The sequence below is a fragment of the Silene latifolia genome, unplaced genomic scaffold (genome assembly GCF_048544455.1).
Source record: "Silene latifolia isolate original U9 population unplaced genomic scaffold, ASM4854445v1 scaffold_306, whole genome shotgun sequence".
Lineage (NCBI taxonomy): Eukaryota > Viridiplantae > Streptophyta > Magnoliopsida > Caryophyllales > Caryophyllaceae > Silene > Silene latifolia.
Window position 1 is genome coordinate 95,789 of NW_027413242.1, and position 67,485 is coordinate 163,273.

General features: G+C 36.9%; 1 protein-coding gene across 3 annotated transcripts; it reads left to right on the forward strand.

Annotated features, from left to right (window-relative positions):
• The first annotated feature begins 33,549 nt into the window (after positions 1-33,549).
• On the forward strand, positions 33,550-60,736 carry LOC141639219 (uncharacterized). 3 transcript variants are annotated; one of them, XM_074448390.1, is made up of 13 exons: positions 33,550-33,933; positions 34,008-34,103; positions 34,192-34,275; positions 34,757-34,831; positions 36,567-36,647; positions 36,718-36,857; positions 36,985-37,254; positions 37,704-37,878; positions 39,716-39,799; positions 52,321-52,438; positions 58,096-58,295; positions 60,022-60,208; positions 60,300-60,736. In XM_074448390.1, exons 1-12 carry the CDS (start codon positions 33,796-33,798, stop codon positions 60,199-60,201), a joined length of 1,641 nt encoding a protein of 546 aa, XP_074304491.1. In that variant the 5' UTR covers positions 33,550-33,795; the 3' UTR covers positions 60,202-60,208; positions 60,300-60,736. The 3 variants fall into 3 exon arrangements, with proteins under 3 accessions (XP_074304491.1, XP_074304492.1, XP_074304493.1); XM_074448391.1 differs by having other exon boundaries at positions 60,305-60,736; XM_074448392.1 differs by lacking the exons at positions 52,321-52,438; positions 58,096-58,295; positions 60,022-60,208; positions 60,300-60,736 and adding an exon at positions 40,575-40,668.
• The last annotated feature ends 6,749 nt before the right edge of the window (positions 60,737-67,485 follow it).

A 67,485-nucleotide genomic window follows, 5' to 3' on the forward strand; every position in this document is an offset into this window, starting at 1 on the left:
CGTTCTTCGTTGTAGTTAGATTCATCTATAGTTGAGACATCATCTTCCACTATGAAATCACAAGTCTTAACAGTTTCGACATTCTTTTGTTTATCCAAAGCAAGTTTGACACAATTGACTTGAATATATCCAGTAGAGCCATAGTAATTGCAAATCAAGTATTCTGGAAGATTAACATATTTTCTTTTTCTGAAATCGTGATCAGAAGGATTAGATTTGCATTTATCATGGTCTCTACGGCTATAGCATTCATGACCAAGTCCCATCTTCATGTTATTATCAGATTGTTCAGTAAAGAAGTTTAAAACTTTTGTGCTTCCTTCCCATTTATCATGAACTTTTCGTGCAAGTAAGAGTAATTCTTTCAAGGACTCAATTTCTTTTTCACATTTCGAATGATCTACACTTGAATCCTTGGAAGAGTTACTTTTCTCAAAATCTTCACAAAATTTATCAAAACGTTCATTCAAGTCACGTTTCTCATTTTCATGTTGTTCCTTAACTTTAGACACACTATCACTAGCTTCTTTCAATTGCTTAGAGAGAAATATAATTTCTCTCTTGTGTTCATAAACCACACTATCTTTGCCATTAAGTTCATCTTTTAAAATCTCATTGACTTTCTTCAACTCAGAAGTTATAGCATCACTAGCTGTAACTTTAGCTTGAAGATGCTTAATGTTGAGTTTGAGCTCTGAAGTTATGGCATCACTAGCTTTAACTTTTGATTCAAGAGCATTTTTCTCAAAGATTTGTCATGTCCGAAGTTATAGCTGGGGTAGCCATAACTTTAGATTTGAGCTTTTTGGCTTTGGCTTTTAAAAGTTGGTTTTCCTCAGCAATGTCTAGAACTTGTTCCTTAAGGTCTTTTAACTCTAGACTTTGTTCATGACAATGATCAAGGGATTGTTCAAAATACTTCATTAAATTATTCTTAGAAAGTTTCTTAACTTGCTTTTTAAGTTCAAGAAAACTTACCTCTTCATCCTCTGAATCTGAATTTCCAACAAGACACGTCTCAGCATTTGAAGCATTACTTTCATTGTCGCTGTCAGAGAATAGGTCAAGACTGACGCTGCTTAGGCAAAGATTGGCAGTTTCTTCTTCATCTTCGGATTCGCCATCTTTAGAGTCCAAGTCTCCCCAACAATATGCCATCATAACTTGCTTGAATTCCCTCTTTGTTTTGTCACGTTGATTTTTGTCTTTAATTTTCTTCCATGTAGGGCAATCTTTGATCATGTGATTATTATCACCACACTTGAAGCATCCACGTTTAGAGAAAGACCATTTTGACTCAGAAGTTTTCTTGGGAGTTTGCTTTGATTTGTTATATTTTGATTTTGATTGAAGGCCTTTTTCTTAAAACGTTTAACAAACAATACGGTTTCATCTTCAATATCTGAAGCACTACTACAAATACAGGCTATAACAACGGTCAAAAACCGTTGTTATATAAAAAAGCGGACGTTGTTAAAGCGTCCGTTGTAAAAGGTTTTAACAACGGTTGGTTTTCTTAAGGAAACCGTTGTTAAAAATATTAACAACGGTTTTAAGTATAAAAACCCGTTGTGGAAAGTGTGACTCAATTTTGGGGGGAAAGTTATAACAACGGGTTTTAATATACAAAACCGTTGTTATAACTAAAGACAACGGGTTGTTTGTAAATAACCGTTGTTGTTTGTTCTTAAAAAATAAAAAAAAAATTAAATTAAATATTACTAGATGCATGCATAATTACGGCCCGTTATAATTCCAATGCATGCATTATTACTGACATCACTGTGCATATGAACGGACAATATGGAATGAGAAGGGTTAGTAATAAGATTTGAAGCAGCATTGAGAGATATGATGATGATTATGCATGGCACAACTTCCTAACATATATATTAATTAAAAAACAACTCAACCCACACATTGCTTAGTATAAATACATTGCATTATCTCAACTAACATTTCCATTATCTCAATATATACATCTCCAAACCCTAACTGCTAAAACAAACTCCAAATAAATAACCCTACTTAATCTTTCAAAACAAACTCCAAACTCCAACAAAATGAATGATTTCATCCTTAAGACTCTTACTATGATCGAGAACAACAACAGTTTCATCCGCCGGTTGCTCCATATTGAGGAAAGTTTCAAGAGCTACCTTGCGGATGCTCGATCCTATCAAGGACGCCAAAGAAGATGGCTTGACGGAGCAGCAGCAGTTGCAGCTATATGACGATATATCAACTGCTGAACGGAACCTCCAAATAGCCAAGGAGGAGAGGACGGATATGATAGAGGAGAATAAGATCCTCTATGAAAATATAAGAATTGCATTTTCATTAATGTAATTTTTTTTTTTAATTTATGTATTTATAAATATATATATATATATATATATATATATATATATATATATATATATATATATATATTTGTGGACAGCGGGCCGCCCACGGGGGCGCTTGGTGAGGGGGGCTCGAAAAACAAGCGTTTGCATTTTGTATGGAGTCGCCACCAATTTTTATGGGAAATTGGAACCGTTCGAATACCTCGTGTCATGTCAAGACACAAAGTAGTGACATGAACACTAAGCAATCATTACCCTTAGCATTCTATGTCTAGAATGACTCTCGTGGATGCCAATGAACACGGGTGCTCACGGAGATCTGGAGTAAGGGGTGAGGGTACGTATTAGGAAGCTCTTTTGATCGAACACCTAATCCCGCCCGCCTCGATAGCGGCCTCTACTAATGATTAGGGAAGTTGTCTATACTCGATATATCGTCGGCTATATGCATGCAATGCAACATTCATAGATTAATCCTAGCATGTGAGAATTAGGCTAAGTCGGTGAACAATTAATTAGGCATGCAATTGGGTCGAAGTTGGAATTTAAGTCAATTTACATGTGAAAACATACAAGAAATAGGATAAATATAATAAAAGAAAATTACAATAATGAAAATTACATTAATTACATTGGAATAGGCGATTTATGTCGAAAATACCTTTAAAACGGATGATTTAAGAAAAAGGAACGAAAGAATAAAAGAAATAAATAACGAACAGAAATTAGCGATATTACGAATATTAGTTGATTAATACGTAAACTAATTAAACTACGTCAAGCGCGTAAAAGGAGTTCGAGGATTTAACTCATCCGAACAGCGCGCAGCAACGCTGCGCCCTTTGGAAGAGGCGCAGCAGTTGCCGCGTCTGTTCCAAGGGTGAGTTCTGGCTGTGAAGCCGGAACTGCAAACCGTTAATGTTAATTGGTTAATTTAAGGATCGATTAAATTATCTACTCGGATGAAAGTAATTAATGGATTATTTACATGCTATTAGGGTCATAAAAACAGTAAAACATGAATGAGACGGAAATAAACGGACTAATTATGTGAAGGGTCGATGTTAATGAATAAATCCTCTATAAACAAACTAAACGAATTAATTCAAACATGATGAATGTGACGAATTAATGACGAAACAGATGAAAATATATCAATGACGAATCTCAGAAACCCAATATGAACAGATTGAACTTCTAAAATCCGGGTTTGAATATTAATGACGAAAACCCGTAAATATTGATTATTTAGGATTTAAGTCGGAACAATGATGAATTAAACATGTTAATGATGATAAATTATAATACATATGAATTATTAAACTATCATGATGAACGAATTAACAGCGTAACAAAACAAAAGAAATATTTTTGATACGAATTACGAGAGGACGGAGGAAGAAGAAAAGAAGGTGAGGCTCTGGCGGCCTCACGAAGAGGCGCAGCAGTGCTGCGCTCCTTTGAAGAGGCGCAGCGATTCTTTGCGTCTTTTCTCGACGTCATCTCACCGGAAACCCGCAAAAAGGTTTTAAAGACGGTTTTAGAAATCGGTTTTAATGAGGTACTTTCGACGTGAATCTTACAATGATGATACGATAAAATAAATAACAATAAATAAAGAGAATTATACACCCTCAGACTTACATGTTGACGAAACGAGATGAACTAAGAAGATCGATTAGTGAATGCTCGACGCGAATGCAAGAAAAGAATGCCCTCGTAAGAGGAAAACGATTTAACAAGTTGATTAATTAGATTGATTGAGTGTAGTGGTCAAATTGGTCGGTCATGCAACGGAGAGGCTGGTACCCGGAAGGATCCGAGCTTACGTGGTCGAAGGTTCAAGCACGTAGGCGCCAATTAGTAAGAACAAAGTCTAGAATGCAAAGGGAGAAGAGAAGGGCGGACACTCGCGTGAGAAATATGAGGAACGAAAGCTCCTATTTATACTAATCACGCGGAGGTTTAGGGTTTCGGAGACTCTTTGGAAGTGAATCTCGGAAAGATATAAAAAAGATACGTAAATCATGCAAAGAAGGGCCTGGGAAGAGGCGCAGCAGTCACTGCGTCTCTTGGAAGAGGCGCAGCACCTGCTGCGTCTATTCCCAGGAGGTTTCCTCCTGTTTAAGAAAGATTTCCGTGTTTAAGTTATGGTAGGACGGAATTGATTCGATTATCTTTAATATCTTACGTAAATATTACGGGATATTATTTGCCAAAAGATAAAAATTGAGAAATATGGAATAGAATTATCCAGGAACATTCCGAACATTCGACTCGGGATTTAACACTATCGAAAATGGAGACGGTTTTTGACCCGGACCGAATGCACTCTAATCATCAAAACGACCGATCAGACGCAGATGACAACTAAGAGGTTGACATTAATATTTGAGCAATCACTTGACGATAATCTTACGAATTGTCACAAATCGTTCCGCGGATCAAACATGCGGCCCAATCATCACCGGGTGGTTTGCGAGAGGTGCAGAAACGAGGTGTCTACAGAGCCCCCACTTTGACTGAGGCTTGGACAAGGCGAAAGTCAAAGTATAGCCATCAGGTCAATCGAAGATTACAACCTGACGACTATGGCGACGCGAGGCGACTCAAGGGGTCTGAGCCAAGGACCTGTCGTCGGGAACATTTTAGAGTCTGTCGACTATCGGGGAGGGTCGTTTAAAGTCCATTAGACTACGTAAGGGAGCTCGCCAGCCATAAGAGGAGATCATACCTGAGACTTAACTGAACTTTGCGGGGAAACAAGAAATATTGAAAGCAGCAGGACGTCGGTAGAAACTGCTGGGGAATCTGCTTGCGTTGGTCTCAAGCGAACTCTGGCGAAATTTGGAGGCTGAATCCGTTTGCGTTGGTCTCAAGCGAACTCTTACTGGGGTGATGAAATGACTTCGGGGGAATCTGCTTGTCTCTGTCCTCAAGCAAACTCTCGTTGGAGTGATTATATTGACGACTAGGAACATCTTGATCGTCATGGGAGAAACTTCGAGTGAGCAAGATCGCAAAATACTACTGCTATTTGGATAAAATAAATTGAGCGATCATGCAAAAATCTTGCTGCGCGGGATAAAATGGGTTTAGACAATACTGCAAAATATTGTCGCGCTGGGTAAAACGCGGGCCGAGACGAAAGAAAATCGTCGAAACGGACCAAAATGGTAAAAAAAACTTAGAAGAGGCGCACCAAAGATGGGCCCGCAAATAACGAACTCATAACGAACTTTTGAAAATTCGTATAGAGGGAACAAAAGGAAGAGGCGCAGCAAGAGCTGCGTCTCTTGGAAGAGGCGCAGCGCCTGCTGCGTCTTTTCCCCAATTTGGCAATTCTTGCGTAAAAACGCGAAATCAGAAAGGTTTATGTTTCATTATTCGAAACTCATTTTCTTCAATTTCTCTCTCAAATCTTCACCATTTCCGTCTAGGTTGGATTCAAAAGCTTGCTTTAAATATGACTAATCGAGGTATGTGTCTTAATCTTGCATTAATCATCCATATTTGTCGAATTTCTAGTCGCAATAATTAGGGTTTTCGACCCATTTGATCGAAAATTTGGGGCTTTTCCCCCAAATGGATTTGTCTTGCCAAATTGATGCTAGGAATGGATAATAGGTAATGTTAGGAACATAACCATGTATTTGCTTTGAATTTTCATCGAGTTTTGAGCCCTTGAGCGAATTTTGAGACGGTTTCACAGCTAGACCGCTAATGGCTTCGAGAAATGGCCTTAGGATTGCCCATTTGTGATGAAAATTGATATTTGGGACCCTTGGATGATGGGTAAACTTTCTGTCATCTTGGAATTTTGGTTTGTGACAACTTTTTCAGGACACTCTTCTAGGGCATAACCGCCATTGTAGCGAAATGCTGCCGAATTTTCGACTTGAACCCGGAACCAGGCTTTGACTCGGACTTGACTTGACCCCATTTGTCACATGAGTGATTGGGTTGGCGAGAATATGGCCAAGGATGGCCAGAAATGGGGAGTTCCCGGGCCTTGGAGGCTCGAAAATTTCTTAACAAAGGCTTGTCGTCACGTGACGCGGCCTGAATTCACTTTAATGCTGCAGGCGATGATGCTTCTACTTCTGGGAGGACTCCCATGGATATAGACGCTGCTACTATCGAGGAGGCTTTGGAGCAGGCCTTCACCGCTGCGGTGATGGCTGCTGCAGACGAGGTTCCCGAGGGGGAGGCCGCTGATGAGGAGGAGATTCCGAGACGGGCCCACCTCGGACGAGGGGGTCGTCACCGAGGGAGCTCCGCGTGGCCGAGACCGGGAGAGTAGGCACCTTGTGTGGGCTGCAGAGGGTCATTTGTCCTACAGGACAGTGAAGAGCTTGGTAAATAGGAATTCCCTAACTCATTACCTACCCCTTTCTATTTTTGTTTAGTTTACTTTCCAATTTACTCAAAACTAAAGATAGCTTTATTTCGAATCATAACAGGAGGCTGGGAACATCCGGTCGTTCTCGGGGTATACGACGGCGATGGAGCACTACGAGCTGTCGCTTCGGCGGAGGAGAGAGCCATGATCGAGCGTGGAGCGTTCGGTCCTCTGGTTCAGGTCTGGAGGGATATCGTGAAGAGGAAGTTGCGGGCCAACCTTAGCCTGGTTCGCGCTTTCTTGGATCGATTTTGGGATACGACTTCCACGTTTCACTTGCCTTTTGGTGAGGTGGGAGTCACCTTGGAGGACTACGGCATGATTTTCGTGTCAGGTGCGGGGATCGAGGAGATGGTGTGGCCGGAGACCGGCATGAGGGCGGATTCGGCCGAGGCGAGGGAGGTTGATCGGTGGAACCTCGTCGCCGAAGGCTGTTGCAGGTGCCGGGTTTGGTACCCAGTACCTATGTTCGAGATTACTTTGCGGGGAAGACCCCAACATCGGTGGTGATCGATGGGAGGGAGATGCTCCTCCTCCTTGTACAGCTGAGCAGAGGGCTCGTCTTTGGCTTTGGTGGTTCTTGTCTTCGATTTACCTCGGAGACAAGGGTGAGAGGCTGTCGACGAAGCTTCTCCCCTTTCTTTCTGACTTGAGTTCCCTAGGGCGTTGGGACGGGTCATGCTGGTTTTGCGGTCCTCATCCGCTTTATGAGGGCCATGGTTCGTCCGGAGTTGATGGAGAAGGGGACTTCTCCCGGCGCCCGTCGGACAGGCTCGTTGGAGGTATGAACCTTCCTTTAGATCAAAGTAAATTCTTTTCTTCGTTGAATCACGAAAGATCGTCATTGATTATTATGCTTTGCAGGCGTGGGTGTACTCTTACTTTCCGGGCCTTGCGCCCAAGAGGACGGAGCCACTGGAGAGGGCCTACCCTGTGGTGAGGGACTGGGTCATGTGCCGGACGAAGAGCAAGCGCTCTTCTCACAACGTCTACCGGCGAGATGTGAACGCTCTTCAGCCGAGCAGCGTGAGTATCCTATTTGTATGCGCTTATTCTTCTCATGACCTTTTGCCTTCATATCATCGCAGTGGGTGCCCAGACCTTGGGCGGAGTATGCCAGAGCGCCTCCTTTTGTCGCTGAGGTCCTTCGACCTAGGAGCTCGAGCCGGCTGCTGTTGTGGACGTCGATGGGTCCTGTGTGGTATCTGGGCGAGCGGTTAGCTCGTCAGTGCTTTCGGGGCGCGTTGACGGTTCCCGTCGATCCTCCTAGACGATGTTTAGGGAGCCTTCGAGGCTGAGAGGGAGGCGGACTTGGCTGGTGCCAGTGGCGACGACCTTCTTCTCCCTGACGAGGATTACTCGGCGTTCCTTTACGGGAGGTTGGCGTATTGGCCGGTAGTGGTGAGTATCTTTTGCTTCTTGTTGGATTTTGATTTTCGAGAATCGCGACGAAAGATCATCGATTAACGAGATCCATTTGTCTTCGTAGAAGGTTGAGGCGGCGGGCATCGAGCCCCCAGAGTACCCCGAGACCCTCGAGTACACTGATGCTACTGGGAGGACGACGATCTCCGAGCTGCGTGACTTTGACGTGGCTGTGACGGATGCTGGCCTAGATGACTGGCATCATCTGATTCGGAGGGTGAGTTCTTATCTTATGCAGTTTTCGTGTAAGAACACATTTGATTGAACTTGTTCAGTTTACTGAAAATTCTTTTGAAATGCAGGTCGCGCCATCTCGGTTTGTGGCACTATGGAGGGTGGCCAATCGGCTACGAGCTATGGCCATCGAGGCACTCGTCGGCGGTCGAGGTCGTCAGGTATGAACCTCATTTGTTTTTCCTTGATTTTTGGTTATTCAGTTTTGTTTGAATTGATTGACATGAGCCAATTTCTTGTTGTCCACAGGCCGATCGTGAGCTGGAGCGAGAGTTGACCCAGTCTCGGGAGGAGACGGCTCGTTTGTCGAGGGAGCTCGAGTTTCGGGATGCCGAGATCGCCGCTCTTATGGCGAGGGTTGCTGAGTTGGAGGGTGCCCAGCAGTAGTCTGCTTGGTTTTGATTTTGAACCCTTTTTTTTTTTTTTTTTTTGGATTTGTTTGGGGCGAAGCCCCCAGTTGCACATTTGAACTTGTTTGGGGCGAAGCCCCCAGTTGCACATTTGAACTTGTTTGGGGCGAAGCCCCCAGTTTGCTTGTATATTTGCTTTTTGTTGTATATACGACGGCCTGAGTGCCTTTTTATTGCTGGGTTGCGTTATTTGTACCTGCAGGTTAGCTTTTGGACAGGTTTGGTAGACAACGGTTTACACCGTCATGCTGCCGAAATTTACATAGACAAATCACGTAAAACATATTTTTATATACACATAAGGCCTTTAATTAGTGCAAAATGAGACTCGAAAGGATGTGAAAATGCAAAAAATTTTGTCGGAAATGACCGGACGGTAGGGAGGGTTACCCCCGAAAAAAAAGAAAAAGAGAAATCTATAAGTTAGAAAATAGAAATTAAGAAAATGAAACGACTAGGTAAATGTTGAAATAAAAAAGAATTAAAATGAAAAGTAAATATAAAAGTGTGAGAAAAAATGGCGGAAAATGTCGATGTCGCCTCGAAATGCGCGCTTGTGGATTAAGGAAAACCTGAAGCATGGTAAATTTCTCGGATTTACCAAAATAAAATCCCGTAGGAATAGGAAATTATTCGCTTATAGAATTAGGAAAGATCCAAACGCGGAAATCACAGAAATAAGGCTGGGGAAGAGGCGCAGCATGAGCTGCGTCCCTTTGAAGAGGCGCAGCAAGTGCCGCGCCTGTTCCCCAGTGTCTGGTTCGACGGATTTTTGGAAACAAAGCGATTAGTATAAATAGAAGCGTCGACGAAGCTTTAAATCATATAATTCTTCCGTCTCTTCTTCGTCGATTCACACATAAAAACTCCTAAAAAATTTTCAAGAGAAAATTATCATCATGAATACCCTAGAGATTCGCTTGAAGGAATGGACTAATGAGTTTTCGAACATTGAGAAACATGACATGGGTGCTTATAACCTTGGATCTTTGTTGAGTTTGAAACTCATTAAGGTTGTAAAACCGTTCTTGGACGCTTGCCTTGATTATTGGGACCCAAATTACCATGTTTTTGCGTTCCCGGGAGGTGATATTTGTCCTTTTAGGAGGAAATTTCGCTATTGGGGGTGGGACCCCGAACATTTACCTGCCATCCCTTCTACTGCTCAGGGGTATAAGAGCAAGTTTAGAGATTTGCTTGGACTTACTAGACTTGAGGTAGATCGCCTTGTTACTCCGAAGGGCGTGAGGATGCTAGATTTTATAGACCGATTCATCAACAGGGCCGACCCTACTGTCTCTTATGTTGCTAGGAGGAGAGCATTTGGCTTCTGTTTGCTTCATGTTTATGTCTTTCAGGGACATGTTGATGAAGATTTGAGAGGTGATCCTCGTCTATTGGGTCTTATTGAGCAAATGGAGCTGCGCAGGAGCCCAGCTTGTCTATGTTTGGGGGAGATCATCTTGGGCTTGGACAATAGGAAATCCAACCGCGATCTTCCATTTTTGGGGAGTCCCGTTATCCTACAGGTAAAAGACACCTTTCTTTCTTTCTCTCTTTTTTTTTTCGTTTTTTCGTTTTTTTTTTTTTTTTTTTTTTTTTTTTTTTTTTTTTTTTTTTTTTGTTCGTTTCGTTTTTTGTTTTTTTTTTGTTTGGGTGTCTAATACCTGTTTTTGGTAGGTTTGGCTTATGGAACGGCTCCGATTGCTCGAGCCCCCAGTTCATGCACTTTCCTATCATGCCCGTATGATTTCGATGAGGACACTGTCAGACATGGTGGACTTCACCCGGTCTCGCGATTATTGGAAGAACAAGTCAAGAATGATGATGGCCCGCCGATCGGATGGGTCGTTCGTGGTGGCACCTCAAGTCCATCCTTTGGAGTGTCTTCTTTGGATTCTACTAGGTCCGCGCGCATTCCTGGTTTGGAGTTTATGGTGTGCATCTTTCCTGAGAGATTGATGAGGCAAGTCGGGTTGAAGCAGGTGATCCCTAGGCTTGACACCGTTCCGCAGACTGCTATGGCGCTTACTACAGAGAGTAGAAGAGAGTGGGCTATGAAGTGGGCCCAAAGAAACATGTGGTTCTTGAACTTCTCCTCCAATGCCTTGTGGGTGTCAGACTCTTATCTGATGTGAAGGAAGGCTTCAACTTCGGAAGAGCGAAAAGATCGAGGAAGCGCGAGCCGTTGACTACAAGGTGCGCGAGGGAGAGAAAGAGAAGGAGAAGCATCTGACTGAAGGAGAAGAAGAAGCCGGGTTTCAAGTCATTCATCCTTCGAAGAAATCGAAGACTACTCCTGTCGCAGAGATGGTGGTTGGCAAGAATGGAAAAGTCAGGCCTCGAGAAAGACCGTTGGTGATTAGGTCTGAAGTGGTGCAAGAGCGCCCGGCTCGAGGTCGTGACAAGAAATATGACAAGAACGACAAGGGCAAAGGCAAGATGGAGGAATAGCCCAAGTCTTATTTATTATTTGATTATTATTATTATTGCTGTAATAAGAAGGAGGGATTTTTAGAATCCTAGCCTAGTCTATCTTTATTATTTGTCGTATTATTATTATCAGAAATTGAATGAAATAAAAAAGGGTTAAGTGGTTATGAAACCGTTGTGATTTTCTTTAATTATTCTTGTCGAATTTCAAATGCAATGCAAATGTCCTTCTATTTACATTTTAAATATAATGGTGGGTTGAATCCCGTGAAGGATTGCCTACGTATTCACTTTTAAGAAAGCGAAATCAAACCCTTGCGCGTAGTTCGAGTAAATGTAAAAGAATAATTGTTCGAAGCAAGAGCTTGTTAATGAACATAGAAAATAAGCATGAGCCTTTGCTTACTCGGGAGGTGCGAATTTAGTTTGTTTGATGATATGAGGATGACAAGTTTGCCAAGATGCACGAGCATAGTGACATTCAAATGGGCCAGGGGCCGTTTATTTAGTGCCACAAGAGCGACACGTAGGTTTACGCGAGGCGCGTTTTTGTCCCTATTCTAGGCATAGTATCGTTTCAGTTGGTCGAGATTTGTGGGGTTTGAGAACTCGTTCCCATCTAGGTCTGTTATTCTAACCGCACCCCCTGGGAGTATTGATTTGACTAGATATGGTCCGGCCCAGTTAGGTTTGAACTTTCCCCTTGGGTCGACAGGTAAAAGAGCTCTGACCGATTTGAGAACTAAATCTCCTTCTTTGATGTTTCGTGGCCTAACCCTTTTGTTGAAAGCTCGTTTGATACGTGCTTGATATGTTTGGACATTATGTAAGGCACGAAGCCTACGTTCATCCAGGAGGATGAGTTCTTCGTATCTATCCCTCTTCCAATCGGCCTCTGGGATTTGACTCTCTAGTAGGATGCGCAGGGATGGTATTTCTAGCTCGACTGGTTGTACGGCTTCCATGCCGTAAGTCAAATAGAAAGGAGTAGCCCCAGTGGGCGCCCCCGACGGATGTTCGATACCCCACAAAGCGAAGGGTATTTTGCTTGGCCAATCTCTATAATTGTCAGTCATTTTCTTGAGGATTGTGACGACATTCTTGTTAGCCGCTTCTACCGCGCCGTTAGTCTGTGGTCTATAGGGCGAAGAGTGGTGATGCTTGATCTTGTATTTGGCTAGCAATTGTTCGGTTTCGGCTTGGAAGTGGGACCCATTATCACTGATGATCTCATGTGGGCAACCATATCGACAGATGATGTTATTTTGGATGAATTTGGCTACATTTTTGGCCGTAAGAGCGGTGTAGGAAGCCGTTTCTACCCATTTGGTGAAGTAGTCAATTGCTACTAGAATGAAACAGTGACCTCCTGTTCCGGATGGGGTTATTTTCCCAATTATGTCAATTCCCCATGCGGAGAATGGCCAAGGAGATGTCATCGTATAGATCAACGAAGGAGGGACATGTTGTACATTCCCGAAGATTTGGCAATTGTGGCAATGTCTCACATATTTGATGCAATCGGATTCCGTTGTGGTCCAATAGTACCCTAGACGTGTGATTTTCTTTGCCATCATAGGTCCACTCATGTGAGGACCGCATTCTCCGTCGTGGACTTCTTCCATCACCTTTCGTGCCTGTGAATGATCAAGGCAACGTAGGATTACACCAAGAGGTGTCCTTTTGTATAATTCTCCTTGCATGAGAACGTATTGTGAAGACAATAGGCGTATAGCTCGTTGTCCCCTCTTGTCCATATCTGGTGGATAGGTACCATTAAGCTTGAAGTTCAGGATTGCTTGGAACCGGGGTTCTGTGCGATTTCTTCTTCATCGGTAATTTGATGGACATAAGCGAAGCGGCCCGACCGTCGTTCGATACACAAAGGCATTTCTACCATGTAATCTGGCATGTTTATCAAAGATGCAAGTTTCGCAAGAGCGTCTGCAAATTGATTTTCTTCTCGAGGTAGGTGTAAGTAGGTTACGTGATCAAAGAATTGAGCGACTTGGTCTATCCTAGCCTGATAGGGTGCTAGGCTTTCACTTCGGATTTTCCAGGATCCCGTAACCTGGTTGATGATTAGTGACGAATCTCCATGCACTCGGAGGTTTTTGATGCCTAAGCTTACTGCCGCTTGTAGTCCAATTAGACAAGCCTCATACTCAGCGGCGTTGTTTGTCACCTCGAAGTCGAGTTTGACAAAGAATCGGTGTATGCTCACCTTCGGAGAAATGAGCAACACTCCTATTCCAAATCCTCTTAGGTTTGATGCTCCATCAAAGTATAGGTCCCAGGAGTCTACATCTGTTTGAAGTATATCCTCGTCGGGAAATGACCAAGTATCTATGGTTTGTGCGTCGTCGATGGGATTTTCTGCGAAGAATTCGGCGACGGCGCGACCCTTTATTACTTTCAGTGGTACATATTTGAGGTCAAATTCCGAGAGCATCATGGTCCATCTTGCCAGGCGTCCGTTGAGGACGGGTTTCTCAAGAGGTATTTGATGGATCCATTTTGGAGAATATCTTGACGGAGTAGCTAAGCATGTAGTGACGTAGCTTCTTTGTTGCCCACACAAGAGCGAGGCATGTCTTTTCGAGTTGTGAGTATTTGCACTCGTATTCCAAGAACTTCTTACTTAGATAGTAAATAGCTCTTTCTTCACTTCCTACGGTTTGAGCTAGCATTGCGCCCATGGCGGTTTTCGGTTGCCATCGTGAGATACAAACCAAGAGGTTGATCTTGTTGTGGTGGCATGAGCACTGGTGGTTTAGCCAATATCTCCTTGATTCGGTCGAATGCCTTTTGACAATCATCATCCCACATGGTGTGGTCTGTTTTCTTGAGTTTCTTGAAGATAGGCTCGCAAATCATCGTAAGTTTCGATATGAATCGACTTATGTATTGAACTTTTCCCAGGAATCCTCTAACTTCTTTTTCTGTTTGGGGTTGTGGCATTTCGATCAGAGCTTTGATTTTGGAAGGATCTATTTCTATACCTCGTTGGCTAACGACGTATCCTAGGAGTTTACCAGACGTCACCCCAAATGTGCATTTCTGAGGATTGAGTCTCATGTTGTACTTCCGTAGCCTTGCGAAGAACTTGCGAAGGTTCGCAATATGTCCCTCTCTCTCCTTGGACTTGACGATCATATCATCTACATGTACCTCAACTTCTTTGTGCATCATGTCGTGTAAGAGTGTAGTTGCGGTGCGTTGGTATGTAGCTCCGGCGTTGATCAATCCGAACGGCATTACTGTATAGCAATAGGTTCCCCATTGGGTGACGAACGCGGTCTTATGCATATCTTCCATGGCCATCTTGATTTGGTTATAACCCGCATACCCATCCATGAAGGATAGTAATGCGTGGTCTGCAGTATTATCCACCAATATGTCAATGTGAGGCAGAGGGAAGTCATCTTTTGGACTCGCTTTGTTCAAATCCCTAAAGTCAACACAAACTCGGATTCTCCCATCCTTTTTGGGTACGGGTACTATGTTAGCTACCCAAATGAATACTCGGAAACTTTGATGAACCCGGCTTTGAATTGCTTATCCACTTCTTCTTTAATCTTTAGAGCCCACTGCTCTCATTCGTCTGAGCTTTCATTTCACGGTGCTTCAAAACCTGGCTTAATCGGAATTCTATGTTCGGCAATATCCCTATCGATCCCTGGCATGTCTTTGTAGGACCAAGCGAAGACGTCTTTGAATTCATTTAGGAGGTCTATGAGGTCGGCCCGTTCGGTAGAGCTCAAGGTAGTCCCTATCCTAAGTTCTTTGGGTTCTAGTTCGGTTCCTACATTGATAGGTTCGGTGTCGATCGACATCGGTCCCCCTTCCCTTTCCCCGTAATATTTCTTTGGCTACGTAGGGAGGTATTTCGGTCAAGTCCGGGTCTTGGTCATCCTCAGTATCATCATAAACAGAATTGCACTCAAGATAACGCAAAGAGTAAGCGTAACTCGATTTATTCATATTAAAATTTGAGTAAAGTTGAAACAAAGAAGCCAACTGATCCATGGTCGGTGGTGTAAAGGAACATGAATTGGGGCATTTCCCGAACTACGTGACTACTCGATGCTAGGCTAGGAGAAACGAAGGGAGTGGGGATGACCACAGGAGTAGACTCTCTAATGACTTCTCTAGACTCCGACTCTGACTCCGACTCCGACTCGAACTCGTCGTCCCTCCGGTTCTCCTTTGAACATCTCTCCTTCTCCAAAGAGTGAGCTTGAAGAGTCTTCCTTGATTGTTGGTCCATTTGATTGATTTTCTCCATCCTTTCGTTTGTTTTGTGTCGATTTCGTGATCAACGCGGTGGGGTTGAAGCGATCGTCTGAAGTATCATAGTAATGATCTCATCTGCGCGCCCTAATGAATCGGTCCTCTCCAAATAATAGGCTAACGGCTTGTTCGTCAAAGCAAGGTGCTTGACGGGTTTTGACGGTAGGAACCGTTTCTGGAGGAATGAAATAGCAATCGTGAAAGATCTCGATTCCGGCTAACTTCCTCTCAAGGTAATGCCAAGGTTCGGGAAACCCGTGAAAGAGTTCTGAACTTCCTTCTTGAACGAAGTATCCATTTAAGGTGGGGAGATATGGCCTCATTTGGACTCCTACATACTTGCGATTTTGGACTTGGGCGAGCATTTCGAGAACTTCTTCAGCCGTGGGTTTGTACCCTAGTCCAAGTGGTATTCTCGATGAGTTGCCTTTCTTGTATGGCGTGAAGGTGTTCTTCCGAATCGGGTTCAAAGGCATTCCAGGGAAGTATCCCTGATTTTTGAGTATGTGGTTGACCACCAAGTTAGAGTAGGGATTATAGTATAAGGGTGCCAACTCACTTTCTATGACATTTACACTTTGGAAGCCCCCAAGTTCGTATATGGGATCCGTAGGGACTTGATTGCTTGATTGTTTCTCAATTATTGCTTTGATAGGCGACGAAGTGATCGTCACAACTTTGTCATTGAGTGGGATCTTGATCTTTTGGTGAAGGGTGGATGTTACTGCTTTGGAAGCATGAATCCAAGGCCTTCCCAGAAGTATGTTGAATGAAGCTTCGATGTCCACTATTTGGAAGTTGACCTTTCGCTCGATTGGTCTCGTGGCTATGGTTAGGCTAGCGAGTCCAACCACCTTTCGTCGTGTACCGTCGTATGCACGTACACCTTGATTGGTGGGAGTCCAATCCGACTCTTTCATGCCTAGTTTGTATGCCGTTTTGAGGGGTATGACGTTGATCATGAGCCATCATCTACCAAAGTCATTGGCACATTCTTCTTTAGACAAATGACGGTGATGTATAGAGCGAGGTTGTGACTAGCGCCAAAAGGTGGCAAGTCTTCATCTGAGAAGGTAATAGGATTACTTAACCTCGGTGATTCTTGGAAGACCAAGTTGACTACATCTTCGGGAGTAGAGTTATGCGCTACACTCAGTTTGGCCAAAGCTTGCAGTAAAGCTTGGCGATGCGGGAATGAGCTTGCCACTAGTTGCCAGACTGAAAGATCAGCCTTGGTTTTCTGTAATTGCTTGAGCAAATGATCGGTGGGGTCGTCTTCGTTGTCATTTGGTGTGATGACATTGGTTGGACCGTTTTGAGTAGTGCTTTGGTACGGACGACCCGAGCGAGTTAGGTGATCCACATCTTGGTCTTCGCCATTTTGGACTATTTCTTTGACTAAGGAGTTTTCGATGAGATACTCATCCTCGTCGTCATCGGCCCAAACCCCATTGATTGCAGCTAGTTCCTTCATCCTCATGATGTCACTTTCTAGTTGTATGATTTGATTGACTAGCTTGTCGACCACGGCGACTACTTCTTGCATGGTGGCGTTTTGAGAGAAGGTCAATGGTACGCGCTCTTTAGGCGTTGCCTTAGGATCACGTAAGTTTGTTACCATATTTTCTAGTTCCCACACTTGTCTATCTACACTCCTTGCCCATGCGATGAAGTCGGAAATGGTAGGGGAGATGGTAGAGTAGAGTCTTTCTTTCTCAATTGCATGAATTTCATTTTCGGTGGGAGAAATGAGATGTGAGCAATCTAAGGTAGATTCGTCACTTGTAATCACTAGAACTCCAAGAGGATTCTGAGTGTTGTTAGGTTTACCTCCTGGTGGAATTGGAAGTCGACCGTCTTCAATCATATCCTGAAGCACGTGTTTCAACTTGTAGCATTTTTCTGTGTCATGCCCCTTGCCCCTATGGTATTCACAGTAGGAACTTTCATCCCAGAATTTGGACTTCCTTTCAGGTTCGGGAGTAGGCCCAATGGGTTGGAGTTTACCTTGCTTCATTAGTCTTTTTAGAGCGTTGGAGTATGTATCCCCAAGGTTTGTGAACTTCCTTGGTGGGCTAGTTTTCTTGGATGGCTCGAGAAGGTTAACTTCGTCGGTCTTGCTAGTAGAGCCGTATGAACGACTTGTGGACCCTTGGTACCCTCGACCTACCGTTTTGGACAAGAGTCCTTTACGGATGTCGTCTTCAATTCGTGTCCCTAGTACAGTTAAGTCTTTGAAGGTTTTGATGTTTTGATATCTCAAGTGGTTGGCATATATGGGCTTGAGATTATCCACGAACTTCTCCACAAGAGTGGCCTCATCCGGGCGTTCAACTAGTTGGGTACTAGTCTTCCTCCACCTACTTAGGAAGTCGGTGAATCCTTCTTTGTCATTTTGGGTAAGAACCTCTAGAGTGCGCATGTTGACTTGGATCTCGGCATTATCCGCGTATTGTTTCGAGAACTCGATGGCGGCGTCCTCCCAAGTAGCGACCTTTTTGTGATCTAAAGTGTAGAACCATTGCTTTGGGATGGTGTCGAGAGATGAAGGAAAGATCCTTAAGAACATCTCGGGTTTGATGCCTTTGATAGACATGTAGTCCTTGAAGGCGCGGATGTGGTTCAAAGGATTCTCTTGTCCTTTAAACTTAGGGATATCCGTCATGCTAAAGTTAGTGGGCAATTTGGAATTGACGGCTTCATACTTACGATTGTTCTCCCTGTAAATGTCATTCCCCTTAAGGTACATCAATTGCTCCTCTAGGTATTGGAGTCTTTTCTCGGCTGTAGTTGTCCCTTGGAGAGGACTCTCATCTTTAGACTCGTCATCAGAAAATTGTAGTACTTCTTTTTCAGGAGGAGGTAACTTTCCCTCTACATCAAAGATGCGGCCTTCGATAAGTTCGAGGCGGTCATAGGTTTGTTATTGAGTGATTTGCATTTGGGCTATCGCGGCTAGGATTCGATCACTATTTTCTTGAATTTGCTGGAGGTTTGTTTCATCACTTGACCCAGGCATCTTTGGAAACTGGATAAGAGATCGACGACGAATCAAAACACGATCGACCATTCTATCACACTTGCTAAAAGAGGAAAAGTTTTGACTCGTGAAGTGGGTGTGTGCCACTTGTGTTGAGTGAGTTTTGAAAAAAGACAAGGTCTTTGAAAATGTGTGTCCTAGCCAACTGTAGTGTAGTTGTAGGAGTGGACTCGAGGTGAGGTTTGAAATGGGCTTGTGGCCCGAATTTTGACACGACAAACGGACAGAGTTTTGACCGGATTTTGCGCTAATTAAAGGTCCCTTTTTCGAAATTCTTGATTGAAATTGGGTTTTGATTTTTTTGAAAATTTGTCATGATTTGTTTTGAAATGGTGATCACGTAAGGTTTACATATTTATACAAGCATTATAACGGGATGCTGAGTGCATTTAGAAGGGTTTTGGTTTAAAGGGTGGGTTGCCATACCGAACCATCAAACCCGAAGTCTGTGGAGAGGCTCGTGCCAAACAAGAGTAAGGCCGATTCCTAGTCCATTTCCTCAAGTAGTGAAGGCCCTTGATACAAACAAGAGTAAGCATCATGGTATGGATGACGTCAATCGCTATCCATCCTTAGGCCCAAATAAGAATTAGGACCGTTTAGACGGGACAATTGGTCGAATGGGTTGGGTTGGGCCTAGGAAGGCCGAATTAAACGGTCTAGGAAGACCGAGTTATGAAAAAACCGACAATTGTCTTGTACAAACTTATTCCCTAACCTTGTTCAAGTTTCACCCTTGCTACACGTAAGTGTATTTCCCAATGAGTCGCCAAACCGTGGATGAGCGGGCCGCCACGGGGCGCTTGGTGAGGGGGCTCGAAAAACAAGCGTTTGCATTTTGTATGGAGTCGCCACCAATTTTTATGGGAAATTGGAACCGTTCGAATACCTCGTGTCATGTCAAGACACAAAGTAGTGACATGAACACTAAGCAATCGTTACCCTTAGCATTCTATGTCTAGAATGACTCTCGTGGATGCCAATGAACACGGGTGCTCACGGAGATCCGGGAGTAAGGGTGAGGGTACGTATTAGGAAGCTCTTTTGATCGAACACCTAATCCCGCCCGCCTCGATAGCGGCCTCTACTAATGATTAGGGAAGTTGTCTATACTCGATATATCGTCGGCTATATGCATGCAATGCAACATTCATAGATTAATCCTAGCATGTGAGAATTAGGCTAAGTCGGTGAACAATTAATTAGGCATGCAATTGGGTCGAAGTTGGAATTTAAGTCAATTTACATGTGAAAACATACAAGAAATAGGATAAATATAATAAAAGAAAATTACAATAATGAAAATTACATTAATTACATTGGAATAGGCGATTTATGTCGAAAATACCTTTAAAACGGATGATTTAAGAAAAAGGAACGAAAGAATAAAAGAAATAAATAACGAACAGAAATTAGCGATATTACGAATATTAGTTGATTAATACGTAAACTAATTAAACTACGTCAAGGCAGAAAAGGAGTTCAGGGACGTAACTCATCTCGAACAGCGCAAAGTAATCGCGCCCTTTGGAAGAGGCGCAAATTTGCGCGTCTGTTCAAGGGTGAGTTCGGGCTGTGAAGCCGAATCGCAAACCGTTAATGTTAATTGGTTAATTTAAGGATCGATTAAATTATCTACTCGGATGAAAGTAATTAATGGATTATTTACATGCTATTAGGGTCATAAAAACAGTAAAACATGAATGAGACGGAAATAAACGGACTAATTATGTGAAGGGTCGATGTTAATGAATAAATCCTCTATAAACAAACTAAACGAATTAATTCAAACATGATGAATGTGACGAATTAATGACGAAACAGATGAAAATATATCAATGACGAATCTCAGAAACCCAATATGAACAGATTGAACTTCTAAAATCCGGGTTTGAATATTAATGACGAAAACCCGTAAATATTGATTATTTAGGATTTAAGTCGGAACAATGATGAATTAAACATGTTAATGATGATAAATTATAATACATATGAATTATTAAACTATCATGATGAACGAATTAACAGGCGAACAAAACAAAAGAAATATTTTTGATACGAATTACAGAGGACGGAGGAAGAAGAAAAGAAGCAGGAACTGCGGCAGCCTCACGAAGAGGCGCAGCAGGTGCTGCGCTCCTTTTGAAGAGGCGCAGCAGTTGCTGCGTCTTTTCTCGACGTCTGTCTACTGGAAACCCGCAAAAAGGTTTTAAAGACGGTTTTAGAAATCGGTTTTAATGAGGTACTTTCGACGTGAATCTTACAATGATGATACGATAAAATAAATAACAATAAATAAAGAGAATTATACACCCTCAGACTTACATGTTGACGAAACGAGATGAACTAAGAAGATCGATTAGTGAATGCTCGACGCGAATGCAAGAAAAGAATGCCCTCGTAAGAGGAAAACGATTTAACAAGTTGATTAATTAGATTGATTGAGTGTAGTGGTCAAATTGGTCGGTCATGCAACGGAGAGGTTTGGTACCGGAAGGATCCGAGCTTACGTGGTCGAAGGTTCAAGCACGTAGGCGCCAATTAGTAAGAACAAAGTCTAGAATGCAAAGGGAGAAGAGAAGGGCGGACACTCGCGTGAGAAATATGAGGAACGAAAGCTCCTATTTATACTAATCACGCGGAGGTTTAGGGTTTCGGAGACTCTTTGGAAGTGAATCTCGGAAAGATATAAAAAAGATACGTAAATCATGCAAAGAAGGGCCTGGGAAGAGGCGCAGCAGTCACTGCGTCTCTTGGAAGAGGCGCAAAGACTGCGTCTATTCCCGTGGAGGTTTCCTCCTGTTTAAGAAAGATTCCGTGTTTAAGTTATGGTAGGACGGAATTGATTCGATTATCTTTAATATCTTACGTAAATATTACGGGATATTATTTGCCAAAAGATAAAAATTGAGAAATATGGAATAGAATTATCCGGAACATTCCAGAACATTCGACTCGGGATTTAACAACTATCGAAAATGGAGACGGTTTTTGACCCGGACCGAATGCACTCTAATTCTTGTCAAACGACCGTATCAGGACGCAGATGACAACTAAGAGGTTGACATTAATATTTGAGCAATCACTTGACGATAATCTTACGAATTGTCACAAATCGTTCCGCGGATCAAACATGCGGCCCAATCATCACCGGGTGGTTTGCGAGAGGTGCAGAAACGAGGTGTATACAATATTAATTATGTTTATCTTGCTTCTTCATCTTGCTTCTTCATTGTTTTACTAACTAATTATGCGAATAATACTTAAACAAATAACATAATGGTCGATAAAAACACATACATGCAAAAGAAATAATTAGAAAAAGAAAATAATGACGATGAAACTACTAAAGGACGGCGAGATTTACCCGATAAATACGTAACGTAAGAGACGATGAAATCAACAAAGGATGACGGCGAGAAGATAAAGCGACGATGAGAAAGAGAGAAAGAGACGATGAGAAAGTGTGTGTTTTGTGTTTGTGTTTGTCTGCTGTGTTTGTGTTTGTGTATTAAGAGTTGTGTTTTGTGGCTGCAGCAGACTTGTGTTTGTGTGGTTTATAGTATGGAAGGTATTGACAATGGTTATTAAACAACAACCGTTGTCAAATATGTTTTAACAACGGTTGTAAAAAATACCCGTTGTCAAATATGTTTAAACAGCGGGTTACAAAAGTAACCGTTGTGATTACTTTTCACTAAATTTGCGCCAATTTTGCGCCAAATTATTAACAACGGTTGTGCATGTGTGACCCGTTGTTAAAACTAATAACAACGGTTTTTATAACCATACCCGTTGTAATTAAGTTTAGTAAAATTCGCGACATACATTCTACAACGTCTATTGTGATTTTCGTGAATAATCGTTGTTAAAAGGGCGTTGTAGTTGCCTGGATTTGTAGTAGTGAAGAATCATTAATCTTGCTAGACTCAGCTTGTAAGGCCATCTTTTTGCTTGTGCCAGCTTCCTCCTCATCCTGATTCAGAGTAATCTCGTGAGCCATTAAGGTTCCAAGTAGCTCCTGATAGGATAACGAAGTTAGGTCCTTACATTCCTCTATGACAAACACTTTATGTCTCTATCTGCGAGACATACTTCTAAGAATTTTTCTAGCAATTTCCTCTAAGTCAAATGTTCTTCCTAAATTCTTTAGCTCATTGATGATACTAGAAAAGCGAGAGGACATGCTGTCAACTGACTCGTTTTGCTCCATGGCAAACAGCTCGTATTTTCGCATTAGTAATGCAATACGTTGCTTTTTGACAACAGTGGTTCCCTCATAGGCTAATTCTAGACCATCCCATATTTCTTTGGCAGATGAGCTGGTTGAGAAACGATCGAATTCAGTTGCAATCATACCGTTTTGCAATAAGCTTATTGCTTTTGAATTCTTCTCAGCCTTTTTATAATCCGCCTCAATATAATCCTCTTCTTTCTTTTCGACGGTAGTGCCATTATTGGTTACAAGTAAGATCTTATTCGGACCATTCTTGATAATCAATCAGCACTCCCAATCGTTACCTTTAATGAAATGGGTCATCATATTTTTCCATAAACCATAGTTCTTCCCATTGAATATAGGACACTTAAGGTGTTTGGAATCAATTTGATAAAAAATAAATGCAGCGGAAAAACGATAAATAAACTCAAAAAAAGATCAGACTCTAGCTGCTAGGCTATCAAGAGCACGAGGCTCTGATACCAATTGAGGAGTCTATTGATCGAATACGAAAGAGGGGGGTGAATTGAGTATTAAAAACGATGCCCACTTTTTCGAAATATATGATTTAAAATTAATTATTTGATTTTATTGATTAAAATCAACTAATTAATTCACTAATAAGCGCAAAAACGAAATAACGAAAATAAAGAAAGAGAGACACACATGATTTTTGAAGTGATTCAGTTTCACAAGTCGAAACCTACGTCCACTATTCTCGATTAATAATTTTTAGTATCTTTCTACGGATTACAAAAATTATCAATCCACTCGTATAATCAACTATATGATATAACTCGGATTGAGTATCGCTAAATACTCTAGATTGCTCTTACGTTAATAAGAAAAGTACAACGATAAATACTAATCTCACGCTATGCGAGTGAGTATAATATCTTTGTGTACTTAGTATCCTATAACGATTTCTCTTTGAGTGATTGACAAATATGATGCGCACTTTTGTATAAGCAATTTGTAAAAAATAAGAATTAAAGCTCAAATAATTTTTGCTTAAATATTTTTCTCTTGAAAGTGTAGATGTGTGTCACCAATAAATGTTGAATGAAGAGGGGTATTTATAGTTGTAGACAATTAGGGTTTAGGAATATTCTGGAAGGTGCAAAACCCTAAATGACTTGACGAACAAGTAGGAGGCTAGGGTTTAGGAGTGGAGAATTCGGCCTCTAGGGTTTCGGCCCTTAGGGTTTCCATTCGGTCCATTCGGCCTCCATAGCCCACAACAAATCGAGATAGAATTTAGTTGAAACCCTAGGTTGCATGACGACATAAATATCGTGTTACAAACCAATAGTTTATTCAACTTAAATTCTCATTAAATAATTCCAATTATATAAATACTCTCTTATTTTTATAAAACATTAAAAATATATTTTCCAAAAATTAACGCATTTTTGTCTAGCAATGAAGTTATGACTAAGAGGTCATAACTTCACTAACCTTTAAATCAAACAAAGTAAAACCATTACCGGATGACGACCTATACTATCTAATCTTCAGTAGATCTTCAGTAAACGAATCGTCTCTTCACAAGTCTCTCATCTTGAGTCTCGTGGTTGATTTCTGATCTTGATCTTGCTTGAATACAACGATCAAGTGTATTTGAAGTTGTACCTCCTTGGTCCAAACTTCAAGCTTGCGTCATTGTAATTGTTCCTTTCTATATTAAGACTTAAGCACACAATTACACGCATATGTTTATAATATTAAGTCCACATACAAATCATTACTGAAATTATCAAAACAACTAATTAGGACTAAAGGTCCAACACTCATGAGAAAGTAAAATCAACAAACATCAAAATAATACTCCCTCCAATTTCATTTATTGTTCCCCTTTCCCTTTCCATCCATTTTTCTTATTGCTCCCTCTTTCCCTTTTTAGACAACTTTGTATGGTCCAAAATCAATTTGATGTGGGGTCATGTGTATTGTGTGGTCCAAATTGATTCCCTTATTTCTTATGCCAAAAAGAAAGGGGAACAATAAATGAAATTGGAGGGAGTATAATACGGAGTATGCAAATTAATATGGGAAGAAGATTTGGAACAACGAAAGAAGCAATACGACTTTTGTTGCAATACCATTATGGCTTTATATAATTAACCAACTAGTTTTATTGCCCGTGCATTGCACGGATATTAAAATAATATGTGATAAATTTCACAATAAAATGGAATATAGACATGCAGTACATCGTTCATGTCCAAGATTTTATGTATGTCGCATGACCAACATATAATTACCGTTAACATAATATTGACATAAGAATAAAAGAGTATTTTTTTTTTGGAAAATAAAACCAATATGAAGTTTATATATATATATATGATACTTAGACCGATAGTTTTTAGAATTTGTTCATTAATACCTGTTTGTTTTTCAACTGGTCAAGGAAAACAATAATATTTACTCTACGTAATCAACTCAATGATGCAACAAATCTCATTCTTTTGAATAACAACCATAATTTAATCATTGTTCGATCAAATTGTAATTATGTAAAAACATTTAGAGGTAGTTAGAATGTTATATCTCCCGGTCAAACTATAGAAGTACGTTTGAATGTGAATAAAATTCCGACACAATATTACATGGCTAGAGCTGCTTATGACCCATCTCTCTCTCTCTCTCTCTCTCTCTCTCTATATATATATATATATATATATATATATATATATATATATATATAGAGAGAGAGAGAGAGAGAGAAGAGATCAACTAAGGTCCATTATATATTTGAGTCCATAAGGTCTTTTGTGAGCCATTGGATGGAGGGAGATGGAGGGATGAGATGAACCCACCAAAAGTCATTATACAAGCAAATTAACACACTTTACTAATCCACCCTAATTAACCACTAATTTACTATATATTTGTTTTCTACCCACCTATTTCTCTCTCATCTCACACATTTCACTCTTCTCTTCTCTCAAAAAAAAACCCAAAAAATCCAAATAAATAAAAAACCCAAAAAATCCAAATAAATAAAAAAAAACCCAAAAAATCCAAATAAATAAAAAAACCCAAAAAAATCCAAAGAAATCAAAAAATCCAAATAAACCAAATAAATCATTCATTTCTCTCTTCCTCATTCACCACTACCCACCACTATCCCAACCGAAACCACCCACCGCCCACATCCACCGCCACCTCCACCACCGCCGTAATTATATAAACTCGTTTTTTTTTTTTTTTTTTTTTTTTTTTTTTTTTTTCCAGATTTTGCGTCTCGGTTTATTTCGTCACTTTTTTTTTTTTTTTTTTTTTTCGATTTCGTGTTTTAAATCTCGTTTTTTTTTTTTGTGAGATACTTTTTTTCATCTAAGACAATAATGGACTAAAGTTATACAAAAATGAACCAAAGTTATACAAAAATAGACCAAAGTTATACAAAAAAAGACTAAAGTTATACAAAAATTGGACTAAAGTTATACAAAAAATTGGACTAAAGTTATACAAAAAATGAACCAAAGTTATACAAAAATGAACCAAAGTTATACAAAAATGGATCAGAGTTATACAAAAAAGCACCAGAGTTATACAAAAATGCACCAGAGTTATACAAAAATGCACCAAAGTTATACAAAAATGGACTAAAGTTATACAAAAATGAACCAAAGTTATACAAAAATGAACCAAAGTTATACAAAAATGAACCAAAGTTATACAAAAATAGACCAAAGTTATACAAAAAAAGACTAAAGTTATACAAAAAAATGCACCAAAGTTATACAAAAAATGGACTAAAGTTATACAAAAATGAACCAAAGTTATACAAAAATGAACCAGAGTTATACAAAAATGAACCAAAGTTATACAAAAATGAACCAAAGTTATACAAAATGGACTAAAGTTATACAAAAATGGACTAACTTTTGTATAACTCTAGTGCATTTTTGTATAACTCTCAGTGCATTTTGTATAACTCTGGTCCATTTTTGTATAACTTTGGTTCATTTTTGTACAACTTTGGTTCATTTTTGTATAACTTTAGTCCAATTTTTGTATAACTCTGGTGCATTTTTGTATAACTCTGGTCCATTTTTGTATAACTTTGGTTCATTTTTGTATAACTTTGGTTCATTTTTGTATAACTTTAGTCCAATTTTTTGTATAACTTTAGTCCATTGTTGTATGACTTTAGTCCAATTTTTGTATAACTTTGGTGCATTTTTGTATAACTGGTCGTTTTTGAATAACTTTGGTTCATTTTTGTATAACTTTGGTTCATTTTTGTATAACTTTAGTCCAATTTTTGTATAACTCGGGTCGTTTTTTGAATAACTTTGGTTCATTTTTGTATAACTCTGTTTCATTGTTGTATAACTCTGTTTCATTTTTGTATAACTTTAGTCCAATTTTTTGTATAACTTTAGTCCAATTTTTTGTATAACTTTAGTCCAATTTTTGTATAACTTTAGTCTTTTTTTGTATAACTTTGGTCATAAAATGTATAACTTTAGCCATAAAATGTATAACTTTAGTCGTAAATAGTAAAAAAATCAAACAATAAATATGAAAAATATGAAAAAAAAAAATTAATAACAAAAACCAAAAAACTCATAATAACAAAAACAAAAAACCAAATAACAATAATAAAACCAAAAAACCAACAACCCAACCAAACCCGAAATGTAAAATAAACCAAATAACAATAAAAAAAAACCAAATTTAAATATCGTGTGTATAACTCTAATGTTTTAAGTGTATAACTTTAGCCATAAATAGTATAACTTTAATGTTTTAAGTGTATAACCAACAAAGAAATTAATAACCAACAAAAATTAAAAACCAAATAACAATTACAAAATAAAGTAAATATGACAAAAACACAAAAAAACCAATAGATCTAAAAAAAACACCACCACACAAAATTAATACCAAATCTCAAATAATAATAAAAATAACTAAACTAAAAAAAATAAAAACCAAATAACAATAATAACAATAACAATAAAAAAAACCAAATAACAATAAAAAAAAAATACCCACAGACAAATAACATAAAACCAAACGAATTTTTTTAAAAAAAAAAAAAAAAAAAAAAAAACAAGAACGGAAAAAAGGAGAAAGGAAGAGCGGGGAGGAGAAAGGAGAAAGGAAAAAGCAAAAACAAAACCAAGGACAACACCAACGACCACAAGAAGAACCACCACCACCACGCCTTTCTCCCCAAACCACAAGAACCACCACCACCACGAGCAACAACCAAAGAATGACAACGGCCGACGAGCAATGGAGGAAAGGCGGGATTTTCAAAATTTGAATTTTGAAAATAGGGGTGGCGGTCGTGGAGTTGTTGCGGTCGTGGAGGGCGGAGGAAGGCGGGTCGTGGAGTTGTTGCGGTGGTGGAGGGAGGAGGAAGTCGTGGAGTGTTGCGGTGGTGGAGGGAGTTGTTGCGGTCGTGGAGTTGTTGCGGTGGTGGAGGGAGGAGGGAGGCGGGTGGTTGTTGTCGTGGAGTTGTTGCGGTGGAGGGAGGAAGGAGGCGGGTGGTGGAGAGGAGGGTGGTCGGGGAGGTGGAGCCGCGACATGGCAGAGGAAGGAGGAAATGGAGATTTGGTTTTTGGGTTTTGGTTTTTGGGTTTTTGGCTTTTTTTTATGAGAGACAAAATGAGAGAGAATGAGAGATAATGAGTAAAATGAATGAATGATATGAGGGAGTGAGGAGAGGGAGATTAGAATGAGGAGGATTGATTAGGGGGAGGGATTAGTGAGGATCATTTGTGGCCCTTCAATGAGATGAAATCCCCTCCCTTCATCTCCTACATCCAAAGGTCCATATTAGGACTTAGGGACTCAATGGATGTAGTGGCCTTACTAGAACCACTCTCTCTCTATATATATATATATATATATATATATATATATATATATATATATATATATATATATATATATATATATATATATATATATATATATATATATATATATATATATATATATATATATATATATATATATATATATATATATATATATATATATAGCAATAGTCTTGGCCCCATCTTCTCATTTGAAATAAAATCTTTCACGCAAACTCCTATTTTTCTTCCCTATTCACACACATGATCTAAAACAATCTCATCCTAGAAGATCGATCTTTGTCTTCGAAACTTCTCTCAAATTTATCCAACCAAGTGAAAAATTAAACCCCTACTTCTAGAAAAATCCACAATCCAATGGAAATTAATCATTTCTCTCGACAATGTTGTTAGAATTAAGATTTTACTTTTATTTGGAATGATGGGATCAAGATTAAGTTTATCAATATGATCTTTTGAGATTTTTTGTTATTATTCATGTTACCTATATGTTTTAATGCAAGTGATATTTTGCTGATAAATAACCTTACTTATTATCACTATCTTCGTTAAACTCGTCACCCTCCACAAATGCACCCTCCCTCCGCCTCACTAATTTACCCACAAAATAAAACATCGGCCACTATGATTAGTTCTTACTACTTGAAACAACCTCCAATCCACTACCACTATCACTACCTTTCTGCCACGTTTTACATCTAAGAAGTCATAAATTACATTCACCTCCATGAAACACCCATCTTTACTCTAGATGATATGGATCCCCGTCTCCCTTATCGAAGACAATTTATCTCTTTTAACAAAGAAAAGTTTAAGAAACAATCTTCCCTCTTATCTCTCTCTCTTTCTCTTCCTAGTCTTTTTCTCGTCCCCTTCCCTACCTCCATTCCAGATACTCAAACAAAGTGTTTGGGTACTATGTTTGTAAACTGAATAAGTTTGAATATTATATATATACACGAACTTTGCTATTTATTTCATTTTGCATAAATAAATCTTACTACCTCCATCTCATTTTTATTGTCCATTTTTCTTCAAATTTTATTATCTCATAATTATTATCCCCTTTCTAGATCTAGTAAAGAAAAACTTTAGTCAACCAATTGGTCGCAATCAACCTCATTCCCTTTCAAAACAACCTTTAACCCACTACTTAATCCCTTCGGTTCACACATAAAACAGTCTAAAATGCAAAGCTTTCATCTCTTTCTTGAAAAGTCCATCTAACTAACATAAAACTAACTACTACTTTTTGAACTTCATCATTTTACATTCCGTAAAAATTAAGTTGAACATAACAAAAAAATGTATGACAAAAAAATGTAGAAACATAGGTTTTGTTTGATAACGACAGATTGAACATTTTTTTTAGCATTTTTAGAGTTTTTACACTATGTAAATAACAAATGTGCTATTTTGAGTGTTGATCATCGACATATTGAAATAGTATATTGTGGTGTAATTTCCTGTTTTACATTATGACCTTTAATTAGTACGGAGTGTATTATAAGAAAATAAAAATCCAAGTTTTTTTTTATCTCTGAGGAAATTAAAGATCAAACTTTATCTTTATCATATTTATAATTAATATTCTTCACTTAAAATATATAAACTTAAGCAAGTTCAAATAAGTTAGCTAAAATTATAAAACACAAATTGTACGATGCAGTGTAATCATTTTTTATTATTATGAAATAAATGTCATAAACTTCATGAGAATATTAATGCGGTAGAGAACTATAGAAGAGTTGGCAAGTACGTGACCCCCTTTTAGGCTTAAATTTTTTCATTTATTTTTATATTTTTGCCTAAAGGTGGTTAAAGCATCGTATTATGCATGACGAATATGTCTTACCCTTCCCCAATTCGTATCTCTCCCTAAATTATAGTGATGATGTTCTCAATTTACAAAAAAAAAAAAAAAAATTATAGCATCAACAATAATTAGTTTGCTCCATATAATTAAATAGTACCGTTTTTTATGCATGTAAATTTGTCAGAAGAAAAGCTTGAGAGATACGGTCTTCACTATGTTAAGGAAAGACTACTCTTATGTGTTTTTCATGACTTTTTTTTTTTTTTTTTTTTTTTTTAATATTGATCGTTGCTTGAATTGAATCTTAACCTTATCATATTTCTATAATAAGTGCATCTAATTTACCTTCAAGCCTCATTCAAATCTATTTTATTACGCATGGTACCATTTTTACTTTAAATTGTAAAACAATCGCACAATAAAGTTTTTCAGAACATTTACTCATTTGTCATAACATGATATTTCGATTCGCAAATTAGCAGCAACTTTCTTTATCTTTTAATACTCCTTGAAAAATAGATATCAAACTTTGTACTTATCAATAATTTTTGAATATCTTATTTAAATTTTGATTAATATACTTTTATATAATGACAAATGAATGTAAATAATATAATAATAAATTATCAATAGAAGTTGAAGTGTATTGTGAGGGAAATAACTTTAAACTTAGTAGGAGAAATATACATATGACATTTGAAAAATAAACTTCGTATTATATTATTATACATAATTATGTATAATTAAATATGACATTACCAATAACAAAAGACGTAAGGGCATATTTCAGCGTTCATTTTACTCTTACATGAGTAAATTCCATGTAGTACGTATTAGACATGCACATTTTTGTCACAACCCAGTTCGGCCTAGGACCTTTTAGCCTGATAATACCTCATTTTTTTAATCGGAAGTTGTTATAAAATTGGATATTATAAATATATCAAAGGTTTTTTTCCTTCTAATTTAATAAAAAGTGAACAACTACTAATGAATAGTTTTTTTAATATTAATAAATTGTTGATAATTAATTTATTTCCTGTTTCTAATTATAAAATTGTAAAATAATTAATTAATTCTCATTTCTAATAGGAAAATCATATTCCTAATTATAATAGAAAATTTTTAAATATTATTATCTCCTAATTCTAATAGTATAATTAGGAAAAAAAATCCTTAATAAATTGTTAATTTATTTCCTATTTCTAATAGGAAAATTGTAAAATAATTAATTATTTCTCATTTCTAATAGGAAAATTATATTCCTAATTATAATAGAAAAATTGTAAATAATTAATTATCTCCTAGATCTAATGTTAATAGTATAATTAGAAAAAAAAGCCTCCTTTAGTTATATATATTGATATTGATTGATTGATTGATTGATTATTATCTGGTAAGAATTCCAACCAACATTAAACACCAATTGTTAAGGTTAACACAATATACACGTCTACCTCCTTTGATAAATCAATCCATAAATTCTATCATTAATTAAGTTTGTATCCTATCATACTTATAATACCTATTAAACGTGTTAATAAAATTGCATATAAATTTTCAAAGTCTATCTCATATGCATAGTTGTTGTGTAAAAGTCTATCTCATATGCATAGTAGTTGTACGGATGAATTTTATGTTCAATGTGGGGTTTATCTTTTATAATTTTATTCTAATATAGCTCGAAAGAGTTTCGTGAATGTTGGATTCTCTAAAATCGTTGGGAAAAAGCTTCATTTAATAATATAGATAGATAGATAGATAGATAGATAGATATTCCCTACATTCAACTCCACTTTACATGTTTTCTTATTTGGCTAAGAAAATGACTATTCTATCCTTATTGAAAATCTATATTTACAAAAAATGTCATACATATCCCACACTAATCCATCATAAAACCAGTGCAGATCTTATGTCCCATTTCGTATCTCATCTTGTGTCCCATCACTTCTCCTATTGACACATAAACACTATAATATATGCTATTATCATTTCCACTATCTTATGTGTGATGTGTCAAAATCTTAAGGTAGTAGGACACAAGATTTGACATAAAAGTGGGATAGGTTATCTCAATTGCCATAAAATCCCACCTTTATATTTTTTTATATTTTTATCATCTCCATTTTCTTCCCCTATGTACTTTTAATAGTTTTTTAAATCTGCTTCTTACTACCCGTGCAAAAAGCAAACTTGCAAAGTGGGGTTGAACGGAGGGAGTATATAGATAGATTACATGTAAATAAATTTACAAATATTGCAAGCAGACCCCTAAAAAAAGTAGAAACAAATCATTGAAGATGCTCTTACCATACTATTGGCTATTGTGGGTATATACAAGGAATCCCGCGGCTCAGTTGTTTTTGCCCGTGAAATTATGAGCGCCCTAAATAAATTGGTGCCAAAGGAGGAGGTTGTTTTCCAGGTTGAAAAAAAGACTCGTCTCACTACAACTTCTTTCTGTGTTAACAAGGTTTCTTTAGTCCAGTTTAACTTCACCGCAGTTAGGGAACATAAGGAGCATTCACATAGTTCGAGTGGACGTCGTCCTTCCCAGGGAAGAACTAAAATGGGTCGACCCACCGCTTGTTTGAAGAACGCTCATCTGTTACTGTTCGTGTTTCAATTTCTCGTTCCAGGTACACTCGTTCTATCAATATGATTACAGGGACAAAGAAAAAGGAGGTTCAGTCTTTTGTGTCTGATGCTCACTACCACCGCCCTTTTAAGAAATATCGTATCCCGTCATAAGCTTGTGAACTCTCACAAAAAGGGAGAGGGGACAAGGTGGGGTACCCCATGTGCTTCCCAATGAGCATTTTGTGAGAGGAAACGGTATATGAGATTTTGTGTATCATCAACTATTTACGGTATACTCCCTCCATTCAACTCCACTTTACAACTTTCTTTTATCACGTTTGACAACGCAGCTTTTACACGATAAATATCATTAGCTGTGTATTTGCAAAAATTATAAAAGTTAAATATTTTTAATGTACTCTTAAAGACGAATCGAATAAGATTCCACATAAATATATTTTCACTTATGTATCGAGAGAAAATTAAAGTTGAATGTCCGTTTGTGAATAGTGCGCAAAATAGATAGTTATAAAGTAGAGTTGAATGGAGGGAGTATGAGATTTTGTGTATCATCAACCATTTTCATGACTTCTATTTTTCAAGTATCTAGTAATTTTGGGGATTCGTCCCCTTAATTTGTACCTTAATGTATTTTATGTAGTCTCTTTGTTAATCTATGGTCGAAAAAAAAAAAATTGCGGTTTATTTGATTGGGGTCTGAATTACTGCCTGTTTATCTAAAATTAATGGAAGACTCACAATCACAACTGCTGAAATACTCGTGCAAGACGGCAGCAGAAACCCTAGAGTGGATTATAGCCATCACTGACTTCCTAAAGCCTTATAGCTTCTTCCTGGAATCCAATGTGGTCGACTTTCTTAAGGTATCTCTTTTAATTTTGGGTTTTCAATATTACTAATTTTTCAATTTCTCAATGTTTTTTTTTTTAATTTACAGGATAGGCAATGGGAAGCAGTCGATAAAGATTGGATTAATTGCTTGAAAAGTGAGCCTGTTGAACATCTTCTCCTCATTCCTTCCGGTATTGTGCAGGTATTCTATATATACTTATGTATTCATTCACTCACTGTTTTCGCCACCTCTCGAAACAACTCACTTTCTTTTTGTTGCATTGTAACAGGACCACTGGCCTTCTTCTTTAAAGAAATTTGTTCTCACAGCTAAATTGCTTGCATATCCACGCCACCAAGCCGATATACAAACGGTAATACATCTCAACACTTTGCTTCTCTCCCTTTCATCATCATCTACCTTGTTGCCAATGCCGCCTGCAAAAAACAAAGAGAGCACATTCATCTACCTTGTTGCCAATGCCGCCTGCAAAAAACAAAGAGAGCACATGCAATAGCACCCACTTACGGTCCCACCCTTTGCACCCAACTTGCTACCTATCGTGTATATCGCATTGCAATAAAGAAATTGACATATAGGAATTGGAAAGGGTGATTGTTCGATAGCATGAAGTACTCTCCTCTAGAGATTTTTTCGTACTTGGTGAAATGCCTCTTTTAAAACACTTCTTGCTGAAGAACTGTGTGTATCAGCTTTTGAATGCACCTCTTTTAAAACACTTCTTGCTGAACTGTGTGTACCAGCTTTTGAATGTGTAGTTGAATGGATCGATGGCCTTGGGATTTTATTCTTTAGGTTATTATAGCTGTTGTTACAACAATGGTTTCTTGTAGGTACTGCCGGGCATGAGTATCACACCATTGAATAATGTTCTTTCACAAGGCATGAATCCTAAGAAAAAGCATGAAGTGAGTTGTCTTTCTACCTTTTGTACTCAAATCCTTGTATATTTTAGCATTACTAAAATGCAATCCAGTTTTTGTAGATAAGAATTGCCTGCTTCAAATATTCCAATTAAATAGTTTGACCCAAATATACATTTCCTTGGTTTGTTGGAGCTTTGCTGGTACATTATGTTCTAATGATGAAAGAAGTTTATATATAGAAATGTTAGGTTTCGTTTCCAGTGACTGTTAATTTTTTCTGAAGCTACAAGTTACAACCAGTGATCTGTCTAAAGAGAATTGTGATTTTATCGCTGTCAGATGTCATTTCCCATGTCAACTTCTTTTGCCGTTTTTCGGTGCCCCAATATGAACTGATTTGTAGTAGTTTCTGATTATAAAAATTAGGAAAGGAATTGTTGTCTGGTGTTATTCTCGAAGCCTCGACAATATATGTTACCAATACCATATCATGTTTAGAAAACTGTTTTGAGGATTTCAGCTGTAGAGTACTGAAAAATGGATGCTTAAGTCCCTTTAATATTACTGGTACTGTAAGCAATGTTCTTTATGCAGTAGTCCCTGCAGTTTTTTTTTTTTTTTTTTTTCTTTTGCTGTTTTTTTCATTTATGGAATCAATCTTTTAACACAAGATAATTTCGCTTACATCTGATACCCTTACTTTGTGATAGACGAAGGAGCCATTGACGAATTGGGATAATGTTGCTGTATTGATAAGATCTTGTTCGTTTGAATATGCCTGTTCTTTGCACCTAACTGCACCCTTTTCTCTCGCTCTGTTTGGATCAATGATGTAGTGGTAGACTAGTAGGCTACTGTTGGCAACTAGACCCGTCAAATGGGTCGGGCAATATGGGCCAGGTCGAATAACGGTTGGGTTATATGGGTCACAAGCGGATCATGGTTAGAATACAGGTAAAATAAAGTTGATGATCCGTTATTTTTCATTTTCAAAAATCCAAAACAAATATAGTTTTAGAAAACTAAATTATATTTAATATTCACATTCATTACTTACCATAATAATAATAATAATAATAATTTTATTTTATTATTAAATGATATAGAAGTTATATCAAATGGTTTTTTTTTAATCATGTTAGTAATTCAAAGACTGAAATTAATACTTGTTTAATCATGTTTGTAATTTTTTAATAATATTTATGGCTTATGATACATTTAATCAAACTTAACTTCGACCCATCGGGTAGGGTTTCTACCCTAAATTAATGGATTATTTCGGGTCCGGGTTGGTCGCATCACGGGTCAAGATTTACGAGTCTTGACCCTGTAGAAAACGGGATGGATCGGGCCGCATTTACGGATCGGGTCAAATTTTGACTGGTACCGTAAGTAATGTGCTTTATGTAGTAGTCTGAGTCAATTGCTGTTTCTTTTTTTTTTGCTGTTATTTTCATCTATAAAACCAATCTCTCAACGCAAGATAATGTCATTTACTGTGATCCTCCCCTTACTTTGTGAGTGATGAAGCAGCCATTGGAATAATGTTGCTGTATTGATAAGCTCCTTATTCGTTTGAATTTGTCTGTTCTTTACACTTAGCTCCCTTTAATTCTTTATCTGTTTCTAGTGGTAGACTGGTAGGCCATTGTTGGCAACGCTTCTAAAATTCCGTTTAATTGGAAGAGAGCATTTTGTAGAACTTTTTTTCTTCTTATTTGCTAATCAGCATAGCACAAATTTAAGTCAAGCTACTGAACATAAGGTGCATGTACAGATTGAGATACTTTCTTCACTGGTTAGCTGTACTTCGAGACATGTAGGAGCTCATACAGTGGTAGATGTTGGTGCTGGTCAGGTAAGCGCAAATGTTTTTTTTCCCCTTGATCGAGGCGTATTGTCTTCTAGCTAACCAATTTACTGTACAGGGTTACCTTACTCAAGTCCTTGCATTCCAGTACCAGCTACCTGTTGTTGCCATTGATGCTTCTTCTCATCACGGGGAAGTTACAAATATACGTACAGAGAGAATCAAGAAGCATTACATGGCTAAACTACATAAATCTGGGTATGAGAAAATGCTCTAGTTGCATCAAAACTTGAAACTATTTTGACTTTTATATTAGTCTCATTTTTTGAGAATAAAGCTGCTGTTTTGTCTTCTAGTTAACTGTTGCATTATTATCCTGCACTAGATTAGGAAAGGAACTCCTGAACATGCCCAAGATAATTACCAGTCGCATAGTATCCTCCAGTATGCTGAGAGAGCTTAGCAACTACTATTGCCAACATAATGAGTTTGATGCTAAATACCCTAGCAGAAAATGTTTTAGGGAGGGTTGTGATGCAAGCTTTGAGGCCAGTGATCAGTCATTACCCAGCAGTGATGCTAATGCCAGGGGTGGATCCACGTTGGTACTTGCTGGTCTTCATGCTTGTGGTGATTTGTCAGTGACAATGTTGAGGTAGGTGTGAGTTTATAATGCGTATTGGTTGTTGCTCCTCAACGGTGTTATTTTACAAAAATATTCTTGCTACCTGGAATGCATGGTTTTGTGACAACTCTGTCAACGCCCTTCGATTTGATTACCAAAATAATTAGTTGGAGGGAGATCAATAGATGGTAGAGGTAAGTGAAAAAGTTTGAAATATACAAATTATTAATTAATTATCGATTCTTAAGGAGAACCTGTCATTGCCAGGGGACATAAAATCAACTTCAAAGCTCCTCTTTATTACCTCTTCTTCTCACGTTTTGTCCTACTTAAACTTGCAAGCTGGGTTTCAGCTCTTCCCATGTATCCCTTTTAATTTCAGCTTAAGCTGACTGAAAATATTTGTAAATGAAAGTGTGAAACCGTCATCTTTGGCTCCAAAAGGTATATGACGTAGCTCAGATATTTTGATTGTATAGGGCAATGGTTGAATGCCAGGCAGTTAAAGCAGTGGTTAGTATTGGTTGTTGCTACAATTTACTGTCAGAAGACGGATGTGAGAAAGGTTGTTCTGGTACTGGTTTTCCTGTGAGCAAAGGGGTAAAATCAATGGCCATTTCACTTGGTAAAAATTCACGTGATCTTGCTTGCCAGGTGTGTGCTTGGGTTTCGTAATGCTTCTATTTGATTCTTATGAAATAGGTCAAAACGTTACATACGAGGCAATGATATCTCTTTTTGGCATTTTACTTGTCTCCCATTCTTAATGATCTTCCACATTCAATTTATGCTAAGATTAAAAACTAGAATTATCTAGTGGAGGAAAATAAAAGTAGAAAGAAGATGTGGGGTCACAACACTCACAAGTCCTAAGAACTACAAATTATACACAAATGAAGATCTTTCTAAATTTGCAATTTTAGGAAATGTGGAAGATCATTTAAAGGGGAGGGAGTACTATTTTTGGTAACTTCATTAGGGATTTTTTTGTTTGTTTGTTTGTTGTTGTGGGTGGGGGGAATGCTCCACAGCTTAGTTGAAGGATTGCACCAGCGATTAGACAGTAGCTGGTGAAACAAGGCAGACACAACTTCTTGCTGTAAAAAAATTTAACTCTAGTTATCAAACCTGACGAGCATTGTCATTCCTGGAATTTTGTTGGTAACGTTTATCATTTCTCTTCACCTGAGCTGGTTCATACTCCCTCCTATTCTAAATTTTCCCTATTTCGAATATGTGAGTTAAATTTTGAAAAATTGGTTAATTCAAAGGATGGAAGTATATGTTATCCACTGTTTGGCCCATACAAATTTTTCTGAAGCGAACAACACACACATGCAAATCTGACGGAATGAAGTGCCTTTGCGGTCGAAGTCGTCAGAGTTTGTGGCCTGAAAAAGTGAAAGCAGCAAATTATCTAGCAGAGGTGGTGGAGTATTTGAGGGGATGAGGAGACACACGCACACAAATCTGACAGAATGAAGTGCTTTTGCACCGAAGTCATCAGAGTTTGTGCCTGAAAAAGTGGAAGCAGCGAATTACCTAGCAGAGGTGGTGGAGTATTTGAGGGAATGGGGAGATCTGTAGATCTAACTTAATAGCTGATAGTAGAAAAATTAAAAAAAGTGACTTAAAATCTGAAAAAGGATGAAGCAATTGCGGAAATAAGAAGTTGGTTTCGAAAGGAGAGAGAATCATTGAGGAGAAAGAAGAGATAACGAAGCCACTTTTTGATATTCTCAAACGTGTGACAATTGCTCATCCACGTTTCACTCAGTAGAAATAGTGCAGAAATTATCCAGTAATTTTTTTGAGCAAAAATTATCCAGTAACTTATTTCATCTTGAAGACTATTCATTTCCTTCCCACTTTATTAGCTTACTCATTTAAGCTGGACATCTTGGGACTTTAAGCACTATTTATACTCTAGTCACTCTTGTGTTAGACCGTTGTATGCACACAACCAAATCATTAGTTCACTTATAGAGAAGGGTCTATAACATAAACTCATAGAGTGCTTACACGATCTCATCTTAGTTTTACCCCGAGTATTCTGTTTTTCAGCAATGGTATTACCATCACTCTAGCTAGTATCGCTTTAAATAAGAAAAATATATAATAATTTTATTTGCACTTAAAACAACTTAATTTTTCCTGCACTTGTTTGTTTTGTATTAATATTTCTGAACTTCGATTATGTTTTAGGGCTCTAGATTATAATAAGTGTGTATTTTCTTTAAAAAAAGTCTACAAAGTTAAATAATTTCACTCAAAGAATGATCTTGATTCACTATTATAGTACCCGTTTCGAATGCGGTTTAAGAGTAGATAGCGATCTAAGTACTCGAAAGTCGAAGCCGTTCCTAACTGAACCAAACCTCTAACTTTGAACCCTTCGCATCTTGTAATTAAGATATGAAAATATGAAATGTTAACACTTTGATGCGTGGGCCTTGCTGTGATACTAATAGAATGTTCTTCCTTCATTTAGAGTGCAGAAAGATGGCGGGATATGAAGAAGGATGCTGGTGTTCAAAATTTTGATTTGCATGCTTTTCGTGCTGCCTTCCAAATGGTATGTTCTGCAAGGTGCTGATAATGATTTGTTTCCATTATGTGACTGATATCCATGCTTGGTTAATTAGTATTTTCTTGGATGGAGAGTTGGAGTGTTTTTTTTTCCCTCATTTGACTCTATCCCACAGTTTTACAACAACGAAGAACAACTACAACTACATCAGAGTCTTAAATCCCTAAATGTTTTGGGACCGGCTGATGTGAATTACTCCCTCCCATTCAACTAGTTGTTTACGTTTTTATTCGTTTGTGAGGAGTATTTTAATAAAATACAAACAATTATTTGAATTTGAGGGAGTATACCGTTAATGACATTGACCGGTAAAATTAGGAAAAGAAACAAAAGTCAATATACAAGTAGGATTTGAAATTCATACAAGTGCGGTAAACCGTTCATTTTAAGAGAGTTGAAAAGCTAAATTAATAATAAAACTAATACGTAATTAATAACGTCAACATAATAATACTTAAATAAATGAATTATAACAATGCAACTTCTATTTCATCCCGTATTGCTTCATTTCTTGGACGATCCTTCTTTGTCACCGTTTATAGATGCAGCCTAAGGCACAATCAAGGCTCACCGTGGCACAACTTGCATGGTTTACCGAGGCCCACTTCTTTTATCCCTTCCCTTTGACCTGTTCCCCTAGCTAATATTGCCTTCTTTAGATATATTAGTCTTCTTTAAAATCCATAGATTTTATTTTTCCTCAAAATTACAGTGGCCCTTCCGTAATCCCCCTAATATCAGCGCGCCTTTGCCTTGTTAGCACAAGACTTATCACAGCGGTGCCTAAGTTTGGAAAGGCATAGGTGCACTAAGACGAAGAGGTCCCGATGCGACAATGCGCAAGGGACGCGTCTTATAGACACGAGGTACAATGTTTTTCCAAACAAATTTGTATTTTTAAGATAAAGTTTTGTGCAATATTTCCCTTTTTGGAATTATAAGAGGGTTAATATGTAAAGAAGCGAACTTTAGGGATAATGTGCCAACGAGAAGAGCATAGTAAGAGAACTAGAAAGAAAAAAGCTGAAATTGCGTAATTGTGCACCTTGCTGGTTGTGCCTTGTCTATAAGGCGCATCAAAGAATTTTGGCTAGTACCTCACCTAGCGGTGGGCATAAGTGCGCTCGAGGCACACTTTTTTACCAAGCTTGGTGCGGTCATCAGTTCATTTACAGTAGGCTGAAGTTCTCTTAGAGACAGTTTATATATATATGAAAGAAACCACTTGACCAAACAATTTCTAGTAAATTTACCTACTGCCTCACGACCTCTCCAGAAAAAAATTCATTAGAACTAAATCAATGAAACAGAATTTGTTTTTTTTTTTTTTTTTTTTTTTTTGGTTTCAAACTTGGCCTATATCAAGTAGTGGCTTATGAGCTTTCGCCTTTTTTGCACTTTCTTCCTAGTTTATGATCACATCATATATGCTGAAAGCCTGGGAGGCCTTTTTTTACCTTTTTCTTTTCTCCCTTTGATCACTATATTATGGTGTTACTTTTACCAAGAATTGAAAGGCACTTTCTATTCATGTTTTCAATTTACACTCTACAAGGATGCTCCATGGAGGGAGTATTTGTATGCATGACTGTTTGTTGTTCTTGCTAAAGAGGTTTATAATTTTATTATACCTGAGGTGAAAGATATTGCAATGTTGAAATATGGATCTTTAAATTTTCGGAAATTTCCCATGGTACCCCTGAATTTTGTCAGATTTCCCATGGTATCCCTGAGGTTTTATGTTTGTGCCCATGGTACCCCTTAATGTAACGACCGTTAACTAAAAGTTAAATTTTGATGACGTGGCAATAATTAATAAATTAATAATTAATAATAAATTTGAAATAAAAATACATTTGAACATTTCCCATGGTACCCCTATGTTTTATACATTTTCCCCCAGATATCCCTATGGTGTAAAATTTTTCCCATTGTACCCTTGTCATTAATATATGGTTTTAATGTCCATGTCTTCCCTAAGATCAAGTTTGATTTACGTTACTCTTCACATATATAGAACCCATGAAATCATTCAAGTACCTCATGACATTATTCGAGAGTGAGTGAAGGCTAGAAGAAAACCAATAATAAATTTGATGCGCAAACACCTTAGTCAAATATTCAAAATAGCATTCGTGCATTAGTCTAAATTTGATGCGCAAACACCTTAGTCAAATATTCAAAATAGCATTCGTGCATTAGTCTTCGCTTGAAACTATCGTAACTCACTAATCTCTTGAAATTAACATGCCCAACCTATACCATTTTAAAGCTTCATATGTTATCTTTTCACCTCCAATAAGAACTCTACATGTTAAAGTTTGAGTAGTAGCAGGTCATGTAGGAAACGTTCAGCATTCAGCCATGTAGCAGCAACATTGAGGCTACATATCTCTTTGCTCGAGTGAACCAATTTTTCCCACCATGCACCAAATGAAAGCTATTTGAGTTATCTTTCATTTTTAATTTGAATCACATATTATAGGCCTCTAGATTGTGAGATATACTTGTTTCTTTGCTGACAAGTCAAAGGGAAATGCAGAAATTCATTTTGCATACTAAACTAATAATGCATATATTTGGAGTTGTAGAGCAGCTACGAATGTGATTCAGAAACTCGTGTTTGGCTAACATCTCAAGCTTGATAGTCACGTAAATATCATAAAAAACTAGATTTTGTGCCCGTACGTTGTACGGGTTATAATATTGACTCGCTTCTAATTGTATCTTCTCAATTGAGAAGTTATGGTTATTTTCTTAACATTAGCTTTGTTGTGAGAATGCGAGTATATACAAATAAATCGACTTTCTTTTTTTTTGGAATATGTGTATATTATTTTATACAAATAAATTAACTTTTTTATGATTTGTGTATATAGAAATTATAATCACCTTTATGGGAAGTCTATGATTCTAATCAAAATAAAACTTTTAAGGAATAAGTATCGTGATCTAATATTGAATAAGTCATGCATATTATAGGATTTGTGTTTCGTAGACAAAGTATTTAAATTGACCAAGCTATATTATTAGATTAAAAGTTATATTGTTGCATAGTTTAAAACTCCGCCTGTGAGTGTTTTCGGGCATTCGCTGTCGGTCCCAAACCCGGATAAAGGAGGAGGGTTGCGGTAGGTCTGTGGCAGCGAGCATAAAAACTTAGTCACATTTTATGGACATGAATCGGAATTTGAACATCGTTGGGCGTCTCCTCGGCGACGCGTTGCACTTCTTGACCGGGTGTAGTGAAAAGTATGTGAGGGTTGCTAGGTCGTCGCCCGGAAGCGACGCGCCATCTTTACACCGGGGTGGTGTCGAACAGCAAGAGTGCGCTACATCTTCTAGACCCGGGTGTAGTGAAAAATATGCAAGGGTTGTTAGGTCGTCGCCCAAAAGCGGCGCGCCACCTCGAAGTATGGGTGTGATGTCGGTTTGGATCTAGGAAGCATGGTCAAGAGCGTGTAAAGAAATCAGGACATGACTTTAGGAAGGGTAGTAGGTTACGGTTTGGTACTTGGAATGTTGGCTCTTTGACAGGGAGATTAGCCGAGGTAGGGGAGGTTATGAAAAGGAGGAGAGTGCATATAATGTGTCTACAAGAGACAAAGTGGGTCGGAGATAAAGCAAGGGTGATAGCGCCTTGGGGTTATAAGCTTTGGTACACGGGTAAAGACAAAAGTCGTAATGGAGTGGGTATTGTCATTGATAAAGATTACATTGATGATGTGGTAGAAGTATCGAGAAAGAGTGATAGGATTATGAGTATTAAGCTTGTAGTCGGGGATGAGGTGGTGACGGTTATAAGTGCTTACGCACCTCAAGTAGGTTTGGATGCTTCTTTTCGACGAGCCTTCTGGGAAGATTTGGAAGAGGTTGTAGAACGAGTCCCTATTGGAGAGAAATTGATCATTGGTGGTGACCTCAACGGGGGCGTGTGGGTACTAGTCGAGTTGGCTTTGAGAACATTCATGGGGGTTTTGGGTTCGGGGAGAGAAATGAAGCAGGAAGTGACATATTGGATTTTGCTTTGGCATATGACTTGGGTATAATGAACACTTGGTTCGAGAAAAGACATTCTCATTTGGTGACTTATAGAAGTGGAGGTAATGCTAGTCAAATTGACTTTCTTTTGGTAAGGAATGTGTGGAGGAAAGAGTACACCGATTGCAAGGTCATACCGGGGAAAGTGCCGCAACACAACATAGACTAGTGGTTCTTGATTTTCGAGGTAAGAGAGACTTGAGGAAGAGAAAGATAATCGGTGAGGCACGGATCAAGTGGTGGAAGCTACAAGGGGGAAACCAACAAGCGTTTTTGGATTAGGTTGGAAGTAGCGATATTTGGTCGGATTGCGAGGAGAAAGATATTGATGCAACGTGGGATAAATTGGAGCATGTTGTAAAGGATTTGGCGAGGGAGGTGTTAGGGGAATCTAAAGGGAATAAACCATCAAGTAAGGACACATCTTGGTGGAACGATGTGGTGAGACACGCGATAAAGACTAAACGTGAATGCTATAAGGTTCTGGGGAAATGCATGAGTGATGAGAACTTTGAAAAGTACAAGGAGGCTAGACGAGCCGCTAAAAAGGCCGTACGGGATGCGAGGGCAAAAGTTAACCAAGAAGTGTATGCCAGGTTGGACACGAGAGAAGGAGAGAAGGATATCTATAAACTGGCTCGCATAAGAGACCGAAAGACGAGAGATATTGGGAGAGTTAGGTGTGTGAAAGATATGGACGACAAGGTTAAGTTCGGGATAACGAGATAAAGGCTAGATGGAGTTCTTACTTTGATAATTTATTCAATGGACATCAGGACAAGGTTTTGGGGATGTAGAGGTAACACCAAGCATGGTTAATCGGGAATTTGTGCGTAGAATACAAAAGAGTGAAGTTAGAAAGGCGTTAAGGAAGATGGGGTCAAAGAAAGCAGAGGGACCAGATGGTATACCCATAGAAGTTTGGAGGTGCTTCGGGGAGAAAGTGATTGAATGGGTAACCATGCTCTTCAACAAGATTTGGAGGAGCAACAAGATGCCATCGGCTTGGAGGAAAAGCACTCTTGTCCCTTTGTACAAGAACAAAGGTGATGTCCAAGAGTGTTCCAATTATCGGGGAATTAAACTTATGAGTCATACAATGAAGTTATGGGAGCGGGTAATCGAGCAAAGGCTTAGGAGATATGTAGACATCTCGGAAAACCAATTTGGATTTATGCCCGGGAGATCGACTATGGATGTGATTTTTATCATGAGACAGTTGATGGAATACCATCGGGACAAGAAGAAGGATTTGCATATGGTTTTTATTGACTTGGAAAAGGCATATGATAGGGTACCAAGAGAAGTACTTTGGTGGGCTTTGGCGAGAAAGGGTGTGTCGCGAAAATATATTGACCTCATAAAGGACATGTATGAGGGGGCTAGTGCAAATGTTCGCACTAATGTTGGTAGAACGGAAGAATTTCCTATTACCATCGGGGTGCATCAAGGTTCCGCACTTAGTCCTTTTCTCTTTGCTATAGTTATGGATGAGTTGACAAGGGATATTCAGGACGACATCCCTTGGTGTATGATGTTCTTGATGATATTGTGTTGATTGATGAGACAAAAGAGGGGGTGGAGAGAAAGTTGGAATTGTGGAGGCAGACTTTAGAGACTCGTGGGTTGAGGCTGAGGAGGAGTAAGACTGAGTATTTGATTTTCGATGGGAATGTTGTTGAGGGTTCGGATTTCTTCAGATATCTAGGATCTATTATTCAAAAAGATGGGGAGTTAGACGGAGATGTGGCTCACAGAATTAAAGCGGGATGGTTGAAATGGAAGAGTGCGTCAGGGTTTCTATGCGATAAAGATATGCCCCAAAGATTAAAGGGAAAATTTTATCGCACGACAATTAGGCCTACCCTACTTTACGGCTCCGAGTGTTGGGCCGTGAAACATTGTCACATTCAAAAGATGAGTGTGGCGGAGATGCGCATGTTGAGGTGGATGTGCGGACATACAAGGAAAGATCGGTTAAGGAATGAGGTGATTAGGGAAAAGGTAAAAGTGGCGCGATAGAGGACAAGATGATGGAAAACCGACTAAGATGGTTTGGCCGTGAGAAGGAGATCTATGGACGCTTTTGATTAGGGAGGCGGGGACACTTGGAGAACGAGAAAAAGGTCCCTAGAGGAGGAGGAGGAAGACCGAGACAGACATGGTTGAGAGTGATAGAGCACGATATGAGAGCTCTGGGGCTTGAGGAGAGTATGGCGACGGAGAGGGCACAATGGAGGGAAAGGATACATGTAGATTTTTAGTATTTGATGTTTTTTGACAGATTTAGTGTTTTTTTATTTATTTATTTATTTAATTTAAAGAAATTAATTTATTTATTTTTCTCTCCTTTATTACACACTTTTTCAACAACCACTTTCTTATAGATTTTACCTGGTTCATTCCGGATCCTTAACTCTATTTCGGTTTTTAAAAATTGTTTTAATCTTTTCTCTCGATTTAAATTTTAAGTTTTTATAAAAGAAAGACGGAATTCGATTTTAAAACCCCTAAGTTCACCTTGACTTTCCATTACATTTTCGTTCTCCCTTTTTGTTTTTCATCTTCCCTTTTTTATTCGCATTTTGAGGCGTGCGTTCACCCATGGACGGTTCGAAAGGATGATTCATGTCAGCCGACCCCAAATCATTTTGGGATTAAGGCTCTGATGTTGTTGTTGTTGTTGTATTGTTGCATAGTTTAACTTTGAAATAGATCCCACAACCCGCTCTAGGTACCTAGCTATCATTTTGGTCTTTTGGGATTGCCGAGAATACCAATCCCACATTACAATCATCAATCGTCTAAGATTGTGGAACTTTATTTCCATAGACACATAGTTGATTCCGCATTTGCATTTCCAATTAGGATAATCAAATGGCTCAATAACTCATTATACTTTTGTGACGTAGCGAAGGTCGAAGGGTTGATGTATTTTAAATCTATCCCGTTAAATTAGTTGCTCTTTGTTATATGCTTATACGAAATTGATGCTTAGTTGTCAAAAATCATATAATATAGTTTATATCATTTCCGTGTGTTTCTTGCATGCCAGAGCATTAGAAAAGACCAGACCGAAGTGGGTGCGGAATGAACACAGAATTGTAATTAGTGTTTCATATACGCGTGCAATAAAAAAAACGCAATTAATTAATGGAACACAACAACACAATTAAAAAAAACAATTAGCTTGAAAACTTTACACATTAAATTGGTAATTCGAGTATGTACCAAGTTTCTCTTAATTGAGTTGAGAGAAGAAATCGTGTAGCCTGTTATGGATATGTGTTGAATTATATCAACATGTTGAATATCTTGATTTAAAATTATATCATCATGTTGACGTCCCAATGAACCCATAGAATTATACTAATTCCGTTTTACAAAAACATCTATTATTGTTATAAACGATTTGACCTTAATTATCACCCTCATATTACGTACCATGTATGTGTGCTTCAACGGCCTCGGTTAATTACGGAGTACTCCGTACTTAATAACCATGATTTAGATCTACCGCTATTCTTCTTTTTAATCACTCTGTAAAAGCAAAAACAACGTAATTAGTGTATCAAGTAAGCCATAATAATATATAGGAAATAAAAATCATAAACCACATGAAAAGAACAAATGAAGATGTACGTATGAATTTTTGGGATGGGAAGATGAGTATATATAACAATATTTTGAGTTTTATACCCACTAAAACAGATACAAATAATTATATTATATTGCATGCACGGGCCTGTTGGTAGAGTCTTATGTAATAATTAAGGGAGTAAATAAAGATAAATAAATGAGCGGACGGAGGTAGTATAAAATTTTTTTAAGGGGTTCATATTGTATAATTAATTGAGTTATACTTTAACAGCAGGTCTCATGAGAGACCGTCTCCCACTAATTTAGTGGGAGACATAATAGGGAAAAAAAGAAATTCAATGGATCCCTCACCCCATCATGTGAGAGGTCTTATTAGAAATGAAGAGGGAGAATTGCGTATAAGTAGTTGTTGTATTATTGATATTGTTCCGTCGTATCCCAACCATTACAATGGTTCACATTATATAGTACTTCTAAGATCTGAACATAATACTAATAGTATCTCTTAACAATGGTAAAGATAATTAACTTATTGCATAATATTGATATTATTCTGATTACGGTATATCACAATATACTGTAATCTCCTAACAGGTCTCTCAAATAACGCTATTGAGAGACCGTCTCTCCGGAGTTTTTGTGATACTTTAATTCATAAAGGTATTATAATCGTATGATTAATAGTCTTATCATAAACTCACAATTGCATTGGATTACCATTTGCCTTTTGTCATCCATATATATCTCAGTGTGCGATTTTTACTAAATAATGCTATTATTAATATTTTTTTAATAACTTTTATTAATCAACATTTTAATGAGTTATTTACATCATACTCCGTATATATGACTCTTAGGCCAAATAAATCATGCTACTCGTTTGCGAAAAAAAGGGTTTCAAGTCATAATAATAATGGATAAAACTTCTAGTAATTTTTTTTTAACGGAATTTACCAATATATATCTTACTTGATGTAGAACCAACTCTTGTTTGCTCTTTCCCTAAAACTCCAAGAGATCAAAAGAGCTTTCTCCATTTTTTCCCCATGAAAAGCACATTATAATCTCTTGGAGAGTGTTCCTATTGTAAGGGAAAAACTCATCTTTTATCCTCTCCAATTATGAAGAGCATTTGAAGAGTATATTAAAAAGCCAAAGTACAAATTACATGTTCTAGGTTTATTGTTATATAACAATGTCCATACCAAATTGTGCATTGTAAAGTTGGTAGTCTCCCATGCATGATATATAGTAGTATTATTTTTTCAGTAACTTTATCCTATTACGTTAGGATAGTTTACAATGGTAATATTATGTGCTTTACAAACTATGTCTATTAACAACGTTGTAAATAGACGTTCTCGTTCTTCTGTGTTCGTCTTTTGTCCTCTTCAATAATCGCCCCATCCTAACCAAAATCAAACAAACTTATTATAAAATAATATTATAAAAACTTAATTATATAATAAACAATTATTTTTACTAAATAATGCTAAGATTATTAATTATTTTTTAATACCATTTTATTAATCAACATTTTAGAAAGATGGCTTAAAGATCTGGATCAATAATCAATAAATAATGAACATTAGAATGTGAAAAAACATATTGTTCTACTGCAATTACGTATAACCTACAACATTAAGAAATATCAATTTAAATAAAATAAACATCCAAAATAATATAACTCTCACCTTAATTAATTAAGATGTGTGTACTACAATGCATGGTCATTCTTCTAACCTAACATGCAGAAGAAAATAAACATGTATTAGTTTCACGTAAAAAAATATCAATGAAAAGAGAGAAGAAAATAAAATGGATAAAAAAACAATTCTAGTAAATTTTTTTGGGTTCGGGGAGAGAAATTTACCAATGACATATCTTGGCATTGATGTATAATGAACACCGAGAAAAGACATTCTCATTTGGTGACTTATGAAGTGGAGGTAATTCCCTAAAACTCCAAGAGATGGAGGAAAAGTACAGCTGCAAGGTTCTCCATTTTTTCCTTGAGGAAGAAAAGCACATTATAATCTAGGGGAAACCGGGTGTTTTTGGATAAGGGAGAGTGTTGCGAGGAGAAAGATATTGATGCAACGTGGGATAAATTGGAGCATGTTGTAAAGGAAAAGGTGTTAGGGAATCTAAAGGGAATTTATAAGGACCATCTCCAATTATAAAGACTAAACGTGAAGCATTTGAATGAGTATATTAAAAAGCGAGGGCAAAAGTTAACAAATTACATGTTCTAGGTTTATTGTTATATAACAATGTCCATACCAAATTGTGCATTGTAAAGTTGGTAGTCTCCCAGATACCGAAATAAAGGCTAGATGGAGTTCTTACTTTGATAATTTATTCAATGGACATTAGGTTTTTTAACACCAAGCATGATTAATCGGGAACCGTAGAATACAAAAGAGTGAAGTTATCCAGAGGGACCGGATGGTATTAGAAGTTTGGAGGTGCTTTGGGTTATGGGGATAGCAACAAGATTTACAAGAACAAAATATGTAATATTATGAATTAAACTTTACAAACTGATGTTATGGGATTAACAGACGATGTGTAGACATCTCGGAAAACCAATTTGGATTTATGGGAGATCGACTATGGATGCGATTTTTATCGACGATTGATGGAATTCGGACAAGAAGAAGGACTTACATATGGTTTTATTTTGTACCAAGAGAAGTACTTTGGTGGGCTTTGGCGAGAAAGGGTGTGTCGCGAAAATATATCGACCTCATCCTATGAGGGGGCTAGTGCAGTGTTCGCACTAATGTGGGAGAACGGAAAATCAAACAAACTATAGTTATGGATGAGTTGACAAGGGATTTTGTGTTATAAAATAATATTATAAAAACTTAATTATATAATAAACAATTATGGCGGGGTTGAGATACCATTATTTTTCGATGGGAATGTTGTTGAGGTTGATTTCTTGGATATCTAGGATCTATTATTCAAAAAGATGGGGAGTTACGGAGATGCGAGCGGGATTGAAATGGAAGAGTGCTTTCAGGTTTCTATGCGATAAAGATTACTAAGATTAAATTGAAAATTTTATGTACATGACCATTTATAGTAAGACGGATCTAATAGGGGTTGGCTTATTAGAAAGATGGCTTAAAGATCTGGATCAATAATCAATAAATAATGAACATTAGAATGTGAAAAAACATATTGTTCCGAGACAGGAGAGCACGACATGGTTGAGTGATGGTTGCGAATTACGTAGGGCAAAATGGAGGGAAACAACATTTTTAAGAAATATCATATTTAGTGTTTTTTTATTTAATTTAAAAATAAACATCCAAAATAATATAACTCTTCACCTTAATTAATTAAGATTTTAAGTTTTTATGTGAATTCGATTTTACTAAATGCATGGTCATTTTTTTCTAACCTTTTTGACATCTCCCCTTTTTATTCGCATTTTGAGGCGTGCGTGCACCCATGGACGGTTCGAAAAGATGAAAATAAATCATTTTGGGATTAGTTTGTTGTTGTTGTTGTTAAAAAAATATCAAATGAAAAGCAAAAGAATAAGAAAAAGGAAAAAAGGGCTTGTTTAGTTTCATTAAAAAAATTTTATCATGATGTTGTTTGGTTGCCAAAAAGAGAGAACTTCTGAATTCCATTATGTGGGAAATCACTGGACCAAGCCCCCTGGTCATTGGAACTTAATTCCACATGCAAACCAAACACTTTTTTGGGAATTCACATGAATTGGAAATTCATGTGAACTTGAAGTTCCCGGGAACTTTAATTCCCTTATGTCAACCAAACAAGTCCTAAGAATTAGACCCATCTTTATATAGGTTAAGGTTATTGAGTTGTTGTAGGATACTAAGATTTGACAACAATAACAATATTACTAATACTCCGCATTAGTATATCATAATTAATAATAATACTTTTATTATTGATAAGCATTGTTATTAATGCTCATTCCAATTACTATCTTTTGTTGCACGTTTAGAAGTTAGTCGCCAATTCTAACTAAAATAAAAGATTGTAATTTTATCTTTAGCATTATCATCACATTTATTTCTTTATCATTATTTGTAGCTTTGACCGATTTTTTTATTAATTCTTAAGGATTTATGTTTATTTTAGCGTTTTAAAAAGTTGGAGTCTCTTAGAGTGCCGAAAAAAGCCTCTTTTATATATATATATTGATATATTGATTGATTAGTTAGTAAAACTTAGAGATATGAAGCTTGAAAACAGGATTCTATCATAAAAATTAATATCATAAAAAATTAGTAACGTGATTCTGTTGAACATTCTAAATGCTTAAAAGTTTATATTAATGACTTAAGGGTACCGTTGGAAAATTTTTACACCTTAGGGATATTTAGGGAAAAATGTATAAAACATAGGGGTACCATGGGAAATGTTCAAATTTTTATTTTTATTTCAAATTTATTATCAATTTTTAATTTATTAATTATTGCCACGTCATCAAAATTTAACTTCTAGTTAACGGTCGTTACATTAAGGGGTACCATGGGCACAAAAATGAAACCTCAGGGGTACCATGGACATATTCTTAAAAGCAGGAGTACCATGAGAAATCTGACAAAATTCAGGGGTACTATGGGAAATTTCCGTTAAATTTTTATAGCTTTCGTTGTCTGACTTGTAAATAATCCAAACAATTTTTTAGATTCAATGTGGGCCATGTTTTTTTTGAAAGGTAATGTGGAGGATTATTTTCTTGGGGTTTGCGTTATTATGAAGAGTTTTTCAGTACAATTATCCCCAAAGTAAATTAAAATATATTTCTTAGGGAGATTTGAATTGTGGATAATCAGATATTATTGTATACTATATTTATGCTAATTTGATTCCAGGTTCTTCATCGGTATTATCCAAAAGCTCTATTGGGGAATCCCTCAATTGGACGTCAAGGGAAAGCTCTACGTCGGCAGCAAAAGAAGGGTTTGATGTGCGCGTCAGAACTTTCAGAAAGTAAGTACCGCCACCTTCCTTGAGTTAAGGTTATCCTATCTCTATTTTGAATTATGTAACTAGTTATTTGTCATAATTTAGTCTGCAATATACTTATGTAAGAATCAGTGTCTTTCCTTTCTTTCCCACTCGCTTCCCCCGTAAAAAGGGAAATTTAATGGGAATAATATAAACTATCAGTGGTCTTCTCATAATAATCCGAAATCTTCTCATAATAATCCGAAATTCATTTAATCTTAGAATAAACCTTACTATTTTAATACTCTCTTCTCATAATAGAATTTACTCTTTTACGACTTGTTATTGTAGGCAAAAGCTAATGTGGCATATTATTTAAACTTCACCCTAAATCAAAAGTATTACTTGGGGACTATTTCACCGCCAAGCTACCAAATACAACATAAACCAAAAAGCACCTCCGCCACACCTCCAACCTCATTTTACCTTAAACCACTAACTGCCACCACCATATTTGGGTGGTTTTCAAGCCAACATTTGCACCACCACAAACTGCCACAAGCTCACCACCACAAACACCGTCTCCGGCTGCACAAAACACATCCCTCACATCACAGCGCCGGTCAAAACCTCACTAACATCCTCTCCCTCTACGACTCCATAACTTAATCAAAACCTCCACTCTCCATCAAAACCAGGCCTGGTGTTAGTGCCATAGTGGTGGCTTGAGAATGTGAGACGACATAATGGCGGTGATCGGTGCGTGGGAGCTATGTTAGACATGGGAGTGAAGTATCGTATCCGATACGTATCCGAGTATTGGACACGTATTTTGAGATTTAAATGATACGGGAATACGGTCAAAGAAATGTCTTGACTATTCTGTAGACACGGATACGACACGTCTTATATATTTTTTTCTATAATATTGAGAAATAACTAAAAAATATACTACTACTCTGCATCTTTTCTACTTCGTATTTATGTTAGAAGTGTGATATATACTCTTAAGTCTCTAACTCTATTAAAGGAGAGGACAAATAAAACACAAGTATTAAAATATTTGAATTAAAGTTTACCGTTGTACTTCACCACCTACACTTTTTTTTTTTTTTTTTTTTTTTTTTTTTTTTTTTAAATGAAACCCTAGTCTGCTAATGTTTAACACCTAACACCCGCTAGCTCGCAATACCTACTTTATATTCTCTCTCTCTCTCTCTCTCTCTCTCTCTCTCTCTCTCTCTCTCTCTATTCTTTTCTCTTCTCCTTCGTACTCATCCTCATACCCAGCACGCATGGTTTTAAGGTCTTCTCCTTCTCTCTGATGACATCCTCCGATGTCAAGATCTTCCTATTTGACAAGCTTCCCGAGAGAAACATAGTAAGTTTTCCAGTTTTTAGTTTTTAGTGCTGTACCAGAGTCGTATCACGCATGGTTTCCGGAGTGTCCGAGACTTATCACGTGTCGCGTCGTTTCGACACGTGATACACCAGAGATTTGACGTGTTGGAGTATCAAAGGTGGTGAGAGATTAGCGGATTGGCGGTGGTGATGGTGCCTTAGTTTGAAAAGGCGTAAGGCGTGATGGTGGCAATGATATTTTTGGAGCAAATGTGTATTTTTCCAATAAAATTTTGGGCAACAATACCCTTTATAGGAGTTTTCAAGTTGGCTAACATGTCAAGGACTAAAAGTTAGGAATGATGAGGAAAAGAAATGGCATAATTAAGGTATAGGAGAAGAAGATACGGAAAGTGCGTACTAGTTAGCCTTGTTGGGTAAGCCTTGTTTAAAAGGTGCCTCTAAAATGCACGAAGGCTTGAGGCGTTTTGACCATTTTGTTTAAATCAAATGTTATATTTATCATTTTATTTTGTCAATTCGTTTCATGATATTTTCAATTTCATTGAACTTGTTGACAAATTACTGTATAAAGATAAGAATATTGCATTTGGAACAACTTTATTGATAAATCATTTCAGTTTTGCACTTAATGATTGAACATCATACAACCATAACCTAGGACAATACAAATTACAACAACAATCAGTCAATCACAATTGGAATGAAGAATCCCTTCCTTTGGGTGTCCATGTCTTTTGCCTTCAACCTCAACAACTTAGCTTTCATCTTCTTGTTTGCTCGCGTAGCTTAGCATTATCAGATTGCAGTTCTTCAATCACGCTTTAAGTTACTTAGTTTTCGCCCTCATTTCCTTAGTACGACTTCACAATAACCGTAGGAACTCTAGAATAGCATAAACTTGAATTGCAAATAGATGCAGAAGAATCTGACCTAGTTGACATTTTCTGGGAAAATACATACAACTAATAAAAAAAGTATCCCCTAAGTTCAATTTCCCCTAAATTTTGCATAAACCCTAATTTAAATAGAGGAAATAAATTTGGAAACAAAATACATAAAGTGGAGAATTTGGGATCGGAGGTTGTGGGGTGGTGCCGTTATGGTGGGCGTGAGTTGGGAGTGGTGATCATCGGTGGATGTGGTGCGGGTGGTATTGATAATGTGCTGATGGTAATGGTTGGATGGTTCAGGAGTGGGTTTATAAGGGAAGAAACCTGTGTTGAACAGGTAGCAGGTTACCGAGTGTGATACGGGAAGAGGGGGTTAATAGTATAGTTTATTGTAAGTTAAATTGAAGTTCAGATTATTTTGAGAATGTGAGCAATAGTTTGGATTATTCTTGTCAAATAACCCTTAATATTATTGTTTTACATCTTTTATTCACTTTCTATTAGTTGTTAGAAAACAAACAAACAAAACCCCCAAGAAATCGATTACTTTAAGACACTTTAAATATTAACAAACTAAATTTTACCGCCTCCCTGTGGAATCGATACATTTCTTGCCACTAGCTATTTTGTTAGTGTTGAGATAGGATTACTTTGATTTGGGTGATACGACTTTAGCCTTATCTGTAAGCTCTTGTCACTCCTTAATCAACATCAGATTGTCAAGAAAGTTAAGCCCCAACAAAGGACATTTATCCCTAAATTGATTTGGGGATCTAGGGTTCTGGAAAATTAAATTAATTGACGGAGGAGCAAAACGACGACAACGACAATGAGGCACGTAAGTCAAATTTCGTTGATTAAAAGGGTAAGAGGCAAAGATTTAATTAATTGTAATGCAGAAAATTGAAGGGGGAGTTGAGACGGATTATATGGGATAGTGAGGAAGTTTGAGGAGAGTGGGTTTAAGGATGCAGTGCCAAAGATCGTGTTCTGGAATTCGAGAGACTCGAAATCGATTCCGGTGACGAAGAAGCAGAAAGGGTTGGCGTTGGTGAGTGAGTTCTCAAAAAATGTGATGGAAGTTGCATGGAGTATGATAATCTTGTTGTTTACTGGATTAAGTTTTTGAGTTTGGAGCTAATAGTTAAGCACATACTCCCTCCTATTCTTCTTTTTCTTCCCCTTTGGATGGGGCACAATATTTAAGGAAGAGAATAAAATATGAATTGTGAATTGGGTGGGGTTTGGTGATAGGAGAGAGGAATGAATAAAATAAGGAATTGTGAGTTGGGTGGGGTTTAGTGATAGGAGAGAGAAATGAATAATTATGAATTAAATAAGAAATTGTGAGTTGGGTGGGGTTTGGTGATAGGAGAGAGGAATGAATAAAATAAGATTAAAAGTTTCCAAAAAAGGAAAGGGGAAGAAAACCTGAATAATCCGTTTTAGGAAATAGGGAAGAAAATAGAGAATAGGAGGGAGTATATACTCCGTATTAGATTCTGAGCAATCAATTAACAATAGTAGTTCCGACTCTTTCGGGCGATCTCCTTAATTTGTTGCTATCTGCTTTATAGTGTGGTGCTTTTGGTTGTGTTAATGGTGGTGGAATAGTGGTGGTTACTGGTTAGAGACACTGTTGTTAATGGAGGAGCAAAGTAGGCTTAAATAAATATAAAACTTATCATTACCGGAACTTATAATCATATTTATTTAACAAATGGTACAAGTGTAGTATGGGAGAATGAGGGTAATAGTATGGTTTATTGTGAGTTAAACTAAAGTTCGGATTATTTTGAGAAGGTGGGTAGTAGTTTGGATTATTCTTGTCAAATAACCCTAATATGAAAGAGTCTAGGGATCGGGTTCATTAGGTAGTCAACAAAGGGTAGGATTTAATTCATTGATTGGGCAATTTATATTATTGAAAGTCATATGATCGGTCGATTCTAATATGTCTTTTTAGATCTAACTTAACATGCAATCGCTATTATTAAGTCGGTCTACTTCAATTATCGTGGCCTATACTAGTCTTAACTCTGTCGCTGATAATCCGAGTTTATGCAAGACTAATTAATCAATTCTGATCAGTAATTGATCAACTAGATATAAGACGATAATTAAACAACAATCAAAAGGCAATTTAACAATCAATTCATGAGTAACCCCTTTTCTAACAACCTAGATCCCTTTCACCCTAGATAAAAGATTTAGCTACTCATAGTAAAGGGAAGAACAACAATAACAATAATAAGAATTAAGAAACATGATGAACAATAAAAGATGAATAACGATTGAATAATAATAATAACCGAGGAAAGATTAAAGAGTACCGTAATAATGAAGAACAAGGTAGAAGATCCGAACAATAAACTAAACTAAGAATTTTTAGGGTTTTCGAAGTAAAATAAAGCGTAAATAAACTAGGGTACGATATTAGCTATTTATAATAAAACATAACCGACTTAAGAAAAATTGCGGAAAATATAGAGTAAAGTAGTTCCTCGATCGAGCCCTATTGTACTCGATCGAGTCACCAATGTCCTCGATCGAGCCGGCCTAAGTTGATCGAGGCATCTCTTGTTTCTGCTCTTTTCTTCTTGTTTTCTTCTTAACTTCTCTTCCTTCATTCTTATGGATTCCCGTGCCATGCTTCGTGTATTCCTTCATGCCTACTCCGCGATGCCCATTTCATTCCTTTGCTCCTTAAATGCATCATTCCTGCATTAAACATCAAATAGTGGAAGTATCAACGTTCTAACATAAAAGGCATGTAATTAACATTAATTAGCATGAAAACCGTATCAAAAACAATTAAGGGGAGGCATAAATATGCATATAATTATGACTCATCACTTACAAATCATGTGGTTATCGCGTTTCCATCCTAGAGAATTCACCAAAAAAAGCTCTTTACATTTATTAATATTGGGATGAGGTTTCCGACATATTGGGCTAACTGAGTTTATATAAGACCAATTGTTCTTCGACTTCTCCTGACTCACCCTATCTCTTTTGACGCCTTTTATTTGTACTAGTGCTGGATCTTTATGGTGTTTGTTATGGGAATCGGGAGGGACCATCACCTATTGCATACAAGTTTGCATAGATTTTACGTTTTGAAATTTATATGTTTTGCGAGTGGTAGGAAAATATAACTCAAGTTATGAATGCAGAGGGATAGTGAAGGCCTCCGCCCTATATAGAATTGGGTCATTTTACTTTAATTTAGGACGGGGTAAGGGGCTGGGGTTATACATTTATACAGGCAGTACGTAAAAGGACGAGGGATAGTTGGAGGTAAAAGGTTTGCCTAGTTTGCCAGTGGTTGATCTATGATGACTATAGATTGAAGTCATCTCCTGAAGTCTCTTAGCTTACAGCACACATTTGCTTCATATGCAACTTTAAAAAGTTGATAAATTTATGTATCTGTTGTTGCAGATGAAATATCAAATAGAACGTCGGAAACCGACTTTCCAACAGAAGGATCTCAATGCAATTTTACCGACCAAAGAGGAAGATTGGCTGATAAGTATACTCTTTTTGAGAAGTTCAGCTTCTCAAGTCTCTGCTACCTTGGTCTTGGGCCTTTGGAGGATATGGATTTACCAGGACTTTGGACAGAATGTCAATCTTTTGCTGTATGTCTCTCATAACCTATGCACACCTCTTTTGATTTATATTCTAGAAGCACCCTGTTTATACAGGTATTTGAGTATTATATGCTGAAAGCCTGAAACTGAAATTATGGTGTTTCTCATATAGATGTACAAAGGTGGTTGGGATTATTCTTTTAGCTCAGAGTGTATATTTGATGTATCTTAAGACATGCTGCGTTGCCACAGAGAGAGGTGTGGAACCACGTCGAGATCGCAGACCTAAAAAAAGAAACCTTTTGGAATTGGTCGTAGAACTACGACAATACTTATTTTTTGGGGTTTGCTCTTCTCTTAGGATCCATGCTACATCACCCCCAGCCCCTCCACGGCTCTCGCCTATGGCTATGTATGGGGGTCAGATACTTGAATATGTGCAACATTACTCGTATTGAAAAAGGAAACATGATAAAAGTTAATCTAAACATAAAAGTAGGAAGTCATAACACAATAAAGTTTTTTTCCCCTTTTTAATAGAAACAGAGATACAAAAATATCAATAATAGCACTGGTTTTAAAAAAATTAAAATAAAAGTTAATTATATAAAAATAAATAAATAAATGAAAATACAAAGTGTAAAGAAAATCAAATCAACTAAAAAAGAGCAAAGGATATCAAGAACCTTATTATCCATTTCCAGGCCTTGAAGCCAAAGCCTATCACATTCCATTTAGCTTTCCAGCACTTTTTCTCGTTTATTACTCCTACATAACGCTCTGTTTCCGAATGAAAATGCTGAAAATAGCTAATACATGGTCACAAAAGATATTTTTAGTGAAGGCAGTGAGATTTACCGTTTGAAAGTTGAAATATATGCCGTAGTGTTTTATCTAATTAACGTCTGTATTGTTAGTGATATACTTATCTAGCCCCTATGCAGGGGAAAATCCTAGCAGGAAGTTGTAATGTGAACCAAACCTTTTTTTAGAACATGTAATGTATCCGTCGGTCATGGGAAATGCAGGTTATTAGAAATTGTAATTCTGCAAAGCGAACTGAACCACCAACTTGCATGTTAACAGGAGACAGGCTGTGTATTGGAAGTTTAGTAACCATCTGGCCCCATATTATTAGTTGGTAGTAGGGGTGTAAGCAATCCGAGCTCTGAGCTCGAGATCAGCTTGAAATTTTGAGTTTGGGCTTGAGTTCGTCAAGCCTAAAAAATTGAAGCTCGAGCGAGACTTGAGAGCTCAAGTCTCGCTCGAGCTCAATTGAGCTCGGTTTGTCATATTCTTATTTTCTCACGTTTTAAATCTAACTAAAAATAATTAGTATTGAAAACAAATATAATTATTAAATACTAGTATAACATAATATACTGTAATATAACTATAAATACCAAAATAATATATAATTCAAATTAATATAATCAAGCAATATTACATGTTACTAAAAAACTAACAACGAACCCAAACGAGCTTGAATAGATCTAGTAGTGTGCTGCGCCTGCAAGACTACATAAGTAAGTAACTATTATTGGCACTACAATACTATATTCTCCTATTAGTCCTTCCATGAGTATTACTGTTTGATCTTTAACATAACATTTTGACTTATCTGTATGACAACTGGGATTGTGGTAATTAAGAAAAAGAGAGGGTTCTAGCACCACTGTATAATTGTATATCAAGTCGCATACTGTGTCATTATACAACAGTTATAAACTAGGACTCCAGAGAAGATGATTTTTAGAATTTTGCAAACGTGCAGGGACTGATAGGGCCGTACTGGTCTCTGCGAGCTGCTCTAGGGCCTCTCCTGGAAACGCTGATACAGCTTGATCGATTATTGTTCCTGCAGGAGCAACAAACTGCACTACAAGTGCACATGCTGCCTATTTTTGATCCAGTTTTGTCTCCGAGGAATTTGGCTATCATTGCCTGGAAATAAAGTGAATGTAAGCACATCTTTTGTTTCAATTTCTATTTTATGCACCTCACGTCTGGACTGTGAAGATGAATGGGCCCTATCTTCTTTTGACATGGCAGGACAGGTCTTTTTGGCACTGGCACAATCAACGTATCAAAGGGGTATTCTTCTCATTTGCTGGTTTCGTTCCAGTCATCAGTCATAGAAGCGTCTGTTGTCACCTCTATAATGGTTTATATATTCTAATGGCTATTCGTATCAATACCCAGAGCTCAATCCCAAGTTAAGGGGAAAGCCTAGCGCAATTAAATTTCAGTAGTAGTCAAATGACCTAACTTCTGCTGGCTAATTGAATTAAGACGACATTGGTGTGTTCAAATTTGAGCCATCAATGAAATGTCAGGTGCTTCTGGTTGGATTCAGGAACTCTGCAGACGTTAGGGGGATTGCTGATAGATTCATAGTACAATTCTTGTAAACTCTTGAAGTTGAACGCTATTTACTTGCCGAGTATTTGCGGCAAGATCTAATGGGTCTAAAAACTAATTTGTTCCAAGTTTTTCCTTGCCAATTTTTATTCCTATGTAAAAACGGTACTTATTCGGTAGCTTGAATAGAGTTTATCACTTGCTCCCTGGCTGAACTTTATAGAAGCGTGAACAAATCATACCCATGTAAAATAAATTTAGGATTGAGGTAAAAAATTTGCTTATTGCAACATACAAAAAAACTAATCTTGGAAGTTAACGATTGAAAACATTTTGCAGAATAAATTATGTCTAATTATTGGTGGAATAAGCAAGGCAACTTTGAGCTCGAATGAGATAACGTTAGATGTGTTCCCTTTGCCTTGTATACTTGAACCCTTACCTATTCGTGTAAGATTTTTTCTTGGTTAAGCTCTTCGGATTTGTTATGAACAAATTCATAATTTTGGTTAACATTTGCACTTTTTTGATTGGAGTCCATCCCATGATCGATTTTATATTCTACCAATGGATTAATTGAGTTTGCAATACGATGCTACTGCGTATGATCTAGTATTTGACGTGGATCCATATTGGGGCAAAATGATTCGAATTTGGATGAAGAAAAAAGTAAGCTAGATTAGAAGTGCTGTCATCATACCTTAGAAATACTTTGGAACCTCATAGACTACATACAACTGAAATGTAGAATCATATGATTAATGATTGTATGTGTGACGATAAGTTGATAATATATATAGGTAATATAACTAATTGCTTTACAAAAAAATAAAGAAGAAATTGACACTAAAACGACTGGAACTACGTCATTTCATTCCTTAATTTCCAATTACCAATTACCAAGTCTTAATTAATACTCTTCTTAATTACCATACAACTGAGGGTACTTACTTTGTGATGTCCTACTACTACTATTATGTTTTGCATCATCATTTTTATAGCTAATAATTACTTACCAAAGGAGTAAGTGGGTATGTCACCTTATTCGCTTCTTTTTCAAACTATACTTTTAAACATGAAAATGAATTTGAGGAGCACAATCTAGACAATTTAGAATACTCAAATCAGTTATAATTATCAGCCATGCCAATATTTTCTTATTGGATTTTGTCCGAGTGCTCTGTCATAACTTTTATAAAAAAAAATTACTTAATTTGTTAGACTATAAAGTCGAATTGTACTACATTAATAAAGTGGAGAAAGAGCACTTCAAAAATTTTAATTGGATTTTATGTTAAAACTAAATGAGTATATATGAGGAGTAACTCCTAGTTTATAAAGTGAAAACTCGCGTGTTAATAAGAATCTTTTAACCCAACTAATATTCTCTTAGTTAGTTAGACATTTAAAAAAACAATAGTTGATTTTATCGTCTAACATCATCTACAATCTGATTTGTTAAATAAACTTTGGGAAAATGCACATGATGCCTTTGAGGTTTGCCATTTTACTCGATATACCCAAAAATTCCGATCTGAAAAATTTTAAGAGGTCATAAGTTGTGTTTAACAGATCGGAATGTGATGATTTTTTTTTTCAAATCGATCGTCATTTAGAGAAATACGATTTCAAAAAAAAAAAAAAAAAAATCGAGTTTGGAATTCGTGACCACGAGATATGGTCACTCAAAGTTTGTTCTGTCAAAAAAAACTTTGACATACAAAAACTTCTAGCCACGGGGTCCAAATACGACATTTTCTTTCCAAATTATAGTTCTCGAAAAGACGATCGATTTGGAAAAAAGCCCGTCACATTCTGATCTAGTAAACACGAGTTACGGTCTCTTAAAGTTTTTCGATCAAATTTTGGGTATTTCGTGCAAATTGGCAAATATCAAGGGCACTGTGTGTGTTTCCCATAATTGTTTTAAATATGAATATATGATTAAATTGTTACCGTGGTTAAAAAGTTTAATTAATCTTATTTCTAAAATAAAAATAAAGCCAAAAATTTTAATTCAAGTAAGGCTATGTTTCTTTTGGCTTAATTTCAGTAGTCATTCAGCTCACTTCAGCTTATTTTAATTCAACTTAATTTATTCAAGCAAACTTTAATTCAACTTCATTTAGATCAATGTAGTTCATCTTAGCTCCCCTCAACTCAAAAGAATGAGCAATAAGAAGGAAGAGAAACCAATAGTATTTTAGTTGAAAACGAAAATATATTGCAAATGAGTAGCAATTTAAAGCTGATCGCAAATAGTCGTAGTTAAAGAAGGTAGTGGCAGGTGTTGGTTTGTAAAGTGGTCATTAAGTGTGCCAACCCCTAAGAACAGAACGAACATTAATAATTAACGGATAATTAAACAATATAATTAATGTATCGGTGTTGTTTATGACGTATTGTGAGCTCTCTCACATTTGCTTTTCCACTTGTATCTTGTAAGAGGTGATAAACTTGTGATGAAAAGTATGGGTTAAAAAAGAGAAATTGTGATAATTAAGAGAGGAAGTAGAAAAAAGAAAAAGGGTGCGTGGATATATAGGGGATAAAGAAAAGAGAAGAAAAGGGTAGTTCCCGACTAGGTTCCGTCTTAACAGAGATGAGATCGTCAGCAAGTAGGCATTGATTGGCAGCGGTATTATGTCATTAATTATTAATTATATTAATATAATTATAATTATAATTATAGCCTCGTAATTAACACGGAATTACATACATACTACTCTAGAGTCTAGTCTAGTAGTATAGTTGACTAATAAACTATTACACCCTCTTTTCTCCTAATTATTACTGTTATTATACTTTATTATTATTATATTACTACCATTTGCCTCCTCATCTCTATCATCATAATAACAATAACAATAATAATAGAAGAAGAAGAAGGAAGAAGAAGATTGAGATTGAGATTGAGAATGAGCAGTCTAAGGATGGTGGAGGCAAAGCTTCCACCAGGATTCAGATTTCATCCAAGAGACGATGAGCTTGTTTGTGATTATCTTCTCAAGAAATGGACGACCACCACCAACACATCCTCCTCTCCTCTCCTTACTGATGTTGACCTTAATAAGTGTGAACCTTGGGATATTCCTGGTAATTTGTCTTTCCTTTCTTTCTTTCTTTCTTTCTTTCTTTCTTTCTTTCTTTCTTTCTTTCTTTACCATTTTCTATCATTATTCCTTCATCATTTTATTCAAATACACCTCACATATATCAAACAAACCATTGTATCCAATTCATTTCATAAGCTTCAAAGGTACTCATTTTAATGCCCTCCAATTCATTAACACTTTACTTTATTTCAAGTATTAACCCTAAATTTTGATGGCATGGATCTTTTTTTTTTTTTTTGTATACTTATTTACTCCCTAGCTACTTAGTACTTACACTAAATTTATAAGAAAACCAAATTTATATAAACAAGCAGAACTGGACAAGTATGTAGATATAAATTTTGATGCCACTATTTTCTTTCTTTACACAACGAACAATGAACAATAAACAATGGAAACCTGCCTAAGAAACAGGTTTGAAATAGCTCTTGAATTTTGTTCTTGTCGCAGATTTTACAGCAACAGACCTTACATATGCATCACATGCATGTAATTCTATTTTTTTTAGAAAGGGTTCAAACTTGAATGAATAATTATAGTCGACTACAAATTAAATTAGGGAAGCCGTACATATGCATCACATTGCATGTATATGTCATTCACCCACACTAAATTCATTCCACCTTATTAATTTAATTTTTGTTTAAGACGGTTTTATATAACAAGTTTGTAAAACAGAATTTTTAGTAACAACCTTTACATTACAATCGATTATGATATTTGTATTCTATTATAAACCCCCTTTATATTTCTTCTATATAATTAAAACGCTTACAAAAGAAGAATAACTCACACGGTTAGATTCAATTTGTCTGTTGCATATCAGTTTATGCACTAAAAAACATACATGATAGAATTTGGTGGATATTAGTTGGAGACATTAATTAAAATTTCAAAGATCCAGTATATCAATCACATTACTCATTTATGATGATGATGATGATGATGCATGCAACCTCATTTTTCATATTTTTCAATTTTTAAATTAGTGAACATCACTCGACTTTGACTTCTACCAAGCAATAAGACATTCATGTGAAATCATTTTTACAAACCAAACGCATCTTTCTACTCCCTCTAATTGGTTTTTCCTACAAAATTGTTTACACGTGTTACTCACTTTTACTAACATCATACTCACATAGTGTATAGTAATATATAAATATATTATATTATTAATCTAATATCCGTATAGTGATACTTAGGTTATATGTTATCTTTGTAAGGATGTAACGAACTTGTCTCCGATTCTTTTAATTAGAAAATAAATCAAACCAAATCTTGGACATGCTTTTTATGAGACACAACTAAATATTACTTGTAATATAATATATAATCATCATCTAATAAGTAGTTTATTAAATTTTAAGGCCGTTTAATTGAGAGTCTTCGGAAAAGTAAATCAAAGTTATCTTATCAGATGACGATAATATATCTCTCTCCGTTTTGGTCATTTATTTACCTTTACTTTTAACACAAATACCAAGTAAAGAGCAGGTTGTTTTATGTGGTGTGATGGGCTGATGGATAGCACGCCGACAACAATGCAGTGTGGTGGTCGGGATTAATGGGTGGTTAGTATAATTTGGGTTATCCCTTTCCTATTAATGAAATAACCAAACCACATTATTTTCTCCCATCCACACCAAAGGTAACACTTGCTTTTCTGCACTATTCATAACCGTAGGGAATCTTTCATATTATTCTTAATCTATAAGACCAAATATATTCATGTGAAATTTTGTTTGGTTTATCGTCATAAATGCTATAAAAATATCAAATTTTTATAATTTTTAATAATGTGTAACTAAAGATATTCACGTTGCAAAACGTGCCTCGGCAAGTGTGATAAAGTAAGGGTTGCCTTTGATGTGGATGTAAAAGAGTATAATTTGTGGGTTATCTCTCGTTCCTTTCCTCCTCTTTACTGTCTTTTTAGAATCTTGAAGACTGTGAAAAAGCAAATAGAAAGAAAAGAAAAAAAAAATAGAGGGAGTGTTTATGAGTTTTATAATAAAAAATTTGAGTTCTGTTTAAACTTTATGACTTTCAATGTAAAGTGTCTGAACTCGTTCACATAAATTATTAAACATTTAACTCAAAAAATTATAATTGTAAATAAAAAACAATATACATATAAACTCAATTAAATCTGAATATTGGCATTACAAAATTAAAATGTAATTAACTTCTATATTTTAAAATGCAAAAAAAAAAAATACAAGCTTAATTAGATTGAAAATGGTTGTATAATGCTATTTTACTTATGAATGTGTAATCCTTTTTGTATAATACACAATGTTATTTTACGTATGAATTGATTTGAAAACCTGGGGTAGATTTACAAAAATGCAACTGTATGGCTAAACAATGAGTGGTGTGAATTAGAATAGAGCAGCTGGAATTGGGGTGTTACTCTACTGTTGGAGTGATTGATGAACGTAGTTAGTTCAATTGATAAGCTCATAATATTCATGCAAATAATGACGACGACAACAACTTATTTGTCACTCACCAAATTGGTTATGCTAATTATATCCCAAACAATTTCTCCATTATTTTTATGATTTAATTTGTGGTCTCATTCTAACATAATATGTCTCGATTAGATATCTCACCGGTCACCAACATTATTATTATTATTTATATGTACCACTCCCAACATTCATAATTTCATAATTTCATATACATACATACATACGCTCACCTCCTCGATCATTATTGCCACCTTTATGTTTTCAATTCAATTATTTGTCTCATTTTCCCCGATTACTCTCTCCGTCCTGGTTATTTGTTTACCTATTCCATTTTTGGATGTATCAGTCAATTATTTATCTTTCTATATTAAAAAATGGCTTTGATGGACAATTTGATCCTACATACCCAATTAGGAAGTATATATGTTCCCATCTTAAATTCCTACTCTATGTACGGAGTATCTTTTTAGGCAATACAATGAGATTAGTAGCACCATGTATATTCAGTGATTAGTGTCAAGTTTCATTGACAAAATTGTACTCTTGTTTTTAAACACCGCGCCCACTCTAATTAAGCATTACTTATGTATGTACCAAAAAAAAAAAAAAAAAAATTAAGCATTAGTTATGTGAAAGCTACAAATTCCTACAACTAACAAATTAAAATAGCTCCATAAACCAATTGGGTTTAATTATGGAGCTATTGTTGAATTGTTTATCTTATGTGATTTAGGGTTAAGTCGATAAGTAGTCATCCAATGAATTTGTAGTAAAACCGTTGAGCGAGACCGTGACTTTTAATTAATCGGATTCTACGTTTATCCTCTTTTTTGCTAATGGATTTAGAAAAATAAAATCATTCCGTTGATTAATTACTTGTAACTACTCACTCTGTAATCTGTATTAAGTATTTTTTTTTTAAAATAGAAAAAGAATAAATTAAAATATTTTGTTTGAAAAAAAAAAGGAAAATTAATAAAGTGAAAATGAAAATGGAAACAGAAAGGGCGTGCATAGGAGGGAAAGAATGGTACTTTTACAGCCAAAGGGACAGGAAATATGCAACGGGGTTAAGAACAAATAGAGCGACGGTGTCGGGATACTGGAAGGCGACCGGAAAAGACAGGGCGGTGGTGAGAAGAGGAAGCCTAGTGGGTATGAGGAAGACGTTAGTATTCTACCAAGGAAGAGCTCCAAAGGGGACTAAAACTCAGTGGGTGATGCATGAGTTCCGTGTTGAAGGTCCGTTTGGTCCCCCTAAACTCTCCCCCCCTTCAAAGGTAC

What these genes read in the sequence shown, in the direction of transcription:
- LOC141639219 (XM_074448390.1), top strand. Translation starts at nt 33,796, where the DNA reads ATGGAAGACTCACAATCACAACTGCTGAAATACTCGTGCAAGACGGCA. An exon ending in ATCCTAAGAAAAAGCATGAA is followed by an intron (nt 34,832 to 36,566) that starts GTGAGTTGTCTT and finishes GTGCATGTACAG; the next exon opens with ATTGAGATACTTTCTTCACT. An exon ending in TTGTCAGTGACAATGTTGAG is followed by an intron (nt 37,255 to 37,703) that starts GTAGGTGTGAGT and finishes TTGATTGTATAG; the next exon opens with GGCAATGGTTGAATGCCAGG.